At 43.9% G+C, this 72,089-nt stretch overlaps 3 long non-coding RNA genes across 5 annotated transcripts; 1 reads left to right on the forward strand and 2 right to left on the reverse strand.

Annotated features, from left to right (window-relative positions):
* Positions 1 to 1,330: 1,330 nt before the first annotated feature.
* On the reverse strand, positions 1,331 to 35,754 carry LOC118163768. Of its 3 annotated transcripts, XR_004749177.1 has the most exons (9): positions 35,567 to 35,754; positions 34,233 to 34,566; positions 18,765 to 18,812; positions 15,942 to 16,051; positions 8,957 to 9,070; positions 7,462 to 7,567; positions 5,698 to 5,922; positions 4,343 to 5,132; positions 1,331 to 2,838 (listed from the first exon to the last, which is right to left on the reverse strand). It is a non-coding gene; the product is annotated as an uncharacterized LOC118163768 (long non-coding RNA). The 3 variants fall into 3 exon arrangements; XR_004749176.1 differs by lacking the exons at positions 1,331 to 2,838; positions 34,233 to 34,566; positions 35,567 to 35,754 and adding exons at positions 19,683 to 19,729; positions 21,826 to 23,688 and having other exon boundaries at positions 4,034 to 5,132; XR_004749178.1 differs by lacking the exons at positions 1,331 to 2,838; positions 34,233 to 34,566; positions 35,567 to 35,754 and adding an exon at positions 21,826 to 23,688 and having other exon boundaries at positions 4,034 to 5,132.
* LOC118163769 lies at positions 4,714 to 15,162 on the forward strand. Its single transcript, XR_004749179.1, has 3 exons — positions 4,714 to 4,813; positions 11,839 to 11,982; positions 12,605 to 15,162. It is a non-coding gene; the product is annotated as an uncharacterized LOC118163769 (long non-coding RNA).
* Positions 35,755 to 50,429: 14,675 nt separating the features above from the next.
* On the reverse strand, positions 50,430 to 56,607 carry LOC118163771. Its single transcript, XR_004749181.1, has 3 exons — positions 56,326 to 56,607; positions 53,206 to 53,314; positions 50,430 to 50,468 (listed from the first exon to the last, which is right to left on the reverse strand). It is a non-coding gene; the product is annotated as an uncharacterized LOC118163771 (long non-coding RNA).
* Between the last annotated feature and the right edge of the window lie 15,482 nt (positions 56,608 to 72,089).

Genomic DNA, 72,089 nt, shown 5'->3' on the forward strand with positions numbered 1-72,089 from the left:
GGAGACCAAAGTACAGCCTCACAACATTTGGGAAAAGGTTAAAACTGTCAAGACTGCCTACCAAGTTGAGAGTCCTGGACATGGAACCTCTTATACCCATGCTATTTAGCTGCAGCTCCATCTTCTGCTTGAGCACTGACCACTGGGGAGCATCCAACTCCAGATGCTTTTCCTGCTCTCTCCAGAAAGGAGAAAGGTACAGTTAGTCTACGAAAATTTGTGTTTAAGTTACTTTCTCATTGATACATGAGCTTAGAGATTCCATGAATATTCATTTAGGCCCTTCCACACACAAAAATTCAGTTTGTGGTGACATATGGCAAGGGAAATTTCAGCTCAAGAAGTTGAAGCCTAGCAAAATTATAAACAATCAGAAACAAGGCCTTCTAATGGAAACTGTTAGACAGCCTTAGCTATTGGGCCACTGTCATCTTCACAGCCAGAGAGTGATTTAATCTGTCAGTTATGTGAGCACTAGGAGTGATGAATAGGTCTTTGTACTCATTCACAGCAAGTACGTTCCCAGAATGACATATGATGTGGAGGTTTTTTTTGTCTCAAAGTCCACTGGATCTTTAAAGAGTCAGGAGTCTGCTCAACATGGCTTTCCAAAGCAGCACTACAAAGGACACCATCCATATTCAGAAAGATGGATTGCCAAAGTGACTGACTTGCGTCCCTCCTCCCCAGCTTCACTTGCCTGTTGTTACGGAGGCAACTTAAAAGCCCCGTGTCAACAAAGCAGCCCAGTTTTGCCCTGCCATCCCTGACAGTCACACTTCTTACAATCAGGGTGGCACAGGGACACAACCACAGCTTGTCCATGGCTGCCAGCATGAGATACCACAGCCACAGCGCTCCTCCACGGAGCCATGCCACTCAGACCTACCAGGACCACACTGGCAGTCCACACTTTTGGGGCGACTCCACTCCTAAGGGTGCCCTGCTGTGCTGGCAGTACAGGGAGCAGAGTAGGGATACAGGGCTGCCCAAGCCAGGTGACTTCTTTGCAGAAAGACTTCTCCACACTATCAGTGAGCACAATTTTCTAACACCATTTACTGCTGGAGCAGCACAAGAAGATGGGAACAGGGCCAGACACTAATGTTATATTTTTACCTGGTATAACTGAGAACCGAGTATCTTCTATCATATGTTCAAAACAAATCTTTTAATAAAGCTGGTTACAGCTCTGCCAAGGTCTGGTGGATGCAGTAGACCACCCTCCCCCTGGCAGGTTCCTGGGCTGGAAACCGGCTGGATTTAATTTAATAGAGGCACAGGAGGGCAAGAGTGAGGTTTGATGTCTAGTCAAGGTCATTTATTAACTTGGCTTTCCCAGTACTAGGGAAGCCAGTGGCAACTAGTCCTAAGCCAAACAGCTTTTTCATTGCCATAGATACAAAAGATAATGCACGCCGATTCAAGCAAAATGAGATGATTGTAAGGCTTCCAAGGATACTTCCAAATGCCAGCCAAAAACTCTGTGAAAAGTCTCAACTGGAGATAGATTACTACATGCTACCTACCCTACAACCTTTCCTCTCAAAACAGGTACAACTTCTAAACTCATCTGTTTTACAATTCATATGAAAAACTGGAGTCTATTACTGAACTGGCTACACCTTGACATGCCCTGTTTTATTTTGGCACCACTTCCAAAGACAATTTCTACCGTTCAGATGAATATGGCCTCTTTTTTCTTATTCTTGTGATCAGTCATTTATTAGCTCATAATCCCAGTATGGACAAAGTGCTCAGACTTCAGTCAGAACATAAACAGCATGAATGATGTCTTTCCTCTCTCTTTTCATTTCCTGAACTGTTCTTAAACATACATATTCTTGACTTTTAAGGGTGAGCTGATCCTGGGAGGAGGCACAGCATGGAACAGATTTGTGTGGGTGACTGATGGTGGTAAAGGATTTGGAAGGGATAGGGCACAGCTGACTCCACCAGATCAGTGTTGGAGAAGTGAGATTTTATGGCCACGGCACAAAGGTACCACTCCTTGCTGTGCTGTTGGTGTCCCTGGTGTCCTACCCCAGCAGAGTGAGGTGCCACAGACGGGAAGTGGGGAAATCTTTCCCTCTCCCCGTTTCTTATAGGTCACAGATAGGTTTCTGGGGAACACCCTTCCTCCATCCCCAGTGAACATCTGGGTCCAGGGCCCTGTCCATCTCTGCTCTAAAGTATCATGAAAGGTTTAAACAGTGTTGGTCATCATTATCAGAAAGCACATCATTCAACCGGGCGCAAGACTGTCATGACTGGTTCCTAACTTCTGTCTTATCCAGCCACTGTCCAAGAAACCACTGAGGTGCTGGCAAGCCACAAATTATAAGTAGGCACTTAAATCCATCTCTGTTCAATGAAATGACAGGAATGGAGTGATTAGAGCTAAGTGCATGGTTAAGTGCTTCACTGAAAGGCGTAAACCTTGAACCGAGGAAGTTGTTCAAGGACAGGAGATAAGGAGAGGGGGGAACATTCGCCTACAGTCAGTATTCTGGAGGCACAGGATGGGGTCTACTGTCCAACGTGAATGAAGCCAGCTGCATTTGGGAACGAGCAGTCTAGAAGAGAAGCTAGACTGGAATACTTCACAGGGGTCACATTTGCCATTTAAATAGTGCAGAGAAAGATCATGCAGTACTGTACCTGTGAAGATGCAAGTCACTTCAAGTGGTTAATAGGTTCATTGAACAACCATCAACCCAGATAATTAGATAGAAAGTACCAGCTTCTCGGTGTATTCTCTTTTTTTTGATAGACAGCTCCCAGAAGTCAGGCATGATTTTCATAAGGCGAGATAATAAGCTGTCAGTTGTACGAAGCCTAGAGTGAGCCACACAGAAAAATCAACACAGTCTGAAAACAAGAAACATGTCAAAATGCAAAAACAGTTTCTTTCTTTAAAAATAAAATGAGAGTGTGATTTGAACAAGCAAGCTTTGGCTTACAAGTACTATTCTAGTCATCGACAAAATAGGAAAAAATGATAGGAAACATTCTGAAATTAACTCTTCATATGAATTTGCCCAGTGTCGTCACTTGCTTTCCAGACTTTGTGATCTCATCCACAGCTCCTCTTCCTAGTAGACATCAACTTAAAGAGGAGAAGAAGGAGAAAGAGAGATCACAGGATGGTGAGCGGGAAGGAAACCACAGAGGAACAATACATAATGCTTTTGTATGTTACTTCCCATATACCACACACATTTTGACTCTCAATAAATATGCTTATTTACTTGCATACTTACATAAGTGACAAGGAAGACTTAGACTGTCATCAGGCTGTGTGAGCGGAGGACATCATCTCAAACAGCACACACATGAGAAAACTCATGTAGCCCATGGCCACTGCCGGGGCACCAGGTAGGCCATGGGGACAGAGATGGGCCAAGGCTGGGGGAGCTGGAGCCCAACCCTGCTGTGGCCTTGTTGGGGCAGGGGCTAATGGCCCCAGGGCTGAGGTGGGCGCCTGCGGGGCGGCTAAGCCCCAGTGAGTGGACAGCAACATCAGGGCCTGGTAGTACTCTCGGCGTCCTGGGACTCATAGCCCAAAGGCCTACGTGAAGAGACACGATGTGTAGAGGCAGAGGCAAGTTGTGCTACCTCCGGCTGTTCTGGAGCAAATCCGTCTGGTGCAGGGAGGGTGTAAACTCTCCTGATCCACACGGTGGAGTTGTCCGAAGCAGGGAACTGTTGTTCCCCATGAAGAACCCCGGCACCTCTATTACTAGCAATGGAGAAGAACAGTTTATGCCCAAGAGCCTCAGCTGAAGAAAGATCAACCTGAGTCAGGCCCTCCACTACTTCATTCCCAGCCCACTCTGGGGCTTCCTGTGACACCCCTTTCCAGAGGGGGAAAGGAAGAGGTTGGACAACTGAGGCTATAGTTGCCTTTTCAGCAAAACATTTGCCTCAAAGAGGACCAGACATGTGGGTTTATTCAGGTGGAATACTCTGCATGAGGCCTTTATGTTATTTATTTTTTTTCAGCAGTGAGAGTCAAGAAATTGTCAGCAAGTGACAGTTTGGGTTGCTGGGCTTTAGTGGTTTTTATTTTTCTCCCCTCAGTGATTTGTGCCAACTGTTACTTCATGCATATGGAATACACAACTTCTAGCCTTTCCTCACTGGTGTGAAGTAAGAGTTTGGCACATGTTGAAAACAACAAGCAGAAATTAACTTGCTCTCTCCCATCTTTAATGTCAATAACCACCAGTAATTATTTGGAGTATTAAACACAGTCATCTTGCCGTCACCTTAATTCTCCACATTAAAAAGAGATTATATAACAAATTAGCCTGATTTAGTCTATCTTCCAGGGACTTACCCAGTGGTTCACTCTCCTTTATTAAATTAGCAGTCGAAGAAGCTTTTGGCTTGCAGACATGTTATGAAATCCTGCCCAAGCTCAGACCACCGGAGCTAGCAATTGCTCAAGTGCTTACTGCTCTGGAACCACCTCCTCAGTATTTGCAGGGCCTGAACTCCAGCTGACCCGCCGCACAGTGAAAACATGCTGGTAGACACTTGTAATCTGATCTTCTGACATTTGCCTTCCAGTTTAGAACAACTGATCCCCAGTTCACCGGGGTCGTGGAGTCTCTCAACTCTTTCCTGTGCTTGTTTAAATATAACACAGCATTCAGATTTGGGTATGCGACAAGTCTCTGCTAATTCTCTCTCTTGTGATGACTTAGTGGGAAGGAACAGTTGCAAAGCACAGCTAGGTGCCTCTGCGCCGGCTGTGAGGGAACATCTCTGTTGCTTTCAGTGCTGAGAGTGTCTGCTCGCCAGAAGGGTAAGTTGCAAACACACGGAGCATCTTATTCCTCCTCGGTTGACTGTATGCCAGAGAACTAACACTTCTTTCATAGAGAATTATACAGAATGAAGTCTGCTGATAGCTAGTCATGTGAAGGCCTGACGCAATGCCCACTGAAGCCAAAGGCTGTTTTTCTTCTGCCTTTATAGGCTTTGGATCATCGCCTTACTCAAAACACTAAACCTGTGAGAATTTCAAGCTTTATGGTCAAAATCCATTATTTTCTGCATTCTTTGCTTCTAGCTGTAACAAGTCCATGTCACCACCACAATGCTACATTTGATGGTAAGCAGACCTGTGAATCAGTACAGAAATAATAATTTACTCCTGGTTTTTCCCTTCTTTTTCTTTACCTTCTGCCTTGAGGGCAAAAAACCAACTGCTCCAAATAGACCCTTCTCATATTCATTGGCATAGCAATCCATGTGTTGCTGTGCTAGAATGAGATAAATATATTAACATCCTCAACAAAAAATTTTGACTGAAACTCAAAAATATTACATATAACCTTGATTTTAAACAATATTTCTTACATTTCTTACCCCCCAAAAATGGTTGTTATGTGTCTTAAAGAAAACTTGTTCCTGGTGGAAAAAAAAAAAAAAAAAAAAAAAAGAGAGAGAAAAAAATCATATTCTGATATAATCTTTACAAGATTTATTTTTTTTTTCCAATAAATCTGACCTCCTGTAAGCGTCCTTACATTACTTTGAGTTGCATGCCTTTGCAGCTGATGATGAATGGCTTGCAAAAGGTGTTGGCTGGAACTTGGAGTTACAGAGTTCAACCACTTATCTGCCACATATTTATAGTACAGGCAAGGAAGGGCTGCCTGTCCTCACTGTGTCTGAAGTACTCACCTGAAGAAGTCCTAAATGACTGATTGCTGATGACAGCTCTGAGTGCTGCCCGCCCTTGGGGATTTCACAGTGCAGACATGCACTCTTGGGTACTTCGTATAGGACTATATTCAGTGGTTAGGTGACCACAGCTTTTGGCAACCGCTGTTGGAAGCAATGGGTAGGAGGTGGAGGTCCCTGTACTCTGCTAGCGATCCACTTCCCATTCAGTAGACAAAACAGAATCTGAAGAAGAAAACACAGCCTCTCGTTTTCAGAGTTACTGGTACTTACAACTACCGATTGCAAAAGATAAATGTTCTAGTTGAATCTGGCTTAGACTACAGGGAACAGTTCTTAACTGGCAAGTTTGAAAAGGACCACAGTTGCTTTAAAAACCGTCCTTAGTGTTGATTTCCATCATTTTCTTATTTAGGCTATCTTTTTTTTTTTTTTTTTTTTTTTTTTTTACACATGCAGTTACCTCATGACCTGTTAACACACATTGCTTTGGGAAAGCTCAGTTAGGGAAAATAAAGTCACATTTTCTTCCAGTAGTACCAGTTCCCTTATGATCACAGTTGTAAATGTGTTGACTTTATCCATCTGCCCAAATGACCAGTGATATTCATTGGTGTTTCCCTTTAAAAAGTCTTTATGAGGGGTTGGTTCTGGATGTGTTTTTTGTGTGTGTGTTTTGTTTCTTTTTAAAAAAATAAAAATAAAAATGAAAACCTGATTCTGTCAGATGCTTTGTTATATTCCTAACAGCCTCTGATTTCAGAACAGCTGAACATTCTCATGGGAGGAACATATTGTACCATGCCTCAATATTCATCACTCAAAGTAATTAAAGTCACCCAAAGAGAAATTAATTGGTCCTACAATTGCATAAAATAATTGAACAATTAAGTAATAATTCATCTGAAGTTGTCCATTGTAAGAAAAGCTATGTGCAAGCATGCAATCCGAGATAGAACCTCAATGTACTTGCCTAAGGAGTGATGGTTTACAGCAGATAGGCTGGAAAAATCAAAAACAAAAAATCAACCCAACCCTCAAGTGACAAACCACATGGGGAGCAATGGTGGTTCATGCTGCCTTTGGGGATCTTCACACCCAGAAATGGAAGAATTTGCAGTAATTGTCCTTCCAACCACACTATTATGTGCAGTGGGAAACAGCTTCTTTCAAAACCCTTCACACCAAAAAATAAAACCTTTACCCACTCAGAGTGAGTATTTAAAATAAACAGGATATCTTATAGAAATAGACAGGAATAAAGAATCTGCTTATATAGGAAAGGATTTCTAAAGATAATAAACTGATGATTCAATATTTTAATAAAGTATTTTTTCCCCTAATTTTTACAGTTTCAGGATTATACAATGCTGATTTAAACATCTCCAATTCTGCAGACTGGTTTAATATGATCTGTATGTAAAACGTCCCACTGGTGATGTGAAGTACATGCTCCCCCATGCCAACATGCACAGTTTTAGTTCAGAGTGCAGCAGCTTGTACTTTTCCATCTAGTACTTTTGCTTTTGTCCCCGTTGTCAGGCAGTATTGTAATACTGAAATGTAATATTGCAAATATTATATTTAAAATGTCTCCCATTCTATAAAATGTGCTAGCCCTGTAAAGTGAAATTCTGTTGCAATCCTGATAACAGGGGGCAAAACAACCAGACATTGGCAGTTTTTGTAGAATATTTGTGACCTTCATTTTTAGTGCAGCAGCATGGACAGGGCAGAATTACATTGGCAAGCCCACATACTCACCAAAAAACTTCAGCCCCGCTGGTACAGTTGCATGGGATCCAAAACATCACAAAATACTTCTGACCTCTCTGAGCAGTGATCACCCCTAGTCATGCCATTCTTCAAACTGGAAAAACAAACAGCAACTTGAGATTTTTTATTTATTTTTTACAGAACAAAAGGCAAACAAAACAAAAACATTTCAAAGGGAAAGACTGAGCCAAGCAGCTACGCATTAGTATGTCTCCTCAGAGACATTTCCCAGTCCTCCCCTCTTCCCTCCCCCCCCCCCCAAAAAAAACAACCACCCAACCACAAGTAAACTATGCATATTTATCCACTTGAATTTCTTTTCTGCTATGTTTTGCCTTAAAAACTACAGAGGAAAGGAAAGAGAGGAGAGGAAAAAGGAAGAGGAGACCAAAAAAAAAAAAAAAAAAAAAAAAAAAAGTAAGGGAAAAAAAAAAACCAAAACTTTGTGGGACATATTGTTCAGTGAGGAATGCATTCAAAGAAGCTTTGTGCAGTTCCTCACATTAATCCTATTGGCAAACAGTGGGATTCGTGTTGCAGAGCTCCTAAACTTGGGTCTACAGGATTGCTACAAAACACAAGCAATGTCTGTAGCAAGAACAGAACAACACTAGAAGTGCTGAGGAATGAAACTTAAGAGACTGATTAGCAGTTTTAAGAGTACCATATTCAGGAAGAAAATAGGGGCAGTGAAAAACCGAAGTATGAAACACCTCCAAAGCCATCAAATGCTAAAAGATTCATTCTAAAGTGTCTCTTCCACAGTGAAATATTCCTGTTGCCTAACTTCATTGACAGCACCATTTCCACAGGGACTGGAATCTGATCTGACATCTAATTTACAGAAGCTTATAAAATTTCTTTACTGTAACAGCTCACAAACAATAATGTATTATGGATTTTACATGGGTATTTTATTTTCCCGCAGAAGTCAATAAAGTCGTGCCAGCAGAAATCTTGGCTTTACATTCACATAAAATATTTTATCTCAAAAAGCAATAGAAACCCTAATCAGACTGCATCAGTCTATATTGTTACAAACTGCAATTAATCTGCTCAGACTGAAAAGCCATACCAGTTTTTGACTGAAAGGCATGTCATTAAGTTTCTGAGTTGTTTACATGTAATGCAACATGACAGGAATTTGTGCAGAGATGAGAGAAAATGAGCTATTTGAAATTAACTGTTTGGAATCCTGTCTATAGCTGTTTGCAGTCTGCAGTGAATTGGCGGGGCTGATTACAGGGATTTGTGTGGGTTTTGTGAGAGGGTTTCTCATACTGAGTTGTTCTTTAAGAAATGCTTGGTAAAAACTCACTGCGCCTTTGGGTGCTCAGGTCTAGGAAGAGAGGAAGTCTGCACTAACACCCTCGGTTTATAGCAGAAGTAGTAAATCCAAAATAAGGAAATATATGGAATATATACACCAGGAGATCACACAAATAACATGATTTGTACCTTATATGTGAAGCGTGGCACTTACCTCCCCCAGCCCCCTTACAACAGGACACCGAGGCAGCTGATGGAGCCTGCAGAATGGCTTGGCAAACAGCAGCAGTTAGGCACAACGGTGCCACACGTGTGACCACTGGAGACACTGTGCAGAAAGGTAGAAAGGAGAAGGTCAGACAAATACAGAGGAAGATCTGCAAAGCTGCCTGTACAGTGGCTTGTTGGTGTTATTTGGATGTAGAGAGTCAAGGTGAACACGGGACCCAGGCTCTGTGCTCAGGCCTGGGCTGAATTAATGTAGGTATATCCCATTTGGAAAAGCCCCCTCAGTGGTGCAGTGTTTTACCCCCTTACCCTGTGGGTTAGTTCAGCAGGGAGGCAGGCAAGAGGTCTTCACTCTCCAAAATACAGGAACAATTAGATTTCCACATGATTATGCTTGAAAACACGAACCATGAAAGTTCAGAAAGCAGGAAGCAATTTGAAAGGTACAAGTATTTATTTGTTTTAAACCTCATCCTTGGCATCTTGGCAACTTTCTGATCTGGGGCAGAAGTAGAAGTTTGGGAACAAGGTTTTTGAATGTCTGAGATAAGGTTTAGTCCAAAAATGAGTGATCATGTATGCCAATTTAGGATACCTTGAATAAATAGCATCAGGGATCAGAGACAGGTACACAACATTTTCTGTCACTTTATAATGTTTCAAACTTATTGCTTGAAATATTGAGGACCCCTAAATCACCACGCACTTTGGAAATCTTGATTTAAAACCTTTTCAGTGTCAGAGAAGAATCTTCTTCTTCCAGAGGAGAACCTCCCCATCATCTGGGAAAGTACGTTTGATGAGGAAAATTAATTAGACTAAATAGCAACTTGAAAAATTGAATTCATTCTCAAAGAAGTAATATGCTTATGGAAAACCAACTGAAAGTTAGGGCTTCAAATAAATTTTATTATTATTATTATTTTGGAAGAGAAAGAAATTGCTCGTGTTAAAAAGACAAGTCTTGAGACAGATGTTGTCATTTCTTCCACTGGGGAAAAGCTGGTGCAGAGCTCTGATGAGAGCAGTCACCCTTGGTCAGTCCCAGTCCTCTGGCAAATTTTGTGATCGCTGTTGGACACACAAGGATGCTGTGGTGCCCCCACCTCCCCTAGCACCCTGACTACCTTTCACACAGGTGCTGTGCTGACCCCCAGCTGCTGGTGGCCTGTGCCTGGTCTCTTCCTGTCTCACCGTATATCCAAAATGGCTGAAATCCAATCGCTTCTGAAAATATAGCCTCTAAAATAGCGCTTCCTTAAAAAAAAAAAAAAATCAACAAAAAAACAAACTTGGACCAAACATAATGCTATGAAAAGCCTTCTCTCTAAATAGTTCCTCTGATGAATACAGTAATGGAAAGAAACAGAGTACATTGAAGCAAATCTATCCCATGTTAATTATGTTGCTTTTTCCCTTAGGAGACAGTGTTGGGTATATGGCAGAACACAAACTGCTGAAAAATAAAATGTGCTGCAGAACTGGAATCTTGTTAGTCGCTGCTTAATGTTTAGCCTTTCACTCGCAAGCTGGGAGAGATGGCAGTCCATGTAGGAAACACCATGTCTCTGCCAGGCTGTGCACAATGGGTAATCACACAGTCTGCAGGCACTGCACACACATGCACTTGTTCGTGCCAAGACCCCAAAAAAAAGTGTTTTGGGGGCACAAACATACAAGCAGCTGCTGCAGCAATCTGAGGTGCTGTTGTTACCACCTCCATGCCTCTTTCTATTCTACGGAGAGGCAAGTGAAAAATAAAACCTCACGAAATTCTTAGAATTATATATACTTAGAATACAACTGATACGGACTTTTGTCCAAATTAAAGTACGTCTGCCTGACTAGTGGCACTTGCCCAACTAGCTAATGAGACATCTACTTCTTATTCTTTACTCATAAGAAGCTGTTCCATGTATGCTTCATGGCTAACAAAACACCTCTACAACTAAGCTTAACACTTGAAGCTGCCGCTCTCAATTTTGAAATGCCGTGTAACACACCCGCGTCCCAGTCATAACGCAGTATGAACAGTGGGCATCAGTGACCATGTGCCCACATAGAGCTGATGAAATACCAGAGCTGAGCCTTACATTTTGCATTCCAGCAGAGAATACTGATGTAAACAGCAATCCAGCAACTCATCCACTACAGCCTAGAGCCTACCATTGCAATGAAGAACCAACAGACAACGTTGTCCCCAGCTCATCCCTCAAGAGCAGGCTGTAGCCCAGAGCAGTCGCTGTGATCCACCCGGCTGCCATCTGCTTGAAGTTTTCCCTTGCACACCAAGGTTCAGCTAGGGAACTGGAGATTTGAAAGTCTGAGTCAGAGCTTGGGTGGAAAAGCAGTTTTCAAGGGAACTAATCTCCCACCCTGGTCCAAAGCATCATGAAATTGTCAAAAGCATCAGATGCCAGTGCTGGACAGGATAAATATACCAGCATTTATTAGTGATACGAGTCAGCAGATCATTTCTTGCCTTGAAGAGTCAAAAAGTTTGCAGCTTTCAGACTTCCTGTAAAATTATAGCCACTCTCACTTCACCACCTTGATCACAGAAGTGTTTAAGTTCACCCCTGAAACAGAGCCTTTTGTTGTTGTTGTTGTTGTTTTGTTTTTTAATCAAGCCAGGCAACCAGCAGTGGACAGGACAATGCCCTACAACTGGACAAGCTTTCCTGGAACAAACACACGTAACTAGGCATTTGGGTAACAAGATCCAGAGTTCCTCAAGCCAGAAAGTCCAGGCCAAACTCGATTAAGCCTTCAGCAGGAGAGGGCATATTTTCCTCTTGATATTCTTTCCTCCAGACATTTCAAATTCCCTTTTTTTGTCTCTTGTTCTTTCTGTAAATTGTTCCTCAGCCTGTGTTTCCTAGGCAGCTCATGCTGGTGGGAGTCATTTCTGCGATGCCAGTGTTCCTTTCATGAGTCTGCCTCAGCTCAAGGCAAAGAGCGTGAGCCTATTTGAGACTGAAATGCTATTCTGCACCACGTTAGATCAACGAGGTACAAATATTCTCGTGTTTTCTTGTCTTTCAGCATAGCACAAGAGTCCCACCCATTTCATCCCATTATAAAAAGCGTATATGCAGGGAAACAAAAGCATGCCCAGCACTATCAAAATGACAGAACGTTCTCACGTTCTGCTTGTTGACACTCCAGTCACGATCAGTTTTTGATGTACGCAATGAGGAATCCACATTTATCAGGAAAATCTTTCCATGACAGAGCTAGTAGCTTGAAGTTCGTATGTCCTGAGGTAAAAAAAACTGCTGCAGTAATCTACTCTAAGTGTCACACAGGACATGTTCAGACCTAGTGCAGACCAAAGAACGGTGTGAGGTAAATAATACCTAAAGTGCAGCTGCCAATCACTGTGTCACAGGCATGTTCCATGTTTCTGAGCCACCAAGGTCATGTTCACTTTCCTTATCAAATTTTACACAGTGACTTCAGATTTTTTAAATATATTTTCAATATCTGAACCCAGAATTTTCCACACTTGAGTTTTCAGGACTGTCCTAACCCATATTTTGATCCCAGAATGGAAAGGCTTATTCATTTTCTTTCCTTTCATTACTTAAGTAGTTGAAATATATTTTTCTTTGTAATTCCTTGCAGCCCAGAGTTGATGGCAGTAATCAACCAGCTTACAATTATTGGAAATAATTTTGGCTATAAGCCAAGTCCTGTATTACAGCCTTAAGGATGCTTCCATGCAGAACAAGACATGGAAAGCATTCGGGTGGCTTAGCAGGATTTCCACACAGCTCCAGAGAGCAGATATTATGGAAACTCTGCAACCTTTTGAACATAGCACGTTCTCCTTCTTTCTTGGCATTTCAAACCTATGAGGCTTCATGATCAAAGCCCTAGCACACTCCAAATAATAAAGGAATCACCAGACACTCTACCTTGATGTCAGGATCCTGTTTCTCACGTAATTTTTGGCTGATGACTGGGGTGGAGACACAGGGGTAAAGCAACACTTGAGCAGCATTGCAGAAACCTAGACTGAAGTTTTTCATACTTCACTGAAGTCCAAGGCCATTTACGTGCTTTGCTGAACACACTAAGATCAGAGACATTAGACTGGGAAGTACAAGGAAACCAGCAGGGCCCAAAGCAACAGCTCACAATAACCAGCCACTGAGAAGCTCACAAAGGACTGGGGGTCACAGACTGTGTCTAGCACCTGCTAGAGTGTTCCTAGGGGTGCACTGAAGATGAAGATCTACAGCACTTGATGGCCAGATTTTCTCAGCTCAGGCCTAGTTCAGTCTGAGCCTGAGCAGGAAATGCCAGAACCCTTTGGCAAGGCCCAAGATCTGTGCAAGGTAAGATCTTGGTAATTCTTTCTGCCAGACATTGTCACCACAAGACCAAGGAGAAACTGTTCAAAGGGCCAGGACCTTGTCATGCTTCATGGTGAGCCTGCTCTGGGAGGACCCTACGCAGCAGGCTCACTCACTGATTTCTTCAAAGAATATCCACCAGTCATCATGAAGTTACTGGTAAGGATCCTATCATTGAGAAAGGATCAGACAGATGGCCACAAAGCCTCGTGGCACCCTGGGTGAATTTCACAGAGCAATATGAACAAGCCATGAGTCCATGCTCTATCACGGGCACAATGTCCAGAAAGATTTGGGATTTTCTGCTCCAGCTCTGCTTTAAAACCAGGTAGTTTTCTTCCTCCCATTACTCTTACTGGTTGTAGATTGCCATTGCTTTGACAATTAGAAAGTTTTTCTAATTGCCAGTGTAAATGTATTCTGTTCAGTTTAATGCCCTTTGCTTAAAATGGTCTTTTTCCCCTTCAGCGATTACCCCTCTAATGTTCTCTTAGCAAGTGTCTGACCTTGAGTTGGGCAGCTAGCCTCATTCTCCTCACTCTGCTGGAGACAGACTAGGAAAACCCCATTTCCCATGTTTTCCTTGATCCCTGATATTGATTCTGGCTCTGACTGCTGTCCTCCCCAGAGGAGGCATCCCTCCAGGAAAAAGAGATTCAAAGGAGGAGGTCACAGTGTTAGCAAAGGCCAAGGTCTTCCTGTCCACCGACCCCATTAGGCTGAGATGCTCATAGCAGTGCTATGATATTGCCCCAGTGACACTTCTCCCCCTCGCTGGGAAGCACTATTTCTCCATGGATTCTCTCTTCTTGCCTAAACAGAAGATGCATCACCAAATGTTGTGACATATTCAGGGAAAATTATTATTATTCCTTTTGTATGTAACAGATCAATATACCACAGACTTGCAGCAACCAGATTAGAAAGTAATAGAACAAACTTAGGAAAATGAAGAGGAAAAACCCCAAATTATAAATGAAACAAGCCTTGCCTCCAACCTTACATTTAAGCCAACAAATATATTAAAACATGTTTTTAACTGCTAAGTATTGGCAAGCATAGCCAATCCTAGAGCAATCACAGAGCAATAAAATAGCAGCCATAAAAAACAGATTGGATGCTATGAGATAAACCGCAGCACATCAATTTACACAATTAATAACTGCCAGAATAATTGCAATTCATTTAGGAGTTGGAATCAAATCGCAAATCAGTCCCAGAAATGTGTTAAATAACAAATACCAATTTTAATACAGAATTGCTGAGTATGGCATTAGTAATTGTAAGGAGTGTTGTAAATACAGATGCTAATCCCCTAGTGTTGCTCACAGTATTATTTACACATTTTGCACTAACACTTTGTCCCCACTGGTGTCACATACAACAGTATTTATTCCCAAAGTGCTGTGTTATTACTTTTGGATTTCCAGGTACCTACTTTGCCTATTGTTCAGTGGACTACTGCCATATCTTTTGCCCAGCAGTCATATACATGCTTAGCATCTCTTCTTTGATTCATATCAGAAAAACAGGGATTTTTCAGGCTGCAGCAATGAGTTTCTGTGATGGCAGAACTGTTCCCAAATACCAGCAATTATTATAACCACAAAGCAAAACACATTATTCCTGTTTGTAAACTATGATTATAGGGCCTTAATATGTGTAGTTGTAAAGCTCAACCTTGATTAAAGGTTTAATTTACAGTGCAATACTTTGTACTCACAGCTTGTTCCAGAAGAGAGGGAACATGCTGCATCTGAGACAGAGATGTGGTTGCTGGCTGCCTGTGATGGCTCGTTTCTCGTGAGCAGATGTGGTGAGAGTGAGGCAAAGGGGCATACCTGTCTCCCTCTATTCTTCTATTCTTGTTTTTCACAAGTATGGCATAATGGCACCCTATCTTCTTCATGTCTCAGTACTCAATATAGAAGCCTCCTGGCTTCTCTGTCCTCTCGGATATGACTGCGGGGAATAATCCAGAAATCAATTTTGTCATCACATTCACCTTGAGAGGAAAAGCACCTCCTTCCTACCTCTTCTCCTACGTAACCCTCATGCAGAACAAGGCTGAGGTTTAGGGGAATTCTTGTGCCTCTGCATTTGAGATAATTGTGCTTCAAAAAGAGAAAGTCCCATAACACATGCAATATTCATGCACCGTGGGAGATTTTCTTCAGCTTCACTGAGCTTTGCATCAAGCTTCATATCACCTTAAACTTCCCTCAGTCTCAGACCACATCATTACTGGCCTCTTTACAAGCCTGCAAGGGACCCAGCATTCCCCTCCAAGCAGGATTTCAATTAGCTCCATCTCCATCTTAATTCACCAGGTGATCTAATGATGTTTTGAGTGAGGCCTGTTCCACATCTGCTCATCAGTACTACATCTCAGCCCTTCTATATTTATCTTCCCTGGGATTACAGGGAGGACAGAAGGAGACTGTAAATAGTTTGCACCATTCTTCTTGCCTTATCAAGGGCTTCTGGTATGGAAAAGAGCGCTAGCTGTTTTGAAACCAAATTGCAAAACAAGTGTACTTACTGACAGCGACATCACGGTATAATATATAATATAATAAATGTAATATGGCTGAAATATGTTTCACTTACATTTGTTTACTTGTTTCCTAATTGTAAGATTCCTGTCCATGGCAAAGCAGGAAGTATATTTCTGTAACAGTTTCCTGATGAAAGTAGGTAGGTACATCTTCAGAGCACACCTGCAAGGAGAAAAGCTTTATGCATGCCATACAGCAGATCTGTATTTCAGGTGAAATCCATAGGGTGCAGCTGAGGGCTTGAAACGCTTACTCCACCTCCCTTTCCTTTGGTATCATTCTAGATTATGCTATCTTGTTATTTTGCCTTTATATGATACAATTTTTAAGCACTTATTTGGACAGCTATCAAGTATCCTTAAAGACTCCCACAGATGGAGAAGCAGATGCACTGTAACCATCTGGGGCCAGAACTATGATTAACTTCCAAGTGAATGTGCCTGTAAGAATGGACTGCATATTAGAAATGTTTCTTCCATTGCAACCAGGAAAAACAAAACAAGGTTTAAAAGTAGCCTCTAGATTTGGGTGCCTACCATGAGATTTTTTTTCTGTCTTTTTCATACAAAACCAGCAACACGTCTCAAATGCTGGAAGCTGGTGGTCTCCTGTCCTTAAGCCAAGAGAGATCCTCCTTCTTCTGCGCTGGTGACTTGAGTTGCATTTACGACTCCTACAGAAATGCCTCAAAGGAATTGTGTCCAAAATCACACTAGCCTTTCATAATGCTATAACATACCTTCCCAGCAGGAGAGGAATGGCTATTTTTGCTATCACTAACCTGCAGTTTTCAGTTTCATTAATTTTATCTGCTGTTTCTGTTTATGAAGGAATGAAACCAAGACAGGCAGCTCAGCCAGTTGGAAAGACTGGAGTGAGTAATTGTTCCTCATCTGTCCATGAACATCTTCAGATGCTTTCACCACACCACATTCTATGATATGAATGTCTGTAGGATGATTATCTAGATCTGCAAACATTACCGATCCCATAAGCCAACAACTCCCTGACCCCAAGAAAATAGGATTTCTTCTTTGCTGGGCAGAGAGCTTCTCTTACAGTAGCACCCTGCAACCCCTTTTACTGTAGAACACACTACCAGCTCACACCTCACACACATCCCTCTGGGCCCACAAGCACGCTAGTTACTTCCACCATCAGCAACAATATCCATCTTAGCTTCCAGTTAAGCACTAAAGGAATCTCCTTATCTCCTTCCCCCTACTGATTATTGTGTTTGGTTATATTATGGCTTTCTGGTTCATGTCAGACAAACACAAGCTTCACAGATGGGTGGTGAAGGGTCCATAAATGAAATTATAGGCTGGGCAAAGTCAAAGTAATGAGTAACTAGCCACAGGTAGACTGGCCCAAAGAACAACCTTCATAAGTGATTTCATATACCGCTGATCATGCTTAACTTGAGAATAGCCTCTGTGCTTCAAGAGATGTGAGACTGTATCTGATGTATCCCCTTCTAGCTCCCACAAACTCTATCCCTTCTCCCTCGAGCACAGTTTCAGTCAGAGATCACCCACGTGCCAACTTGGACTGAGTGCAATAGTGGGTCAGGAGAGGGTGTAAAGAAATAATGCAACAACACAAATGGCCATCATGGGGCTAACAGGGGACCCAAGGACTGTACAGGCCAGGCCAGACGAGATGTGGGTGTACACATGTCCCCTGGCAGCTAAGGCTGCCCCCACCTTGGTGCAAACAGCAGGGCTGAAGGTGGGATGTTGCTGCCTGAGGCTGTGCCAAAGGACAGAGATGCGAGAGCATGTTGCACCTTTGCCTCAAGAGCCCATGCAAACATTTGGAGGGAACTTGGCTCAGCGCTTTTAGAGCCCATGTGCTATGTAAATGGTAGCAGGTGAAAGCTGAAAATAAGCTGGTATTTTGCAACTGCATGTTCTTGTATGCCCAAAGTTCCACCAAGAAGCACATCTAGAGTGGGGATGAAAGGACCCCCTCTAGCCACACGGGTGCAATGCACGCAGTGAGGGTCACAGGACAGGGGGTGGCTGTGTCACTCAGCCAGCTGTATACTTATGCCTCTTATAGCCACCAGGAGCATAGCATCCAAAGGCAAGCTGCCCAAACTTTGAAGATACTTAGAGACTAAGGGAGAGAGGAAGAGAGTTTCTTTGGGCTGTCTCTGATATGAATTTGGATGAAGAACTTCAGTTAATACCAAGCACAACAGCTTGTACAAGCATAACTTCTTTTATAGAGACTGCTGCAAAAATATCAGAGGTTGTAAAGTATCTAGAGATAGCATTTTCAGACAAAAATGTCACAATGCTTTGTTATCTTTAACTAATTAATCTGAATTATTTCTGTAAACTAGAAAGGTAACATGGATATGGCTCACTTCTCGCAGCCCTGAAGTGTAGTCATCGCTAGCGTGGAGAACGTCAGCTGCATCACAGCACGCAGAGATCTCACTCCTGTTTAAAAGGAAGTGAAGACTACCATCTCTAGTTAAATTTCACGAGGAGTGTGGGAGGTCAGGAAGCTGTGTGCATAAACTCAGACTGGACCTGGCAAGGCTAAGATCTGCTTTGCAAGGCAGCTGTCACTCTGTCACAACAACATTTCTCAGGACTGCTGGCGGTCAGGGCAGCAAGGCAGGTCAGAGTCCACGCATTGTAAGAGCTTTGGTTTCTCAGTCAACAGCTGGATCAGCCTGGAAATAGATCTCAAGGAAAAATCCGCAGCACCCTGCCAGGCTGCTGACAGCCCACATGGGACGGAGCAGTGCCTGTTTGCATCATGCTCCCTCCCCGCCAGCACAGCCACACGCACTCTCGGGGTAGGAGCTCTCTCTGCTAAGTCCTTCCCTATTTAGGGCAGGATTTAAGCTTGCCCTTACCTGGAAGTGAGCGCACATTTGTTCCAGTGCTTCTCAGGTCAACAATTTCTGCAACAGCAACAGAGATTAATGAAATCAGCAGTGCCTCACATGACTAATAACGATTCCTGATCAACAGCCAGCAGGTGAGGAAAGGCAGCAGTAAAATTCTTCTGCCCATGCAAAGCCAGCACACAACAACTCCTGCCTGAAGAAGAGAACATATGTGCTGAATCCATTCATTTCAATGGAAGGAAGGCAGAAGGGAAAGTGTTAATTATTCTTTGTGGGATGAATGAAATGCACTGTACAATTAGCACCTTCTGTGCTCCCGCCTAATGACAGGCTTAAGTTAAGAGAATTCTCCATACTGTCCTACGTATCACCTTTCCTTTGACATTATCTTCCTTTTCTTGGCTCTCTACATAGAATTTTAATGAGATCTTAATTGTTTTTCCATCAGCTGCAAGGATTTCAAACCCAAGTCATATGCTGGTTGTCATTTTGCAGAAGGTGGTACGGGGAGCTGTAGAGATGTTCTCTTGCTAAAAAGGAGCAGGAGGCAGCCCCCACACCTCCCACTGCATCCCGGAGAAGGGCTGTCTCTGTATTTCCAGTGCGGGCCTAGAGACTACAGCTCGGTGTTTCTGTACTAATACAGGGGGGACTGGAAAAATCTGTCACACGCGTGACCGTCACCACCTCCCTGCGACTCCGCTGGCTGCAGGGAGGCTCGAGGCTGGTTTCCGTGGCTGCCTTGCTAGGCTGGATGAGCAGCTCAGCCCTTCGCTGCACACAACCAGGGGGCTTGTTGTGCTGAATGAGCTGTACACCAGCCTCCTTTCTGTCCTTCACCATCTACTAGTCACTTGCACGCTCTCATCCATCATTCAAGGCATTTTCGGCGATGCAATGTATTTCAAGCATAGGTTTACTTACTTCTCTTGAACCTTTTCAAGGGCACTTCTGAAGATGTCGCAGATCCCCTGAGGCGCCAAGGCAAAACAGGATGTTGCAAGCGCAACTGGAAGGAGCTCACCATCTGTCCTGTCCCGAGGCGGGGGGCACCCCTGGTGCAGCGCTGGTATACAGAGCGATGCTACACGTTAGGATTACTCTTTGTGGTCATTGGAGCACATCAGTTTATTGCGGAGTGGTAAGCCCAGAGCTTGCTAGCAAGGTATTTCAGCAGATCGTGCTGCCTGTGGGAGCCTGGCACTAGGCAGGAATGCAGAAGCAGAAGACAGCTGGACAGGGAGCAGCAGTGTTGTCCCCTGAGCACCAAGGCTTGCCTGAGGCTGGCAGAGCACATCCAGACACAGAAAGGGAAACCCAGTCTCTGCACAGGCCAGGAAGTCTGCCACCCTGCTGCGAAGGGCCAGGAGCCTAAAAACAATGAGGACCAATTATCATCTCTCACTTCATAGCGATCCACAGCCCCGTTATAACTTACGGCCAGTCTCTGACAACAGTCTGGGGGTAATGTCAGACGACAGCAGCATTTTAGAGATGAGGAAGCTGAGGCACATATTGCTGGTCCACAGGGCACGGAATCAGTGGAAAACATGACTTGCTGAGGTTTTAGAGGAAAATGGTTTGAGGGCTAGGAAGAAAACCTCCGCTTCCCACTCTGAGTCCTGTGGTTCCCAACTGGACAATGCTGCACAGACTGGCCAGTCATGTTTAACTAATGCTTGGATATTTTTGTTATTTGTCCACGCACTTAATATTTATTAAAATATTTCTCACAGCCTTTTTCCTGCTCCATTTCAGAGCACGGAGCATGCAGTGACAGCTTCCATGTAGTTGTCTCCCATAATCACATCTTCTGCCCTCCCGAAATATCTCCCTCCCTTATGGGAAGGAGTATGGAAGGAATAGCATCTTTTACGACATAGCTGCTGCGTGACAACTATGTGGTTTCCATCTACACCTTGCGCTCGTTACAGACAGTCACTTTTTGACAGCTAGATTCTTCCCTCTTGGGCTTCGGTGCCAATCCAAATCTCAATGAAGTATAAGAAAACAAATTAATTAGTAGTCACTGGAGAGCCTGAACGTTGCCCACAGATATACATTGAGAAATAAGTAAGAGAAGCCTATAATGCTTATTAAGGATTTGAGCTCGCCTGGTTTTCATTTGCAAAGACATGCCTCCTACGACCAGGGACCGTGGGCAGCTCTGCAACTGGAAACCCGGTCGGGGCTCTGTAATGAGACGGGCCAGACTCTCCACATTAACATCTGAGGGTGCTGCAAGTGAAATCCCTGTAGGGACAGACCGCGACCCACTTTGCCATCCTTAGAGCATCACAGCCATTCATACAAGAATGTTGGTTTTGTCCATAAATAGGAAGGCATCAAATAAACTGATGGGGCCTGGGAAACTTGCCTTGCTCCTTCTTTCTAGGGCTATATTTCATTAGCCATGACAAATATTTAAATTAAAGCAAACACTGCAGATGAGTGGATTTTTAATTCAGTGACAAGACACACTGCCTTCAGGACCTCTTTCATGTCCATTATAAATAGAAAACCATAGCTTTGCAGAACTAAAATCAGTGCTGACAGTCCAGCTCTTGCCTTCTTCAAATAAATTGCCAAAATGTGCAAAAATTTAAACATTCAGAGAGATAACATGCTGCTCACTCAATGCACCTCATCTGTAATTTACAGATTGTTATTGCTAGCAACATTTGAATACTCCTTACTTGCTTAAAAATGTGTCCCATTGCCTAAAGCTTTAGGCAGATCATCCAAGTTCCTAACAAGCCAGTAACATGCAATTAAGTGCTGCCACTGGAGCAGAACAAAATAGGTTCCCGTTGTATCCTAAGTGTGGGGCTGCTCAGTCTGGAGCTGAAATGTAAAGGTCCATGCAGGGCTGATGCATTTGTCATTCCTTACATATCCAGGTGAACTCTTTCAAAGCATAATCATGCTTCTGAGCATGGGAGATGGATTTTTATGTGATAGTTCACATAAAAAGCAAAATCACAAATATTTCAATTTGGAAAAACCTCTGAAAGTCTTACGACAATTGTGGTTTGGGTCCCTCATGCTCTCCATTCCCTTTGCTCACCTGTTTCCCTCTCCGAGCTGCATTTTCTGGTTCTGCGTACCTTACGGCCAGAGGAAAGGATGTTCAACTTTTTCTACACCAAAAATCTTTCAACAGCCTTCTGAAAGCAAAAGCCGCTCACACAAACAACCCCCAATTAAATTGAAAAATAGTCTCACTTGAAAAGTAAGCAAACAAACAAAAATCCATAAAAGTCCCTGAACAAGCCCTATCTTGTGAAAGAATGACCCTGCATGATTAAGCAGCGATATCCCCAGGGACTGGACAGCTTCCCAAGGGATTAAAAGCCCTTTCAACATAATTCCCTCTGTGACCGAAACCAAAATGTGAACCTAGTTCTTTGGAAGTGAAACTCTAGTCTGTTCACCCCGGTAACCCCACGGTAAGGCACCGCGTGAAGTGCTTGGATTTCCAGCCAACAACTTTCTCCGTCCCTTGGCAGAGAGCTGAGGGTGTCTGTGCAGAGCAACCTGCAGGGTCCCAGCCCGGCTGCCTGCTTTCCTCCTCCCAGGAGATCATTTATGAACCTCATTACCACATGGAGCCCGTAGCTGCAGACGTGGTTCGTGGGGGTATTCTTCCACACAACGTGCAGGGCTCGCAGGGTGTGCGTGTGCCTTCGCTGGCTGTAGGAAAGGCTGCGTGGGTCCGCTTGGGAAAGCGCTTCAGATCCTCAACTTCAAAGGCAGGGAGAAAATCGCCAGCAGATCTGGGACTTTGAAAAGCTGCTAGACCCACCCAGAACAAGGCAAAGAAAGAACATCATGAGACCCTGATCGTCGTACATTTTTTCCATTATTTCTGAAAATGATAACATGCCTTTGCCTGCGCTGCAGAAACCTCTGAGACAAATCTGTCCTCAGGTCAGAGGAAGTGGTGACATAGCAGCGAAAAATGTCAGCTTTTCATTCAGTTCACATCTGTGCGGTTCCCACTGCTAAGGCCAAGATTATTATTTTTTTTTTGAGTCTTTAATTTTAATCATGCATGCAGAAAATGAAAACTATGTAGCACACTCCCAGCAAGCCAGAGCCACAGACGCTGTGTCTCCTCGTTCCTACCACTGGTCTTTGGGGCCACGCCATTCCTGCCTGTTCAAGAGCACGGCTTTACTGACAGGGTACACAACTTGACAAGTAACAAGTACGACATGGTGAAGGAATTTTCTTCTGTCTCTCTTTTTTTTTCTTTTTAGTTGCACTGAATGTATATAAACAAATTATATTTCTGACCTTGCCAGCAGATGAGCTTTTCCATCTGGGAATAATATTCCATTTAAACTAAGGGGTTGGAAGACCTTTGCAAGAGACATGCAAACCTAGCATGGACAGCATGGACATTCTCATTTGTACTGTAAAGAGAGAGAGAGAAAAGAGAGAATGACTAAGGGACCTCCAAAGGCTTTTCCATCTCTAGCTGCTACAGGCTTTCTTGGAGAGAAACCAGTTGCCTTCTCCCTGAAGCGATGAAAGCCTGGCTTCTCTGCCCTGGCATAGCTTGACTCTGGGAGGAATTGGAGGGGCAAAGCAACTCGGAACAAGCACTGGTTCCTCCTCCCCCTTGCTTTGAGGAAGATGCTCCCCCAGCTTCCACTGCGACGGGCTGCGGGGAAGATGTGCCCCCTCCCCGCCTCAGGAAGAAGATGCTTTCACCACCATTTCAACCTACCAGTGAAAGTGCCCACCCAGGCAGAACACACCATACCTTTCAGATGTTCCCCAAACTAATCATCTTCCTTGGATTTTAGTTTTTTTTTGGCTTTGGAATGACACCATAAACTACAGGCAAAGCCAGAAGTTTTTTTTTCTATCCTTGCTGGAGGAGCCCTTACTTCAGTGCATCCCCATCACAAACCCTTCATAAACCCTGAAGGCATGGGCCACCTTGGGCTGTCCACAGAGAGGGCAAAACAGGAGGAGGTTACAAGCCAAAAAGTTGTTGTTGTTGTTGTTGTTTTCTCCAAGATCCACTGACTAAATAATCTCATCTTGTTAGAATTACCTTGATATGAATAATCTATGCTGCTCTTGCTTCGTAGGATATTGTTCCCTTGCACAGCACACACATCTTTTACAAAATTTTCTGTTGAGATAAACTTCCAGCAAAGTTCAGCAAAAACCCAATCATGTCAGGGCCAATCAGTGCCCTGGGGATAGGAGGAAGGGGTGTGCATTTTTTCCCCAGCTAAGTACTTTGAAAATTCAGCAAAAGAAATTCACTTTACTTTCAGCCAACATACAAGTTCTTTGTATGTTTTCGTCTCGGGGGGGGGGAGAGGACTGAAATTGCTTAATTTCACTGAATCAATCCATCTTCTGCCAGTCAACAAGAGCTTTCAGCTCAGACAAAGACTGAAATAAAGCATACCAAATAAAAACCATGGACATATAATTGTCATTTCCCAAAAGCTTCTTTCAGTCCCAGCTTCTCAGAAAACTAACCAAGCATTAAAGCTGCTGCCTCTCAGGGAAACTAATTATAACTCAAAAAAAAAAAAAAAAAGGAGAGTAAAAAACAACCCACACATTTAACTGAAAATATAAAGGATAATTATGTCATTAAAACTAACAACATTTCAGATGGCAAAAGAATCACAAGGCAAGAATGGATGTGTTGGACACCATCAGGCTCCCATCAGATTATTCACAATAAAACTGCAGCCGTCACCAGAAGAATCTAATCCTTGTGTTTCCACTGATAGGGCTCAGATGTGTGCGCTGGTAATTCTTTAGCCCCAGCAGAGCCGAAAGTGTCAGCAATTCATTGTTTACTGTCTGGACTGAATTGACTCCTCGAGCTCCTTAATGACACACAGGCGGCCAAGGCTCCATCCACCGAGGCATGCTGATCGCCGTCCAAGCGAGGATAAGCTTTCACATAGCTGCAGAGAAGGCTCCTCCTCACGCAGGACGAGGAACGGGTCACAAAGCCCCTATTTAATCAGCGCGGCTCCGTGGCAGTGGTGTGGGCACAGCCAAACAATCGTCCTTTTAAGAAAAACCAAGTCCTGGAGGGGAAGAAGAGCGATGGGTGCTGCGAGTTCTGCCAGGCGGCAGGAGGTGGGTATGTTTCCTGGCCACAACGTGGCGTGAAACAGAGCTGCTATCTCTGTCAGTACGATTGCCCAGCCCCAAAGAAATCACAAGAGCATATTTTCTGAGTAACTTTAATCATTCCCTGTTCTAACCTTGCCAGCAAAGGACTTGATAAAGCAAGTGGTTCTGCGAGCAGCTGAACTAACAAAGCTCGGTTTCCTACGGATCGCTGCTATGCCCCTTGCACCACCACTGACGTTATTCCCGCTTTCTTCCCAGCATCTTCTCCCTGCTTCAGCTTCGGGGTCACTCTGGTCCCCCCAGCCCTCGCCCCCACCACAACATTCCCAGTTTTCCTGATGTTTGCTGCTCTTTCAGACTGTTTTTTTCAGGGACGTGGCTCTCAGCACTCAATACCTTCTAGATCCCTCCCTTGCTGCCATCACCTCTTCACCACAGTGGCCTCACTTACTTCTGTTTCCCATCCGACACCCCACAGTTTCCCTCCCGTCCCTGACACGTCTCCAGGGACACCTCCCACAAAAACTCCACTCGTATAAAGCCACTCACAACAACGGGGCAGAGGGTTTCTGTACATCGACCAGCTGGGGCACACAGAAAGGGCAATGGCTGAGCGATCACAGCGTTACCTTGTGGGGACATTAATCGAGCCTTTGGAAAAATTCCAGCTGTCCTCCTGAAATTCATAAAAATCGTGATGTCTCCGAGATGCTTCCCCGCCTTGCCAGACTGGCTAAAATTTGCTGACAATTTGGAAGTTACGGGGAGGAGCAGGGGGATGCCAACAGATGGACAGACAGCCACTGAGACCGTATAAGCCTCATTTCCCCAGAAAAGCAGCCTAAAAATAGAAGAATACAGGGGCTGACGGGTTCAATTAACACAAGCAGGCAAGGATTTTGGCTGCGAGGGCTGGCCCGTGAGCCTTCTTACTGCCCTTGCTGCTGCACGAGAGCTTCAGGTCCCCCTCCTGCGTCGTGGCTGCAGGAGCCCGCAGACTCTCACTTCCTAGACAAAAGACACCCTTTCCTGCTGCTTCTTGGCACTAGGCAAGGTTTGCCTCTCACAGACATAGAAGTCCCTTAGACTTGCCCTGTGGTTTGTGTTGTTTTTTTCCCCTTCTCTCTGCTTATTCGTATTTAACTTGGAGAGCTGCAGGCTGGACAAAGGCATTAAGACCCATGTTCGCAACAATGCCTCGTACTAAGGGCATAGCTCACAGCCATGATGGCAGTGGAAAGACTCTCATTAAATTCAGTCGGAGTGGCAACTAACTGGGCTTCGAAACCCTTGGTGGGTGTCAGAGCACCTCCCGTGGCTGGGGGCCATTCAGCCCGGGGGGAAGCTAGGATGGCTGCCCGAATGCTGCCTTGATTTCTCACACACCAGCCTCAGGTCAGATGTAGTTTTCCTCAGTAACACAGCACACGACCTTTAAGATGCTCCCTTGTCCATTAAACGAGCCGCTGGAGGAATCCGTCCAAGCCAAGTGGGGTTTACCCAGTGGAAAAAGCCAGCACAAGTGCCATCTAAAATTTACCACAAAACGTCCCTGATAGGTGGCGACCAGGCCTTGTGTGTGCACGGGTCTGAATTAAATTCCATATAAATATCAGAGGCACTCATCCTATGGGCTCCTGGCGTACCTCACACACAGAGCTAGCGATTTTGGGGTGAACCATATTAACCTTCTGGCTCTGCGATGGCAGCAGGGCAATGGAGAGACTGCACGGATAACTGCAGCAGTGTGCAAGGACAGCAGAAACTAAAATCACTATATTTCATTTAAAAGTGCTTAATCTTCGGCCCAAGGAAATTAATGTCACGGAAAAAGATTATCTGAGATAGCAAACTGCTGGGAGAGCTCAAATCTTCTTTTTTGATCTGCTGCGCTTCTCCAGGCAGGCTGTTTTTCAGGCCATGCCGTGCAATCACACAGGGGCGTTCTTGAACTTTTGGTGACCCTAAAAATTGTCCCATTTAATTGTTTTGCAGACGCAACCACCTTACAAGGGCCCAAGCCTTCGCCAGGGGTCTGGGCAGACCTCAGAGCCCTACAGAGGCTGTGAGAGTCGCCCTTGCAGCCCCCCCTGTTGGGTTAGTGCCCTGCCGAGCACCCCAGAAGCCAGGAGCCACCTCCTGCTCCCCTGCCCCAGCACCTCCAAGCAGCCCCAATGTGCCAGCTGCCTGCTCGCACCCCTCCGAGCAGCTCCTCAAAGCCTCCCCCCTGCTGCTGCTCCTGCAAAACATTACCTACGGGGAAGGAAGGGGCAGATGTCGAGGTCAGCCCACGATCAGCAGCCGAGGGCCCAGATTTCTCCTACTGCTGGTATGGTTGCTTCGGCTTTTCCGCAGCTGTTAGCGTCACTGACTGCTGCACCTTGTCACGCACTTGGACCGTGAAATTTTGAAGGCAGGCCTGCCCTCTTGATGCTTATCTGCAGACCTTCAACGCACAAAGGCGCTACAATGGCACAAACAAACATTAAACCATAAACCTGCAGAGCAATCAGAGGGCCAGGGAGGATCCGAAGGCAGGAAGCAGCACCAAGAGGCCAGAGCAGCCCGGGCACAGGTTGTGCCAGGAGGGACCCCTGCCTTTCTGGGGGAGCTGAGGTTAGGGCAGACAGGTGAGGAGCAATGCCTCGGGGTGCTGAGATGAGCAATGCCACGGGGAACAGAGCAGCAGCCACGTCAGAGCCAGGGAGCCGGTCGGGAACCGAGCCCACATGAGATATGAGAGAAATCCAGGTTCTTGCAGAGATTTCTGTGTGATAAATATCCTGCCTCAGCAAAACTGCCTTCTGCTGTGAGTGTTCCAAAGGCACAATAGCTTCGGAAAGGATTTTTGCTTTTCTCTTCTCCTTTGATATTTTCCCCACCAACCTGATATAAAACATCATCACGATAAACTCATTGATGCAGGCAGGAAGAAAACACAAGCGCCTTAACCTCTTGTGAGATCTGCCTGGGGGATGAGACGGAGGGAAACCAGGAGCTAAACTTAGCTAGGGAAAAGGAAACAGGCTATAAAACCTGTTGTCAGGTGCAGAGGAACCTCTTGGGAGCTGTAAGGGTTTTGTCTTTCTAAAAGGAGAAGCACAAGCAATTGGAAAGATGGTCACAACATTATCTATTTTCAGGGAAAGGGATGAATCCTCAGTTTTCCAGGTGGCAGAGATCCATGAAGACGACAGCTGCACTTTTATAGAGGTTGAGTTTGGGTAGTGATGCACCAGGGAAAGCTGCTTTCTTCTGACACCGTGAGTATACCACGAGCACTCATTTTCTGCTGGCATCAACGACAAGAATCTCATGCCTTCCTCCTCCTTAGCATGTTCCCTGGGCCATAAATAGTGGGGACAGCCATTCAGGACGATCTTGGGGACAGCAGGCAAGTTTGTGTAGTAGCAGCTGGGAATTTCCTGGTCCTTCAGAAGGAACCCAAGGCTACCTGGAAGGCACCCAGATGCTGTGAAGGAAAGCAAGATGTGCCAGCAGGCTAGCAGGCAGCTGGCGCTCCCAAAGGTGTCCCACCCCAAAAGCACCCTAATGATTCAAGAGCCAGAAAATGCCCAATGGATGAAAAGCCAAGGGAGAAGAGAGCATGGGGGAAGGACACATTTCCGCAGCATGCAAGGGCACACGGGATGAACGTTTCACCAGAAACCTCACCACATTGCTGGATGCTCAGAGCAGCCCTACAAGAAATGCTGATTGCTGAATATACTCTACTTCAAAACGACTTCTACATCAAACTCCCAGGTAACACCAGCAGCACTACAAAGCCCCTTTGAGAGCCCTTTCTGAGGCAGAAATTTTCATCTTTGGAGAAAGACAGGAGCGGGAGTTCCAGAAAAATCAGGCCAGAAGCAGTTCCCTTATAAATAGCAGTAATATCAGAAAGTCTCCTGGACCTCAAAGAGAAACCACTGGGCCAAGGATCAGGCCGCTGGGCTGCACCGGTCCAGGGGATTGCAGCTCAGGATATGAATCATGGAAGCAAGGCAGTCACATCCTGTTATGCGAGCGCTGTTTGTTTTTCCTGCTCCTTCAGCCCCGGCCCTCTGTGCCGTGCCTGCCACCGAGGCTGCCAGCTGCGGGGGCTGCAAGGTGGACGCCTGTCAGCAGGAACGGGGCTCCGCTCACCGACTCGCTTCCCTGCGGCTCCTGAGGTGGCACCGTGGTCAGAGAGCAGCCGGGAACCTGCAGGTCAGAAACCTCTCCTGGTGCTGGCAGCTTTTCTGGAGAAGAGAGGGCAAAGCAGGGGGATGCACTGCTCTCATTTGGTAAGCTCTCCGTGGCCACTGGCCTTACCTAGAGGTGAATGGTCAGCCAAAACCAGCAGCTGAGGAAAACCAGGCTCCCAACCAAAGACCGAACGAGGAAGCCCTGGCTAACTTTAGCACCTCAGGAACTTTACCAGCATCTTCCTCGGGACTGAGGCTTCCTTGCAGGGCTGCTCTCACACCTTCCCAACCACTGCAGCTTTGCAGGGAGCCAGCAGACCTAACGCGGGTGACGCTGTTTTTCCACCGAGTGCCCTTATTAACTGCGACACCGCAGCTTGTCCAGACAGCACAGCTGTGCAAAGGTCACCTTGAAAGGAATTGTACAGAAGATCCCAGTGCCCTTCTTGGCTATAAGATGCAATTAAAAATATATTACTTTAAGTAAGTCCCGAGGCTGTGTCCTCACTGCTGCAGGAAGGCAGACATTTAGAGGACTCTTGCTTCTTTGTCAAGATCTTCTAAAATCCTATTAATGCTTAAAAAGCTCTCCTTTGTGAAATCAGCCATTTAGAGCAGAAAGGTAGCGGGACATGCACAAGCAAGAAAGCTCCATCAAAAGCAAGCCTTAGGTTAACTGGCACACACAGCAGAGGCTGGATAAGGCCCGGGTTTCTGCAGGGAGACAACTGTGCAAGGTCTCCAATCCCAGACGCATTGAGGTCCAGCCTCCCTGCCATGCACATAATTTCCCCTGACCTCAGCAGAACTGAGCCCAGAGCACGCATCCCTTGCAAAGCCCTTCTGCTGCCCTCACTCCAGCACAGCAGGCTCAGGCATTCAGGGACCTGCTGTGGCCACTGTGGCTTCCCCCAGGACCTGCCATCGCTTGCTCCAAATCCTCCTTTGGGAGCTACAGATATGCCAGTCCTCTGGGGGCTCCCCACAGGCTGCCCTTCCCAGGGAGAGACCACAGCACAAGCACAGCTGGTAATCTGGTGGCATTAAGACAAGCATTATTTATCCTAAAAGCTCTGACCACAAGGGCCAAACAGCATTTTCTAAAATCAAAGGGTCACCTGCGCCAGGAGCAGCACCTTCACCTGTGCCGTCTGCTTCCTTGGGCCAGCTAAGGATTGTAACTGCGAGGTCAGCAGCGAGAGTTTTCTAGGCCAGTCTGCACTGCATCAAAAAGTCTCAACGAATTATGCCAGATCACCTACACATCACTGGAACAGCTGGCCCGGGGTGGCGTGAGACAGGCACTGAGCACTGGCCCAGCCGTTCCCAAATTCAGGGTCACGACCCCGTGTGGGTTGCAGGAATTGGGAGAATACTTACGAGGCTGACTAAAATTCGTTTTCATCCAATATCTATGTTAGCGCTGTAAATCCACAGAGCTATCCGCCCACAGCAGAAAACTTCAGCTCCCCATCCCACTGCAGCAGTGTTCCCTACCCTCCTAGGGTCCTCTTGCTGCTCTTTAAGCAAGATGCAGAGGCAGGCAGAGCAACGTAGCATTTCCAGTATCTATTTCCCTAAAATCGTGCTGCTATAAAAAAACTCCCCAGAGTCACTCCAGATTCACATCCGTGTTTCATCTCAGCAAGTGGTTTACCTAAGCAAAGAGAGTGAATATGAGAAAATTTGCCCCCCCTAGCGCTGTTATCATAGTTGAAGAATTTGGAAAAATACTACCCACATAAACGGCTTTACAGGTAAAACAATCTCCTGTGAACAAACTACAAGGGGCGTGGATGTCACTAAAAACAAACACACAACTTCCCTCCCACGGAGCTGCAGAACTCCCCTACGAAGCAGCTATTGAGGGCCATATGACAGCAATCTCCTTGCATACCAGCAATATGCTTTGGTAAGGAGAAGGTAAAACAAACACTCCATAAAGGATTAACATCTCCCTGCAGGAATTTACTGCTTCAGCCAGAAATTCTTGATGTACCAGGCCTGTTAGGAAAACACTATTTTTTAAAAAAACATACCCTGATAACAGCTTAACATTAAATAATCCCAGATCTTGTAGGTCTGCCTCTTACTCTCTGGTTTGCCTTGGTAAAGTCTCAACATTCGGTTTTCTCAGTAGAGGTGGATGGTACAGAGAAAAGAGGAAATGGAAAACCAATAGATAAAACCGGATGGAAAAGATATTTATGCCAGAGGGCTCTCTTGTTCCCTGGGAATATGGGAACAGAAGCACTCCAGGAACAGCAACAGCAAGACCCCAGATCCTTCTTGGTTTTGCTGAGCATTTCAAAAAAATGTCTTGAACAGCAGGTCCAATTTTTTTTTTCAAATAAAATCTAGCCCAGAAGTGTTCACCTACTTTTCTATCTCAATTATACGGCTGGATGCTACTTAGTTCTTTTCACAGAAGGATCTCCCTGCAAGATAAGTAAGCGTGATTATACTTGTTTCATGGATAACCCAAAGCATCAGGATGTTTCCATGTGATCCTGCTAAAAATAGCTGAAATAGTTCACAGCAAATCATAAATCCTAGACAGTTTCCTCTGTGCTCGTCATTTTAAATCACTTCAAGCATGAAAATAATTGACATTGATTCAGAGAAGGGCTGACTGCTACAGTGGAAGAAAGGCTCGTGCTACTCAAACAGGCGAGGAACCACCCTCGCCAGCAGCACCAGCTCCAAGTGAGACACTCAGTGCCTCACCTGCCACAAACACAGATTCAACACAAGCTTAGGATGAGTGCATGGGGCTCGACATGTACACAAGGTCCAGGCACAACTCTAACATCTCTCTGGGTTTTAAAACTCACTCACTCAGCAAGACAGAAGTGGGACTGTGGCCTCTTCTAGAAGATGTATACTGCTGCATACCAAGCCAGGACAGGCGAGAGGTTAATGGTACTAACTGGTCCAAAAAGGAAAATACTGAACATACAAATCAAAGCCCAGTGACAGCTCTGGAAATCAGCTAGTCCATCGCATCCTGCCAGCCTGAAAATCTGCATCTCCTCAAACCCAGAACTGTCAAAGTCGCTAGAGAAAAACTAAGGAGAACAAAATATTGACTGCAAGTCCTGTGTGCTCATAAATCAGAGTGTCCATTTTCCAAGCTGCAAGTTTTCCTGCTTATGTGAGTGCAGGAAGTATTTCCCCGCCAGTTGGTTCTTACCAGCCATCATTCTGGTGGCCATACAATGTATCCCTGTTGTATAACATTCCTTTGGGGAAAAAAAAAAAAAAAACCTTTACTGTTGTGTCCATCTGTTAAAAATAATGATCTTAATTCAAACAATCATCTTCCCCTTCATTTCATTTCATTCTGGTCTTCACACATAAAATGAAGAGCTGATAACAACCTGTTTAACATCTAGGATCTCACGAACACCACCTGTGTCAGTCTTAAGCCCAAAGGCTGAAACATTTCTCCAGCGAAAGCCTCCTGGGTGTCTGTTACTGGTTTGAACTACAACCCTCAGCACAAGGATGACAGCATTAGTAGTGGAGACTTGGACAAAACCTTTCTGTGAGGAAGCACAGATGTAATTCTGCTGATGTAAACAGATCTTTGCGTATTAATGGCAAATTAAATCCACGATTCAGATCACATTCCCTTTGGAGGTCCAGATAAACATCTGGTATAAATCAGTCTGGTTCCTTTGACTTCTCTAGGATTACAATGCTCAAAGCCAGTTAAAGATCTCACCCAGCGTCTAAGGAATATTTACGCATTTTCACTTAAACCTGGCAAATACTTTCAGTTTTAAGTTTCCAACCAAAGGCAGCAGGGAGCTGAATGTGTTCAGTCAGAATAAAAATGATTTTTTTAAGCAATGCAAAAAAGGAAAAGCAGACATAATTTCAGTGCAGCCAGCCTGAAACATTTAGCTCAAAGTAAAAGGGTTAGAGTTACAAATGTTTTTAAGTTTCCTTAAAAAACAAAAACAAACAACAACAAAAAAAAGTGAATCTTTATGCTTAGCAGTACTGTGTCAAAACAGAACGGTAAAGTTTTGCTTTGGAAACACTGAAATGAGTTATTCCATTCAGGGAACAACAAAGAAAACTTTTTAAAAAGAACAAGAAGGCATGTCCTGCTCTATGTAATGTGCAGTTCTTCAAAAACTCACTTTTTTCAGGCAATCTAATATGAACTGGGGAGAGTAGAAGTACATTCTTTCAAACAGGAGCATTTTCTGTGACAACAGTAACAGCAGCAAGAGAACTTCACAATCCCACTCATCTCCGTTACTCTCCTTTTGGAGCCTGTCCAGTACCTTTGATCGCTTGGTAGCATGAAATAGTCTTGCAGCAAGCTAACATTAGCAAATCTGGTAACTCAGAGAGAACCTGGTTTCCCCCACAGCTGAGCTGTGTTCAGTGGAAACACAAAAGAGCCCCTATCACAGCTGCAATTACATACCAGTGTCTGCGCTCACCTGGAGGTGTGGGTGCAGCCAGCACCAAGACACTGAATTCTTACAGTTCCGCAGCATCAGGAACAGACCTGTGAGCTAACGGCTCGGAAAGGTTCCTGCTTTCTCCTCTCCCTTGTACCACTGCTGGTGTGGTACACCACGACCGTGCTGCCTCCTTCCCCATGTGTCTCTCAGGCCACAGACACCTGCTTCTGCTCAAAACCAGCTCCTCCCTGCTGCCCACCCCTCCCCTCCTCCCCTTCCCTGCTCCTTGCCCCACCAATTAATACTCAAAGAACAGCATATCCCTGTACAACATGTTTAAAGCATTTTGTCAGTATAAAAGAGCAACAACTGCAGGTATGAAAAATGTGGTGAAATCTGGATAAAGCAGCCCCTCACCTTCTAGAGACCGTCATGCGTTCTCTTGTAGAGTTGCGAGCTCTTGGCATCACGGAAAATGTTTCCAGTGCCCAGGTGACTATTGGCTGCTCCTTGGTATTGCTTGACAAAGGTTTCAACTTCTAACTAAATAACATTTATTTTGGTATTTGCTAGATGCTCTAGTGGCAAGCAGGGGGAAGATACTCATACCCGGGGCTATGTGCAGACCCTGGACTTGTATGGCCCTTAAAACCAGTTGAGTGCAGCACAAACAGCCCCTAAGTGCAGCAATAGCAGGTTGGCACTGCCTATTTCTTTTTAAAAGCAGACTTTTATACCTCCTCACAGCTGGTGCTTGCGTGGTATCAGCCATCTGGAATTTGAGCTTCTTTCTAGGAACCTCATTTCACTAGATACATTTTCATCTGCTCTTCAGAGAGAGAAAGCAAGCAGAAACCAAGAGTGAAGCCTGCTGCAGGATCCTCTGAACAGCGCTTTGCATTTCCCTGCTACCCTCTCTCGTCTACATTTGTTGCCAGGTGTTTATATTTGTCATAAAAGATTGATTTGCCATTGACTTTCCAGAGCTGCTTTCCGACAAGGCATTTTAATTTGAACTGACTTGTACAGGCCTGATCCTTAGAAGTGCTGACATGGCCATACTCAGCTCTCCTGTAAGAAGAAGACCATCATTTTTAATCTTTGAGGAGGGCAAAAACAAAAGCAACAGGCATTTGACCCCAAGAGATTGTTATTTCAGTAATGAAAACAACTAAAACTTGGCATCAGCTTTGGGGCATAAAAGAAACATTTAATCATTTGTTAAACACGTTTCACATGAAACTAAACGGGAATCACCCAATCCAAGGAGAACAGCTTTCTGTGAGCTGGACAGTCAGGACAGACTTTTTTTTAAATCAACAAACTTTAGAGAATGACTCAGCTGTGACCCGAGCTATTTTATGATTATTTTCCAACACAAAGAGATATTCTACGTCCCAAATGTGGGGACTGGAAAGGAAAGAAAAAATCACAGAGCTTTTGGAGAGTACTAGAACAAAATAATTGAGAGGGTTATCACCCTCCAAAGCTTTCAGATAGATAAACAGTCTTCAAAAGCAATATAGATCATCTGTTCTGGTTCCATAAAATATTCCTGGGCTGGGAGCATCAGTTTTACAACCCAGTGTTCAGACATGGGTGGCCATTCCATCAGAGTGCAAAGGTGACCTGGCAAGTGCCTGCCTGACTGGGGAACACTATCCTCCAATACACGCGACCGCTGCGAGCCTCACACGTCAGATGCCGAAAGGCCACAGAATTGATCCTTTTCCAAAAGGCTAGAGCAATGGAAATGACTGCTCTGTTGCTGTTTCTTCACAAATCCCATGTCTGTAGTATGTCTGGTCTTTTTCCACCAGTCTTACACTTTGCTTCTCCTGTGAAGATTGCCTTGTATGTTCTCTTACCACCATCTTTCCACACATTTATGCAAAGGGAGGCAAATGACATTTACTTGTGGTTTGCATAATCTCATCTGTATTTATAGCCACAGGAATTTTGATGCAAATCTTTCCTTTTCCTTCTCCCTTTTCCTTTGCCTTTCCCAATACAAAGACCCTGTAAGGAAAAGAGTTCCCCAGAAAGCTGAAAATTCATAATAGTGACTCACATTTATTATGCCCCATCCAGACTTTTCTTATATAAGGCTGAGTCACTCATTAGCTGAACGTTTGCAAAGAAAGAAGAAAATACGATTTTTTTCAACATTTGTTCCGGTCTCAGTTTTCTCAGTTACAGCAATGCAGGTTATGGCTTCACCGGAATCTTGATTTAATGGATTTAATTCCCTGTGACTTCTCTCTCAATTTTATTATTATTATTATTATTATTGTATTTCATTTATGCAGCAGCAACCTTTGGCCAGCATTTGCCTTTTCACTTCGACTTGTTTAAAATGGATAAAAGGTACTTAACTGGAAATTTGCTACCCTGTAAGACCCACACAACAGCCAGACTCCGCCCAAACAGAGTGATCTGATTTGGCTTTGGGGCTGTTACCTGGTATGACTTTAGGTGAAATTGGTTCTCTTGGAACACCTTCTTCCATTTCACATGCTCTGGACATTTCATATTTATTTTCCAAAGCCCCCACAACACATATGTCACTGGGATATATTCGTCTCCCTGTGCATATAAGTTGTGTTGTTTGAGAGTTTATTGCTAGTTTGGACCTCTGACTCGCCCTGCCTCGTATATAGCCATCACCCCATTAGCTGCCTAGCCTGCCTGATCTGGGGGAAACACAGTGGCTTTGGGCATCTGCTAGTTTGCTCTGAACCTGAACAAGCCTCCCGAGGGCTGCCGTTCCAGCAACACTTCTCTCCAAACCTTTCCTGCCACGCTCTATGAATATAGCACATTTCAGCTCTGTTTTTGATCAACCCTTTTTGTGGTCAACCATTTTATGTGGAATTAGATGAAATTATGATCTTCATGGTACCCTTAATATTTTTTTTCACATTTAGGTTCAAATCGCACGTTTTCTCATCATGCTGCACATGGCAGTGCCCTAGGTTTCATTGTCAAAGCTTGTTTATGATGGTGGTGGGTATTGTCTAGATGGGAAAACAAACATTTACCAGATTTTCCCAAGAAGATGATTTAGGAACCCATGTGACTTCAACAACCCATGGAAACATGATCAAGAAAAATAACCTGCCTTGGGCTTCTTAACTATATAGGAATAACCAATGCTGTGTCTTTGTCCAGTGGGAAAATGAAGTGAGCATTTAAAGATGTTCTGGTTAGGTGGCCAGCAATTAAATTACATGCAGAGCGGTAAAATGGAATTTCTATCTTGCAAGGATTTTCTGCTTGTGCTTGGATGTGTTTGCCCCTTCACTGCTCAGTAGACAGAAACACAACCCTGTGCAAGCTTCAGTGTGTTGCAGCTGCCAACGTGCTTCACATCTATTTGGAGGGGAAGGTCTCCAGGGTTAGGCAGAGAGTTCAAGTTTGAAACTCATCCTGCAGCTGGCTCCCACACCTCTGAGATTTCTATCACTGTGTCCCTGGACAAAAAGCTGTCCCAAAGTGGCAAATCACTGTCACATCTGCTCTCTATCAAAAGCCAGTCAGCCATTACATACACCTAACTCATTTAGACACTTGCATCAAGTAGCTACGTTGATACAGACGGACACCAAATATTTGGCTCTAAATGAGGAGACGCTTCAGGCAGAAATGCTCACAGTGAGGCCATGATTTCAGAGAGATGTTAAGCCAGGATGGGACAGTGGTCCCATGCTGCCCTTACCTGCCCTTTTGCTGGTGTCAGCTCAAGCTTTTGTGCAGCCTCATGGGCCCCAGGGTGAAAGAAATGATCCCGTGAAAGACAGCCTGTCATCACCAAAAAGTAAAGGTAAGTCTCAGCACAGACAGATGGCCTAACCCCCACCACTGTGCAGCCCCACCAGCATGACCGTGGCCACTGCGGAGGAGGTGGCAAAGCCCCCAGAGAGGGGTGAGTCAGGAGACCACCAGAGGGCACACTGAGATGAGATCTCGGAGGTCCAAGCACACGTGCATGTTTTTATCCACCTAAGTTGCAGTTGGACTTGATGATCTTGTGGGTCCTTTCCTCACATAAATACCTCTGACGGTTTTGCCTACTGAGTATGTTGTAAATAAATAATTTGGATTGTATTTTGCCTTAACCTAACTGAAGTAACACCGATTCACAGTAACTTGCATACGTTTCTTGTCCAAAGGGTGCAGGGAAGTGCAGTGAATCTGCACACTGGAGCTCTAGATCACTGTCAGAAGCGCCCGAGCCTTGCAGGGCATTTTCCAGAGCACCCGAAGGGTGAAGAAGCATGCCACAAAGAAGTTGCATAAGACAGTGTGAGAGATGGCACTGGGGGTCAGAAGAAAAAGAAATGTGTGTGCCACCTACCCCAGAAAATATGACTTGTTGACAACTTCTTACCTAGAGGCGAGCTGCAGGAACAGGGATTTCAGCCTCTTAACATCAGCGCATTGAGATGAGCTGAAAAGAGAAAGAACATGCCAAATGTTTATTTTGAAAATTAAAATTGATCTGCTCACAGCCAGTTCTGCACTTTGCTTTTCTGTTGACACAAAAGGGTCAATATTTGCTATTCTCTGGCTCCTATGGGCTTGCCACCAATACATATTTGCATGGAGCTCAGCACTACCCAGGTTTCTTGACAGTAAGCCAGAAGGACACAAATGTACTCAGAGGTTTTATAAATGACTAGGAAATCCCTCTCCAAAGTACTAATTCTCCCAGACAAGTGTTTTGAGTACTCACCTCATTTAGGTACACTGTAAATAGGCCTTTCAAGAAAAAAAATGCTCTGTTTTAGCTGTAGATCAGCTCGAGTGTCAAAATGAACTTCTGAGATCTCCCTGCATCACATCCTGCCAAGCAGCGTTGGTGTTGCAGGCCAGGATCAATTGAAGAAATGTGAATTGCACCTACCTCATCAAATCCTGTTATCATTAGTACTTCCCAGCTCATTTTTCCTTCCCAGCACAAGGCTTTCTGAGCACAGGAGTTCACTGAGCTCCTGGTAACTTGCCATGCACACGGACAGAGCTGGCATTAATCAGGCTTTGCTAGCGGGACACTGAAGCTTGGGTGCTTGCAGTCCCTGTTCGCACATGCCACATATGTGTGATGTTAGTGTAGAACAGAGAGGTCCAACTTCTTGAAAGTTGCACCAGCAGCCTCTTTTGCTCATTTTTTCCATTTATGATATATATGTATATATATATATATATTTAGGGTCATATTATCCCAGGCTCTGGGTGTTAGCAGCACATCTAATTCCACTGAGATCGCACTTATTTTGGATGTGGCTGCCCATCACAGAGTCTGCTAATTCTTTTATTTGCTTCCAGTAGTATTAATGAGCTAATGGCTCACCTTCATGTTTTGGTGCCTTTGCATTAGCATACTTTGGAATGAACTACACAGCTCAAAAAAAAAAAAAAAAAAAAAAAAAAAAAAAAAAAAGTGCTAAAGAGACCTAAATTAGTCATAAAGGAGATTACACATTCAAAATAAAATTATTCTTTCATTTGTCTCCTTAGGAGCTTCTTTGACAACATCTGAAGACAAGGCAACGCCTCCCACTAACTTGTGACACGTTGACTTTCATTTTTAGGCACCGAGTACTGGAGAATGAACACTGAAAACTACTGTGTCCTGCTGCTCAGTTCCCTGTTCATCTCTACAGAAGAGTGACGTGTGGGCAAGGACAGTAATTAGTAATATAGCTGGTTTTATGCAAGGACTAAGTGATTCTCATGCGAGTAAAACCTGACTCCAAAGAGGAACTATTCCCGACTTTTCATGCATATGTTAAATGGGGAATGAGCAACACAGGTATGGAGAGAAAAGGGCTCTTCTCTTTGTCCCCAGTTCTGCCCCTCATTCAAGCAGTACTGCTGAGGATGCTCACAGTGCAAGTCCCTGCCCACTCCAGCATCTTGGGGATGCGCTGGCAGCTTCTGCACTCCTCTCACTGGTGGAGGCTGGGACCACTGGCAGCATGGCCTGAGTCTGCAGCTCTGAGTTCAGCTGGGGGAAGCTGTCATAAATATGGCAAAGAACAAGCTGGTTTTAGCCTGACAGGCCTAACAGAGCCTAAGGCACCCAGAACAACCGTGGGTTTTTTTTGTCTTTTTCAAGCAACAGAGTGCCTAAGAAATATCAATCAAGGTACATCTTCATCCCACTGAGCAAGTCTACCTCAGTATATACCCTTCCAGCAAGAACATCATTTATTCTGAGAACTGGAAATTTCTTTTAGACTTTTACCCTTCATGGACTGCCATGCTTTTAAGCTTCTCTTTTCATCACAAACTTGACTTTCTCATTAAGCCCTCGTATATTTGAAGTCTCTGTCAGGGGCACTGGGTGAAGTAATGCTGATGACTACATGTTCCCAGTAATCAATACCTAGCATGCCTGTGATTTTAAACAGAGAAAAGAAAAAGGAAAAAAAAAAAGAGAGAGAGAGAGAGAGAAACACTAATATTATTAGGGCCATAAGTCTGGGGGGAATTTGCCCATGCCCTGTGGTAGGCTAAACAGTTTCAGGTTGAAGAACTTTAAGAAAGCAGTCTACATCCAGCCTGACATTTTTATGACATGTTTAACTTAGGGGCTTATAATTAACTTCCGAGGCACATGGTTCATTTCAGGAAGGACTGGCCATCTCTCCCAGCCATCCCTGCCTTTGCCCAGTTTCCAGCCTGTGACTGGAAAAGCTGAAGTTGTAACAAACCTTCTGCTGGAAAGGCAGAAGACTAAATTGGACTTAGGGGGTGAAATTTAATGCAATACTGTTAACTCTGACAGTCATTTTGTAACACCAAAGCTGGAAAACAATGCTCTCAGCTCTCTGATGTTCAGATGTCTCCTTCTGTAAAATGGGATTAATAGTACTTACCTACTCCACAGACATGTTGAGACAATTTTTCTACCACAATTTGAAGTCCTCATCTGAGAGATGCTTCAACAAAGCAGATTATTATTAAAATCACAGTCCTTTTGGAAAAGCAGTTAAAAATAATACTTTGTATATGCAACTGTGTGCTGTAGTTTGTTTTGTTTTGTTTTGTTTTTTCCACTGCTGGTCTTCGTTGTGTATTTCTTGTGTATTTTAAGAATGGCATGGCTGCAAACAAATAACATCTGCCTGAGATGTTTTATTTTTTTCAAACAATACCAAAAAAAAAAAAAAATGGGTGGATGAAATGGAGGGGGCTCTTTGCCATCTCTTGGGTCTTTCCTTTCTCACCAGGTACAAGCCTAGAAAACAATAAAGTGGAGCACCATAAATGGCAGAAGTCTGCATGCCATTGTCTCATTTGCTGCTTACTGCAGAGAACATGCATTTTACGGTTTTCAGTCATCTTCTTTGCATGAGTAATGATCCATTTTGTTGCTAAGGATCTCTACTGGTGGCAAATTAATATGTGTGGATTCATTAAGCATGTTTTCCCTTGAATGTGTGATTGTTTCGCTTCCCCCTCCTCAGAATACAAACAAATGCTGCTGTGCCTCACCACGGTATGAATCAGTAAGATCTTCCAGCTCTGCAGGCACAACCAGAAAAAAAAAAATGACACATTTTTCACACAAGTTAAAAATATCTCAAAACAAACCTCTTTGTCACACAGGGCTGGATTCTGATCTTAGAAAATGCATGAAATAGGCGTAGTTCCATGGAAGAGAAGGAAATTATTCTGTTCTTCCCCTAGAACTGAGGATTTTGCTCCTCTGAAGATATTAAATATGTACAAGCTCCCTCAGCTTCCATCTTCTCCCTGCACTGCCCCACCAGCAGCCCGGGTCCCACCAGCTCCCTCTTCTTGCTTTTCCAAACCACACCTGGCATCTCTTCACCTCATTTACCCTGGCCACACAAACACACTTAACTTAGGGAGAGTCTTTACTTGATGTTATACAACCGCAAGTTGTCCATCCTTCCAAGGAAATTATGTAGGTATATTTGAACAACAATTCAACAACATTTAATATTTGAAATGTCTCTCAAATAACCTTATGGTACAAGCCAAAGAAACCACTCCCAGGCAATTGTAAGTTCCTGCGTGGCTGACATGGATTTTACCTTTTCAAGTGGAAAGGCACACCATGAGCTGGTAATGCACGGTCAAGCATGGTTTTGAATTTCCCCATCAGTCTAGCATCACAAATTTGGTACTTGCGCAAACAAGAAGGAAAAAAAGAAAGAGAAAAGAATAAACATTCCTATAAATCTTGGAGTACTCACCCTGAAGATCAGAACAGTTCCTTGAGTAAATATGTAATTAGAAAGTGTTACAAAGTGCATTTAATTTACTTCAGAGACAAGAGTAACTCCATTGGAGCCTTTTTGGTCTGTCAACTGCATAAATACCTACAATTAGATTTTTTTTTTTATTTTTTATTTTATTTAACCAGACAATACATGCTATGAATCCACTGGAAAAGAGCAATCCCAGCCTTAGCCATATATTCATTTTATGCTTACAAAGCATTTCATTAATACTTTGAAATTACTGGATTTCAGATCTTTTTATGAACAGAAGATAAATGACATCTCCCCATCAGTATCAACCTGAGACACCAAGCTTCTTAAATTCCGTTATTCCCCCATCCTCAGTTTCTTAGAATATCTGAACAGCGACTGAACCGATACTTTAAAAATTACTAGGGAAAAATGATTTCTCGGCTGTCACTTTGCCAAGTTTCACAGTGAAATGTGTTTTTATATCTCCATTATGAAACTCTGCAAGAAGGGAGCAAGGACCAAGCGGCACTGGGAGAGATACTGAGCTGCAGTCACAGCGCAGCAAAACAGTCCAGTGTGGATCATTCACCCAAGCCTGCACCCATGTGTGAGCTGAAATACCAGGCGAGGAGCACAGAGGAGGCTTTCGTGGTTGACCAGAGCATCCGTGTGGGTATGCCTGGGCTTTGCAGCTGTGGCGAGCACCTTGAACAGCAGCAATTGCAATTTTATGATAGTGCTCGATGGCACAGCCATTTTCTTTCACGCTAAATACAATCTGAGGTAAGGTACTGAAGAGTCACCAGCTATGACATTGAGTGAGTCTCAAGTCATACATGTGGTTTTACCAATGTCACTGTCACTTGCTTTTTCCTGATTCCACATATGCATTAGTAACAAGTAAACCATTTTACTATGAAAACCATCTCGATACTACTGGATCTCAGATCTTTTGATGGACATAAGACAAATGACATCTCCCCATCAGTAGCCAGAAAAGCCACTGTTTGCCTCAACTCTGTTATTTTTAACTTTAAACTTCAAAAAACAGTTTGCTGTCTTTGAATCTGATTGACGCGTTACAATAAAATGCACAAGCAATTATGAAAAACTTACTGTTTCTTGCTATAGATCATTGCTTCATTATTTCTAGCTGTTGAACTTGGATCGACTTGGTGGCATGAACAGATTTTCCAACAGGTAATCGACTTCAAGAGAACGCCTGGAATAATTTTCTCTGGCTGTTACACTGAGAATGAGTCTCCTTCCATTAATTAATCACTTTGGGGAAAATGTTTCTTTCTGAATAAACTCATTATTTTTAAACACATGGCATTTGGCTGTATAAATAAGCTCTAGAACTGTGATTTAAAATGTGTGCTTACTGTGGGCATGGTATGCCACGGATAGCAGAGCCTCCTCTGCATTTTCTGGAATGACTTCATCTTCAGATTACAAAGAAAAGGAGGCAGGGAAATGAACTGACTTGTGATTTCACCCACTTATTATCAGGATTTAATACTTGCATGACTGTTGCATCTAAAGATGCACATGAGAAGACAACAACCATGTACCCAGAGAGACTGAAGCGTACTCAGAGAGAGCAGAAGCAGACCCAGAGAGGACAAAAACCAACCAAACCCAAACCAAGGTACAACAAATCAGTCTTTCCTAACACAGAGATACTCCCTCAGGCTCCACTGCACCAGTTCAGTGACAGTCATTCAAAACTTACTTCATTTTAAGCTGGTTTTCACACGATGAGGCTTGGGCAGATGTTCTCTTCCAAATCTGGTTTTGCCATCTGAGGATATTACTACCCACATTGCTAACGAAAGGTTACAATCTCCCAGCTAATTTTGTCTCAAGTATATTGAGATTTCTCATCAGCAGAGCTGGGTGGAAGTCTGCCTCCAATACAGAAGCTGACTTAACTACATCAATTTAAAAAAAAAATCATCTCGCTAGTAAAATAAACGCAGAGTGCCCAGTAACAATTTCTGGCTGTTAGTCTAAAAAAGACAAAGAAAATAATTTTCCTTACAATGAATTACTAGATGTGCAACTACCTGACTAGGGGAATGGAATTAGTCCCGGCACTCATTGCCACAAAATACTGTGGTTTGCAAAAAGTTTATGTTGATTTCAAGAGAGGAAATACCTTGATGGAGGGTAGGGCAATTGTTTGCTGGACCATGATGGTCTGGATGCTGAGGTTAAAGCCTCTGACTACCAGAAGGACGTACACCTTGCATAAGTATTTGCTGCTAGCCACAGCCACCTATGGGGCATCAGCCTGATCCAGAAGGGACTTTTTTATCTCAACAGAGTTGCTCTGCATTAGTTTTTCAGAAGTACTTGTAAGTGAACAGTGGCTTCAAACTCAGTCTGAACTGCTTGGCTTTTGTCTTTTCTCCCCCCCCCTTTTTCCTAGTCTTGACACAAAGCAGGACTTCACACCACAACAGCCCCCAGACCATCCAGGCTGAATTCAACTCAGACACCCATCCCTGCCACTTCCACCAGAGGAGGCATGCCATCAGTGACAGAAGTACTAGCGGACCCACTCCCGACCCACTGGCTGCAAGGAGTCATGAAGATGTTAAAAACAGAAAAACAAGCCAAGATAAAAAAATAAATAAACATCAACAACAAAATCTTTGCAATCTTTGCTTCTTCAACTATTAACATTGTGCTCCGGAGTGTACAATTGGAGCAAATACTCTGATAATGGTGGGTTTTAGGGGTCCCAACTAAATGCAGCATTTTCCTAACCAGCCACTCAAGCATCTCCCTCGCATGGTCTTACCCTGGGCCCAAGCCAGCAGCAACAAGGGAGCTGGAGCCGTCCTGCCTGGCAGCCCCGGCAGCCTGCGCCCTCGGCTCCCGCGGGCCCATTGAGCAACGCGTACAGGAAGGGAGCTGCAGCTGCAGCTTTGGCTGCGCTTCACTCAGGAGGTATGCAGTCACGACTCCAAAACGCTGAGCGCTTTACTGACCTTATTAAAGCACTAGCTAAAAACAGAAAAAAAAAAAAGAAAAGAAAAAAAAAAAGGAAAAAGAAACCAAAATTTGTTAAATTCATTTAAACTTTTTTTTCAGTCATTTGGGAAGCTCCAGTCTGCATGATGACTACAAAGGCAATGCATCCGACAGACTTGCCACATAATTTGAATGTGTCTGCGCAAGATGAAAATTCAAACCTTCCCTACTTAAGCTATCAATCAAAGTGAAGCTAAAATTACAGCTTAACAAGCAGGTATACATGTTTTAGTTAGCAAATGAGGCAAGCAGGGCACAGTATTTTTAGATGCAGTTATGAGGAAAAGAGTGAAAAATAGAAGGAGGAAGGAAGGAAAAATTGTGTCTCTTAGTTTGGCTCGGGCTTCTGAAGTTTCAGCTAACGTTGGCAACGTTTGGGTATGATGCTTCTCCCAATGGCATTCAAGAAGTCTCTCGGACCATTGGGGTGCATGTTATTATACTGTAATATTAAAAAATAGACATGAGCTAGAAAAGAGCGACTGAAACCACCCCAGAACTTACAAATTACTTATGAGCTGCTTTATTAGGTGAGCCCAGAGGGTCAGGATGATCATAAAACCCTGCTTTTTCAAGCAGAGGCTCACTGAAATCCAATGCACATCAACGCGCCTTTCAGCTGAACCCACAGAGAACTTTGGAATTACTAAATGTGGGTCATCATTGAGCTGCTTTTCTCTCTCAAACTATGGAAACGCTTTGCCCAAACATAGCCATCATTCATCTCCCCTAACACCATACAATAACATGCCAGTCGCAGCGCTGCTGATCTGACTCTAGTCTGGGCCGTCAGACCCACAGCCAGCCAAGTTTCCATTCCCTGCATTGTATCAGCAAAACAGCTTCCCGTAACGCAGGGTGATGGAAGGAGACATCTCATTTATCTTGCAGGTGCGCGGCACTCATTGCCGAGCATATTAATGAAAGTGACAGATAGGCAGGCTATGGCCTACCACAAAAGCTTTGTGGCTCTGGAACCACTTGCACGCTTGCAAGAGAGCTCACAGCAAAGGGCCTCGGCGCTCGCTGGCAGAAGCTGCAGCTCCAGCAGAGGCATTGCTGCTGCTGCACATCTTTCCCCAAGGCTTCTTGACAGAAGTGCTCACCTCGACAGCTTTAACTCTGCCCATGATGTGACTACACGTACTTGTGCTCATCCTACCTCTGCTGTATACCCGTGGGCGCTGCCTACTGCTCAATAGCAGAGCATCGGGGCATGGGAGGTGTGTTTTTGCTTTGCTGCCAGCATCTCAGAGAGTTTTTGGGTACTCTCAGCAAGTAAGTAGGCCCTCATTCCCCAGGTCTCGTGCTCTTGTGCTCCTCCTCGTTCTCCTCTGGTTCCCAAGGTGAGGGCTGTGGTGGGCACCGCGTGGGGCTCACAGCTCCTGCTTTGGGGAAGCTTCAGGACCCTCGCCCTGCCTTGCCTTGTCCCAGCAGTACCTATACAGCTCCTGCTGCTCAGCCGCAGTCCTCTCAGCTGCCTCTCGAGGCTCAGTCACTGCCCTCTGAAGGCACAGATCTTTCAGAGATAGAAGACACAAGGTCTCATCTTCGGGGTCGTGAGCAGCATGGGAAGGATCAGCAGTATTGGCTACAGCATTCCTGGAAACACTCATAAGGAGATGTTCCAGGTATGTCCTGGATGTTAATTTGGGGCTTAATTCAGAAACAAAAGAATTTTCCCTAGCTTCATTACATGCAAACACACACAAACACAAGCGCAGTCACAATTGCATTAGGAATAAATGAGTTCATCCTGGCATCCCTTGCAATGAAGAAAACCATGACTGTGGATGCCAGACCTCTGCCCTGTTCTCATCTTTTGGCACATTTTGCTCCCAAGTCCTAATCCTCTGCCTTGGCTAAAGCATATCCACCCATGGCAGCACTGAATTCAGGTCACAGAAGCTGGACATTTTTGCTAGAATTTGATTTAAACTAGAGTAGTCCTGGTAAACTGCTTATCATAAATAACATTAGGCTGCTTTCTCAAAAAGATGTTGCAAAAAACTGTTTGCAGAAGACAGAAAGTCGCCTGTGAAAAGCTAGTTGGTTTTCATAGCAGAACAGTTTATTTGCTAATGCATAGTGGGAATGGAAGAAAAAAACTCAAGGGTGCTGCTTGATTCATTTTCAAAATAATCAGCCAAAGTTTGAAGCAAAGGCTAGCTGGTTTCATGATAGCAGAATCTGCTGAATGCTATTCTTGTTGGCTTGATGAATATGGGGAGTGGGGTTCTCTGTTTCTTTTCACACGTCTTTCTCCAAAAGGAATCATTTCATCCTAAATGGCAGCTAGTTACCCACTGAAGAGGGAAAACAGACCAGCTGGTAGTGAAGAGTCAACTTGCTGGCCCCAGCTGGGGACTGAAACAAGAAGCCTTTTTGTATTACTCTTTAGCCCATCCTGGGGTGTGACTCATTAGTGTCTTCGTGCCTCATCGAGATGTTTTGGTCAGTCTTTTAATGTTAGGAACAGTCTGATCTGTTTTTCCTTTTATTTCGGGGTGCACACGGCGTTTTCTTGCAGCTTCTACACTCTCCTGTCTGCTGGCGCTCCTTCGGGTTCAAGACTGCAATCAGGAGGAAGAAAGGTCACTGAGCCAAACAGAAGACCTGTGATGAGCTTTTGTCCTCCACCAGCAATCACCTCAAAGTTAAAGCAGAAGTTGGAACCTCTGAGTTGCTGCAGTCCCACAGGCGTGGGCAGGGCGCAAGGACCCCGCTCAGGAGGGCCTGGGCTGGTGCCCTGAGCACAGGACAGGGCCTGCACAGGATGGAAACACAGGGAGGCTGAATCTCTGCTCAACAAAAAATTTTGCTGAAGTGCAGTGCATGCAGGAGAGTCTGGGGACAGGCTAAGGCAGCTGTGCTTATTGATTTTGACAGGTTTTTCTTTTGCTCAGGAGATTTCAGCCGCAGCTGGCAAATCTCCTGGAAAAAAACAACTTGTCCAGTGGGTGCTAGTGAAAACAGGTCCTCCCCCAGCCAAAGCACCTCAGCAAGCAAACAGCACGGACGAGACAGGAAAGTCTGAGAATAAAGTCAGAGGTAGGAGCGCTGGGGAATGGAAAAGTAGAACCTGAGAGCAGAGTAAACCACCTGAAATAAAGTCAAAGACATCCATTATGCAACCCCTGATCTATCCAAGCACCCCATTTTAAATCATCCTTTATTCTCTGACACCTAGTGAGTTCGTAGCCTGGATGACAACTCTGGTAGCAATTCTCCCAGCTTTGCAAGCTTGTTTTCCTGGGTTGCCTTTCTCTGTGGGGGAACAAAGTGAGTGGAAGCAGGATCTGGGCAAGGAGAGGAACGAGGAGGGGAAAGAGACATACAGATTTCTGATAGCTTGGAGAAAAGATGTGATGAACAGAAAAAAGAAAGGTTCAGTGTGGAAGAAAAGTGAAGTCAGAGCATGAGCGGGCTGTTGGCCCCAAGAGTACCTCAAGGTGTGCACACACAAGACTTACAGGTGTTGGCTGGGGCCCTGGTGGCTGAGAGCCATGCTGGTGAACACACATTTGACTGAAATTTTGGAGGTGGATCAGCCCAGGGCATACCAGAGCCAGGGGGAAGCATTTCTCACAGAGGGCCTGAACTGATGCAAAGACCAATGCGGAGGCTGCCTTGGGATTTTCTGGCTGAACTGAGCCCTCATGGTTGCAGGGAAATTCCGTAGCTAAGGCGTTCCAACCGCAAACTTTAATATTAATTGTGTGTGTGTATTTCCTCTACCATGTTTATCAGCCTGGAAAATTAAGAGATGAGGAAAACAAGTAGTGCCATGCCATGCTCCACTGGCTCTTCCCACTTAACATGGAGTGTCACCAAAGCCAGCTGCAATGAATTCAGAAAAGAAAATTTGGGCATCTGCTATTTCCACTGCAACCAGGCTCATTTGTGCCCACTAAAAATACCACCTCTGATACCACAAGAGCAGTTTACTTGAACTCATTGGAGTCAGAAAGAGGTCTGTCCCTCAGGAAACAAGACTACCACAGAAGAGGTTGTTTGGGGATTTTTTTTATTTTTTTATTTTTTTGCCTTTCTGCCCTAGCTGTATTTTTACACACACTCCAGATAAGCACTCTGCTGTAACCAGTTTCACATCATGGACCCTGGTACTCAGCACTCCTGCTCTCTGCCCTCCTTTCATTGCAATTCTTTTGACAAGCTGTAACCACTTTTTCTGAATCGACCTCGATGACTCTGTCCAGCCTGAAGATTTGTGAATATTTTGAGCAAAAATGTTGGTCTGTTTCCAAAGCAGAAGCTGTTGTTTGAGATTTTGCCCATACCATACTTGCATGAGCAACTCTGAACCACATGCTCTGGAGCACGGACGTGATACATGTTACTGTGATGGCCTTTGTATTTAAGACTAAAAATTCCCAGAAATTTACCCTAAATGTATTTGGGAGGGGGGAAGAAAGAGAAACCACACAACCAAAACCCTCCTCTAATAGTTCACACACATTCAATAGAAGCTTCTAGCACAAATCCATCTCCCCAGACTTCATCTGCATTCAGCAAGTTCCCACTTTCTCCGATACTCTGGTGAAAAAACAGAGAAGATCCTGGGAGGCCTGTGGCCAACAGGCAGACGGAAAGAAAAGACACCCTAGGAAGCAAGGATAACCTCTTGATTCTACCAACACACACTGCAGAAATGCAGTAGGCATACACCAGCTTTTACAAGCACACATACACGCTGTTAATTACTTCATATTGTAGTTGTGACACTGGTTGTAACTCTGACCAGTTCCACACTGTACGCCCAGCAGTACAGGAGTTAAACAGACAGGGACTGAGAACAGGGATCAATTGTTGAGATTCAAGACAACAGGATACAGAGGGGTATTTGTGTGCCTGCAATCTGGACTTGGAAAGAGTATCGGGAAGAAAACAAAAGAAATCATAATGAATTGTGGTACTTCAGACTTTTCAAACGTGGTGCAAACATTAACTGACAGGGTTATCTTGAAGGCAAATTCCAGACGACAGTGTAGGTAAAGAAATGAGCTCAGAGAAATATGCAGCCGGGAAAAGGAGAAAGGAATTTGCTCTGGAAAGAGACTGTTGGCCATGAAGGTTAAACCAGTCCTGGCACATACCTTAAAACAGATACTTCTGGGGATCTGTGGAGGAGTTAGCACAGAGATGGGAGCTTACAGGTACAATAGGTCAGGCTCCTTTGCCAGCCACTGGGACAAGGAGGTTTCACATTGTTCTTTTAGGGTAAGCAGAAGGTACAGGACAAGGAGGCTGAAGAACCTATGATCTGCCGTAACAGTACAGAGAAATGACCCATTTGGTCTGCTGTCTTGAGAACATCTGTCCTGAACTTGTAACTCTGTGTTAAGGGAATTTGGCATCATTAATACCGGATTAACGCATTTATTCACAAGCACACTCAGCTGCAGAAGGAAAGTTCTGACCTTGGGGTGCTGATGCATCACTGTCCTCAGATCCCCTTCACCAGTGGGCTTCTGGTGCTTCTTCCCATAGTAAATCTCTTTCTCCTCCCCTACCTCTGAACTAGCAATTTCCTAAGTATTAGATTAACAGCACTTCAGTGGAGTGTGAACAATGGGTTTGCACACTACATCGTCCAAAGAGGCATGTGCAAGTCAGAAGAAAGGAGAAACAATACTCATGGGCTGATAATCTCAACACCAACAGGAAGGGTAGAGTCACCTGTTAAAACAATATATGTGGAGCTGACCTCAGTAAGAATATCTGCTTTGGTTTACTCTTGCTACTTCTATACTTTTACAGGTAAAAGTCCACTTTTTGTAGAGGTATCTGCAAAAAGTACTTTGCTTTCATGCCCATTTTGGAATGGCTATGAAAGAAGGCAGGGTGATGGAGAACAGTTTGGTAGGAAGTGGGGGTTTATACAGAGCATAATAGATGGAGCTGTGGAGTAACTGATCTGTCAGCTTGACAGCTGTCCTGGAAAAGTAGAATGGGGGAAAGATTTATTTCAGGTTGGCCTAAACTTATTTTCAGTTTTTCCTGCCAAAAGGAAAAAAATCAAAAATTCTGAAAAACATGAGAAATTCAGTCAGGAATAGAAGCCTGGAGCTGCGCTCCAAACTGTGACTGCTGAGCAGAGCTGCCACGCTGTCAGCTTTTGGCTTCTTGCCTAATGGTCATAAGAAAGAATTTATATGGAAAACCGTCGCTAATACAAATCATATTTTAAACTTTTGATCAGCAATTAAATTTTGACTTCTCAAGAACTGACAACTAATTCACGCTCTGTACCAACAAACTTGGTGTTATTAAAAACATGCCAGGCCAACAATACCAATAATGTCACCAGCGTGGTTTCTGTCATGCCAAGAGCTATATTAAAAAGAAGCCCATGCATAGCAAGGAACAAGAAACATATGTAGGTGATTTAGACACACACAATTGTTTGGGGGAGGTTTGTTTTCTTTTGTGATGTCTTCAATTACAAGTCCATGGGAAATCAGTGCAAGTATCGAAATCATCATAATGAAACATTTAACTTCCTAGCTGGTCCGTGCAGCAATCATGACAGCAAGATGCTGCCACATCCAAGCTCTGTGAAGAAACCAAGTGGTAAGCAGTCATGGCATAGCTCATCAGGCTGCAACCTTTTCCTCTGAGGCTAAATCCTGGTAGACACAAGTGACTTGGCTGTTATAATCACTTAGATGAAAGAACGGAAGATTAAAATGAGATATGATTTTGCTTTACTAATTGCAGTGACTTGTCCTTCTACTGGACTTCTCACTCGAAGATCAAATCTGCATTAAAAGCATTAGTGAATGAAGTCCCAGAACACTGCTATGTGACAGACATAACAATCCTTCTCCTCACTTCTGAAGCTGGGACACACAAAGAAGAAAAAACAAGCTCTACAATTAATTTGTTTCAACTTCTGTGGCTGTTGGGCTACTTCCAAGGGCTTCAACAGAGGATAATCACATTGTGTAATTTTGGATAATTTTGTGAGTAAATGAGATGCAAACCTTTGTGCTGCGGTGACAAGGCCTGGCTTTGGTGCTCCTTATCCTGTCAAGTGTGTGGGCAACACAACAGAGATGCTGGGAGCCCAGGCTCTGCTCGTGAGGAAGCTGCAGGCCGCCATGAGGCCTCCCCTCAGTCTCTTCTCTGAGCTACACAATCCAAGTGACTTCATCTACTCCTCATACTTCTTGCCCTCCAGACCCTTCACCATCTTCACAGCCCTCTTTTGGATGCTAATAGTTTGATGCCCTTCTCATATTGTGACACCCAAAACTGTACACAGTACTTGAGGTGAGGCCTTAACCGTGCTTCACCTCAGCAGCAAGTGTGGAGAGGCCCTTCAGGAGAGGAGGGCTCTGCCTGTGGTCCTGGGGACACAGCAGGCAGCACAGGACAGAAGACAGCAGGAGGTGTCAAGGAACCTGCTAAATGCTGAAGGAAGCAAACATGAACAACAAAGAGCAGAGGCTTTATGAAGAGCCATGTAACGGGACAGATGTGCCGATTTTGATAATAGTGGCAAATAAACCCTGGAAAAGATGATGATAGGTGTTAAAGTATAATCTGCAATCTGTCCCTCTTCACTTCCGCTAGACATAGTCTAAAGCTCAAGATTTAAGCACTTGCTTAATGTTAAGATCATGAATAAGTTAACTTGGCAGAAATGCAAAAGCAGCACACAGCAAATCAAAACAATAATGCACATTGCATACAGGTGACCATGGGTAAGACTCAAAGGAAATGAACCCACTTATGTTGACTGGAGGGAAGCAAAGTCTCAGGTGCTGCTGGGAAGATAAGAGGGGAAGGGCACAGAAATCAGAGCAATACAGGCCAACACAGAGGGCAATTATTATAAGGGTTGGAAAAATAAAGTATAGGAAACTTGTTCCAGTACCCTTCCCCTGTGCTTCCTGCTGCCACTGATGATGCTGGTGGCACACTTCATAGCTAACTGTATGCTTCTGCTGAGCTGCAGGGCCTGAACTGCCATCTGAAAAGTTTCCAGCAGAATGTGAAGATGCCAGAGGACATCTCTTAATAAATAAATAATTCATTAACTTTGACTAATGCATCCAGATAGGTGGTGCAGCAAGCCCTTTGTTTGCAATTAATATGACATGGCACCTGTTTAAATGACTTATTTCAGGGTTCACATCCCCATACATTGCTAAACCAATTGCACTCTACTGTAACTCTTAGGGACAAATTTTACACACCACATAAAGTGAAGAGCAGGGAAAAAAAAAACTGTGTTGTTCCCATAAGCAATTGCAAATTTGCATTATCTCCAAAAGATGTACCTCTTTGTGGCTGGAGAGGTACAGCCTGAAGCCCAGGTTACAAAATGGGGCTTTCAGCAGCACTGAGAATGTGTATATGCTGCTTTCACATAGTAAGAAAAAGAACTTTTGTGAATGTTGGCACTTACAGTTATTTTGATCTCTTTAGATCCTTCTTGTTCCTGAGCTGACCTGTTCACTCAGGATTCACCTGTTGGCCAGTTACGCAAAAGCAGGAGAGCAAGCCATGGTCCTTCTCTGAAAACAAAAAACAAACAAACAAAACAAAACAAAACAAAACAAAAAATCTCAATTTGTCATAGAAGTAGTGGGATTCAGTGCAGAGGTATGCTGCTAATACCCCATACCCAGCCATTGCTGAAATTTCTGCATCTGAAGTATGCCATATCCACTTAAATACACGGCACACAAACTTCACAAACAATAACTTTATAGTTCTTTCCTGTCTATCACTTGCTCATCTAGAATGAAAAATATCTTTCCCATGTACATCTCTATGTCTTTTCTCCTTTTGCACTTTCCAAGAACAAAAAAGATCTGTCCAGTTTGCTGTGCATTGTGTATGGCAGGTGTTTGAAGGGAAAGCCAAAATGATCTCATATGTGCCTGTTCTTCCAAGAGCACCTATACTGTGTCAGCTTCAGGTGGTGGTGAGTTTTATGTTCTGCCAAGCCACAGATGGACAGAGCACACCTGCAGTCTTCAATGGTTTTACTTCTTGAATATCTTAGGATAGCTTTGATTCACCCATGCCTGGTGCTTATGTCTAGGAAAATGGCCCCAAGCATGGTGACACACATCAGCTCACCAGCCTTGCCTCTTCACCCCAAACACCCAACAAGGTACCAAGCAAGAAACATTTGGTCCCCAGGGTTTGCACTGTGGTGGAAGAATTATTCAGGTAGACCTTCTGGAATGCCAGAGCTGTAAAACAAAGCCATAATGGACTCAGGGAGCTGCTTCATCAGTTTAATAGCAGGGACCATGGGCTTGCTTTCACATCAGTAAGAAGTGATGAGCCCTCAGGACCTTAAGCAAACGCCTATCATACCATCTTGGCAGGTAGCAACTGATTAGTGCCAATCTAAAAACAGCTCGTGCAACATTATATCTCACAGCTATATTCACTCTGATGTATTTTATTAAGTATTCCTTAGAGTCACTTACAATTTTCCTGCATGAGCTGTAAGGCCAAAGTAAAAACTAATATTCAGAATCCTAACGAGTTTCCTTTCCACATTTTTACTTTAATGGTGAGCTTGAAAAGGTCAAGGCAAGGTAGGATTTTAGGAAATAATTGTTTAAAATAGTCTCTGGGTTATTGTGTTTCATTTGTATAAGATGATTATGCAAGATGCTAGATTTTTATTTGATCTCCACATCAATATTTTCATCTGATTATCTTCCATTCAGCTGCTATGTGTGTTATATATATGCTTTATATATACACTTTATTCCAATAAATATTCTTCCATTATTGTGAGACCATTTTAAGGTCACTTTTATTGATGTTCAAAGCTGAAGCCTGTAAATCGATGTCCCAGAAAAAGATCCAAATCACATTCTCTGTGACAGGATGTCAATTACTTTAGGTCTTCAAATACTCAATATTTGTGCTAGGATTTTGAATACATACTTGAATATAGGGTTCACTGCACAATACATTTCACTGACTTTGTGAGCAGTTACTCCTAAAGCCAGGCACAAAGCTGACTGCAGTACCTAAGCTCTGTTTCACAGAAAGGTAAAGCCCCTTTTTACTCTCAGATTTGAATGGATGAATTCTACCTCTAGCACAGCCTGGCATATCTTTGGGTGTCCCCAGATTAAGGGGTTTTGTTCCGTACTAAAAATGATACAGCCTACTTTTCTCTTCAGGACTCATCACTACAGTATTGGACAGACTATTTACTTTGATGATTTTCTTTCACAAAGTTCCCAGGCAGTGGAAAGCAAAACAACAGAAGCAAGCCAACGAAAGCATAACTCCATTCATCTTTAGCCAAATAGCCACTAGACCCAAACTACTAAGGAATGCCCAATCAGTGATCCCCTGGTACTGCAGAAAGGAAGTCATTAAATGAGGGCCATTAAAAGGATCAAAAATAACATATGGAGAAGAGAATGGAGTTAGTCATCATATTATCGAAATGTTCTTATGCTTGTCTCTAGGGCTCTAGAGATCTAAGAGATACCTATCTTGCTGCTACTGAAGACCATAAAGAAGATGCCATTATGAAAACTTTTATAAGAAGAAACCTGAAAAATCTCTTCTCATCACTTGTCAGGGGCAGGAAACATCTGAACTCCAGTAAAATCCATACGAAAGAAGCATTTGTGTATTGCATCACATCCATCAGCTGTATATTGCTCGAGTCAGGATAGCCTGCTGTTGCCTCTAATCTGTCATTATGTTCAATTTATCCAGCAAGGGGTCACTTTGGCTCATTTCCTTGGTTTTAATCATCTTTGCTTTAGTTTCATCAAATACAGAAAGTGATAGGTACATAGATACTGAGCAACATGACTGACCTGTACTTCCAAAAGAGTCAGACCTTCTGATAATGCTCTTTTAATTTAGCTTTGCTCATTTAAAGATGCAGCCACCTGAGAAGAAGCCCCTGAGTTTCATATTGTGTGTCCTTGGAGATGGCACAGCCTTTGCTCTTATACAGTCCTAAGTAGGAATCCATACAAAGCACTGCTACAAGGAGCACAGTTTCCCCCCAGTACCTGCAAGACCTCACCAGATCAGTGACCCCAGCTGGCTGCAGCACCGAGCTTGGAAGGGAAAGCTGGTTCTCAGGCCTGGGACAACTCTGCCTGGTGAAGACACCTCCTTATGACCCAGAGGCCAGGCACAATACCAGGTGTCCAATGGGAAGTCCATGTATCACCCCCCTACATGATGAGGTTCTCCTAGCTCACTGCCTGCAGGGGGTCCGTATTAAAAACCTTTCTTCTTTTTGTCCCTGCCGTAAGGATAGATTTTAGAACCACTTTTGGCCAAATTTCAGAAAATAAGTCCTATAATGGCACCAGCTACTTAAGCTGGGAAAAAAACATCCCTGTGGTTATACACAGCTTCCTGAACTCCCCTGGACCGTGGCTGGGAGCAATTGCACAGATGCTCATTTGTTGCTAAGTGTCATCTCCTCACCTGCAATTATAAGCTGTTTTTAGAAGTTTTCTTACAGAGACAAATAAGGAACTCAAAAAAAGAAAAAAAAAAAAATTACTCCACTTACCTGTGCTGTTTAGAGCTTCCCTAAATCTGTCCACCGTTATGGGCGAGGTAAGCCATGAAAGACTTTGGCACACATTCAGAGATTTCATAAGGTGAGAATGTGGATAAGAACAGTAAGTGCCATTTCTCAAGTAGATCCAGACAAGACCAGACACTGTTGCTGCAAATTGAGGTAGAGCCTGCGATTTCAGTCAGTAGCACTCAGCCAACGGACACGGGGTAAATGTGTTGCCATTGGTGTCCAGTCCATGAGTCATCTGCTGCCATCCCTCAGGCCTGCACTGAGCTGAAAATAGATATAACAATATGGAGGAAGTAATATGGGAAGAGAGGCAGAAAAATATGACACACAATTGCTTGCATTATATTGCATACATTCATGTTGACTTCAAGGTCACTTAGTGAAGCATTGGCTGGGTAGGTCTCTGGCCCCAGCAATAGTCCTCCTTCAATATTAAGCACAATGCTGAGCCCATTACACCAGAGTCTTGCACATATATTTAATCTACTACCTCATCCCAGGTCAAAGTGACCCGTAACAGACATTAAAAATAATTTTATGATTAAAGCATATATGCTGCTCCATAGCCTGCCTCCCAGTTCATGCACTGCCCCTTCTGTCAGCCGTAAGCTCGGTTCCCAGCCCTTGCTCACGAGTCCCATGTGTCCACATTTTTCAGCATACCGTGCACATTAATTTTACAAGATCTCTGCATAGGTCTGAAAGTCAGTCTATGTTGAATCACTTACATTAACAGGTCCAACAGCACATGCAGCTCAACTTTTTTGTAAGCTTGCAAATGTGTTTCTGTGTCTGTTTGCCCTTTCACCCTCTTCATTTTACTTGTTATGTACAATTAAATTAACGAGTGAGACCTCCTAAGTCCCAATGCTGCAATTTTGACTGAAGAGCCAGGCTACACTGACTTCATCGGCTTGCTCCATTGTCTGGCCTTGAAGGTCTGCTCATCTGCTCCAGGAATCTGGTCTGAAACCTTGATACTTTGCTCCTTACCATGTTTGCTTATATGATCCATAAAATCAAAAATGTGAATGAAACAAACAAACAAAAAGTTGTTTTAAGAACTTTGAAGTAGCTGAAATATATTTTACAAGCAGCAAACAGCTTTTGCAGGAAGAAAAAAAAAAAAGAAAAGAAAATTGGACAGACATTTGGCAATCTTCCATCAAGTAACCAGGCACTGGCGCATTGCATACAAAGAATACCCATCTGAGCTGAATTTCATTTATTGGTGAGTTTTGCTTTTACTAAAGAGGAAAAAGGGAATCTGAGAAAGAGTTAAGAATTTCCTCTTGTCTGATTACTGCTGACCTTCCATTAGTCACTGAAAACAAAATGGCTTGTAATGGGATCTTGTGGTTTCTATCGCTCTACAAAAGCCACTTTTACAAGGTCGCGTCTTGATGACTCTGATGAGTCACACCTCATGAAAAAAATGCATGAATTTGTGAGCAGTAAGCTCTGGCCGTCAGGGGATTGGATGGTCCCCCCAGGTCCCCCTCACAGGGAACCACCGCCAAGGGCTGGCGAGCAGCATCTCTGTTGGTCTCAAGGCCAGTCCACAGCTGCTGGGGATGCTGGACTGCTCACAGGGGGTGAGCAAGGCTCATGCACTCTGTGTTCGGGAGAACAACTGGAGCCATGTATGCAAAAGGGTGAGGAGGAACAGAGGCTGTTTCTCACCACGTGTTTGGATTTATTTGCAATTGACCACATCAGATAAGATAGCACAGCAACCATTGTAAAATTGTTTTCCTGCATCTTACTACAGCCTACTATGGCACCCAAAGTAAATTTTCCTAATGCCCAGACAGAAATAAGATAGACAAAAAAAACATACACACCTTGCTGCCACCAGCACCATCAAAACCACCTCTGAATATGTAGGTTTGGGGTAAGCAGTACCATGTATATTGAATTTATTGCATGCATCAAATAGAGTAACCACGAGCAAATGTTATCACATAAAGTAGAGTCTGGTATCCACACCTAGCATGCATATCATTTTTTTTTTTAAAATAAATAAATTTACTTCTCTACTACTCTTGTGTAATGTATATTAAAAAGGTGTATTTTTTAGTGGGAATGCAATACATTAACACTTCAAAGATCAACCTGAAAGAAGCCTTGAACTATTTATTAAGGAAAACTTCAAATACTTTTATAAATGTCAGTCACAAATTCAACTGATGTCTGATGGTGACAGAAGAATCAAACCAAAGGCTGGTACACAATCATGCTGGTACACAGTCACGCAAAGCAAGCAGTAGAATTGCTTAAAGCATTAATGATAATTATAATATATTTAGTCTAAGATTGGTTAATGGATCATTCACAAATTGACCTTTCTGTTTTTAATACATGTTCTTCACAAATATTCTCTGAAAAGCTTTACAAAAACACAATCAACAATAACAACATCAAAAGAAACCTTCAGACTACTTCTGTTCTAAACTCTCTCCTCTACTGTTAAAAGTTAAGAGCCATGATGTGTGGTGACTCACCTGTTGTATGGTGTCTGCTCTGTGAAATGATTAGGAGACTAGAAAATAAGAGCTGCAGAATTGTTTGGTTGGAAGAAACCTCTGGAGGTCACCTGGTCCAACCCTCCTGTTCATCTCCTTGTAGATGACTATCAGGTTGGTGAAGCATAGTTTTCCCTTCATCCTTCTTCCTTGGTCTACAACTTCCCTCTGGTCTCAGAGGGTTGGGATTCCTGGAGGGTAATTTTACTAGTATAGACTAAGGAGGGAAGGCATTGAGTACCATTGCCTTTTCCATGTCATCTCTCACCAGTTTCCCTGCCCCATTCAGTAGTGGGCCCACACTTTCCCTTCTCATCCTTTTGCTGTTTCTATGTTTGCAGAAACCTTTCTTGTTGCCCTTCACATCTCTCACCAGAGTCAACTAGGCCTCAGCTTTCTGAAACCTCATCTCTGCAAGTTCAGACATCATCTCTACAGTACTCCTGGGTGACCTGCCCCTGCTTCCTTTGTATGTCTGAATTCACCTCAGCACTCCTTGCACATCCATACAGGCCTCCTGCCACCTACACTTGATTTTTTGCTTTTTGGGATGGACTCAAGAAGCCAACTCTCCTGGATCCCTCTTCTATCCAGGGCCATAAGCCATTAGAATCTTCCAAGCAGACCTCTAAAGAGGCTGAAGTCTGCTCTCCTGAAATCCAGGATTGTGGTCCTACTTTTTGCCCTTCTCCCACCTTTTAAGATCCTGAACTCCACCATCCTATGATCACTGCAGCTAAGGCTGTCTCCAACACTGATGTCTCCAACCAGTTCTTCCTTGTTTGTAGCATCAGGTCCCTGTTCACTCTTTGTTTGCTCTTCAATCGCTTGATTTGTACAGTATCACTTTTGTTCTACTCCTTGTGCAGTAACGCTGCCCTGTGCTGATGAGTACCTCCCTGTGAACATTGGTTTGAGTTTGCAGCCCTGACAGTAAAAGCTGTTCTCACTAGGTACGAATGCCAGGAAGCCACATGCTACATCACTTTGTTTCCTGACTGTACCTATATAACTCATAAAATTAGATTTTTGGCACAAATCAACACTATTGAGCTGACAGGATATTCTATCATCACTGTTCAAAATGTGATGTTTAGTAAAAAGTATGCCCAGTATATCATTATAACACACACACACACACACACAAATATTCCCTTAAAAGCTCCCTTTTTATACCTATCTAAGCTTGGCAAAATACTAAAATCAGCATGCTCAAGCTCTATGCCTAATGTAAGGTTAATTCTCATTAAAGTTGAGATGAATGTTTGCAAATATCATTTTACAGCCCTCATTCATCTCTACAGTGAAAGACTGAATACGCTTTAACATATCAGCTCTGCAACACTATCAACAGAAAGCAAGGATTTTGGCTGCCCAAACCAAAACAGCTAACAGAGCCTTAGTTTCCAAGGATGGGTACTTAAAGCTCTTTGAATACGAGACTTTTTAAAGGCATCTGAACTTGGCTTCCCAAAAAACAAAGGCAATGAAAATCACTAAATAGCTTTGAAAAGCAGCCTGTAACGTCAGTGTTGCCTGATTTTTAACTGTTGAAAATTGGAACCTCAATGTTATACTAACACATGTTTTTACATTTTCCCTAGAAACAGATGGAATAATGTTGCTCATGCTATGCCAACACCATGTTGTTACATAGTCTTTATTAAAATTGCTTCAAGGCAAAAAGCTGTATGCACAAAGGCAAGGGGTGGGGAAAGCTGGCAACTCATTAAGATTTTCAGACTTGAGTTGTTTAACACTCAGCCAGCACTGTGCATCATAAATAAATATCCAGGGGTAGGGAGGCTGTGGGCATTGCTGGTTGCTGGGTGAATCGAGTCTGCATGGCAAGGGTCTCTCAGAAGGCAGCCAAGACAGGCAACGAATAAAAAGGAAGAAAATGAAAAGGGGGAGCATGTACAAAATGAAGAGAAACTTGACACATTAAAACATAAGCACGAGAGAAATGAGATTTAAAGGAAATAATTGAGAAATTAACATCAGTTTTTCCTTAAATCCAGGGGGAAAAAATCCTTCCTTATCTTCCTCAGAGATTAAGCTCAGTTCTGACAAACTGCACATGGAGAAGATAGGCATCTGTGTGTATACATATATAAATATATCACGAATACGTGCTTCTAAAACATGATCCAAAGCCACTGAATTAGATGGAACGATTCCCATTTGGCTTTAGTGGGTTTTGGACCAGGTCCTCAAACTTTACAGATTCAGTTTTGAAAAAAGAAAGGGACAATCAAATGCCAGATTAATCCTTGTTCTGAAAAATCAAAGTTGAGTTACCAACAACAACAAAAAGCAACAAACAGCTTTTAATCTTCCAAGCATGTAAATGCCTTCAATTAACTAACATTGATTTCCCTTTGCCTATATTGAGAATTTTTATGTCCCAAAATGAAGCAGTAAAAAACACTTCCATGATAACCATAAAAATCACTGGAGAGAAAATAAAGTTTTCTGTTTCATTACCTTTTCTGTGTGGTAATCAATTACAAAGGAAGAACAGTGCAGGTTCAATTAAGTAACTAAATAAAAAGGAATTAAAAGCCACAGGGGATCTTTATTTTACTTATGTTAAAGTGGGGTCCGACTCCAGGCCTCATTGACTTGGCTGTAGTAGATAATGGGGTTTAATTTCTGTGAACCGGTCTGTCAGCATTAGCTGATCATAATTAGGGAAACGGGGTTAGAGAAAACAGAGCTACTGAAAATAGCTTTTCCCAAGTGTAGCTTTCCCTCCAAATGGGATTATCACTGAGCACTCAGCACATTGCAATACATAAACGAACCATTTGGCAAAACAAAGGTCCCTCCTTTGAAACATACGACACGATTCAGGAAAACACTGGATGCTCTGTCCCGGTTCAGCAAGTGTGTGAGCACATGCTTACCTTTAAATGCTTGCTTAGGTCTTCCACTGACTTGAGGATTAATGTGCTGAAAAAAGCCCTCAGTGTCTTGCAGAACAGCAAGTTCCTATTAAGTGGTGAGAGATTCATTTAAGACGGAAATATGATTTATTTATTTATTTTTTTTAGAACTCGAAAAAATAGCTGTGGATTTGGTTTTGGGTTTCTTATTTTGAAATCTCGGTTCTTATTTTAGTCAAACAATTATCGTGACTTTATTATAGGCAGTTAGCTTCACGTGGGCAAAAATAAGACTCCTGGAGACATACACAATATAAGATCTGTTCAGATAGATGAACGGAAAATTTAAGAGGGACTGGCACGTACGGGATGCTTTGCCAATGAAAAGTGTGGCTCTTGGATTCACGTTTACACAAATGCCAGTGCACACACACATGTGGAAATAATCACAGGAAAAATCAGGATTCCACTGATGTCCACAGCAAAAGCCTGACTGCCTGCAATGATTTCATCCATGACCTGTACACCTGTTGGCTGGGACTCATCACCTCTAATTCCAGCCACTGGTTCCAGGCTACACCAGCCATGTTGGTGCGTGTTTATGGGGGACTCCTATAAAAGGAGCCACTCCACCAGCCATGGTGGGATGGGCTGTCCCTCTGGCAGCACGTGCCAAACCAAAAGCACCAAAATGACTCTTGGTCTCCCCTCGCATCTCAAGCATCTCTGTCCCTCTGCAGTTCATCACCCACCCCTTCAGTGGGGCTCCGTGCTCCTGCAGCCAGGCCTCGCTCCCTTCACATCCACCAGCTGAGGAAGGCCCAAGGGCAGGAAAGCACCAGCATCCCTCTTACGGCAGCTGGCAGTCCACCAAGCATTCCACCTAGCCATTTAAAGAGAGAAGGAAGCACGTCCCATCATGTTTCAGAAGGAGTAGGCACACCGTACGTCTCACCAAGAGCTGCCCCTCCAAAGGGCACGGATTTAAAAGCACTCTTACAGATCTGCTTGCAGGAAGATAACTTGGTGTTTCTCATAAATCAGGCCACTTGATTTAACTGCCAAGATATTCAACAAAATTCTTTTTTAGGCTGCTCATTTTTCATTGCTTCAGGCTACGTTTAACCAAATAATCTTACCATAAATCTGGGCTCCCACTGCCATTCATTATGAAGTGAGCCTTGTTTAGAAGTTCTTAGAATCGGTACATTCCTCCTGAATGACAATCCTCAAACGTCTTTCATTTCAAAAGGAGCAAAATGGAAATCAGTTCTTCTCCAAGTTTACCAGAAGGGCAGCCAAGCGCTGATGTTATACAGTAAGATCTCAAACTGGGAACTAGGCAGCTATTTTAATCAGTGGGCTTATTTCACGTCTGTCAAGGACAGTATATTTAGAACTGGACAAGCTGTTTCTTCACTGCACCCATAATCTTAAAAAAAATGACCCAAGCACAGCATTTCTCAGATGGGCTCTTTTGCACTTTGGCAAACCCCCACGAAAGAGCATTAAGATAACGCTGCAGCTATCAGCAGGGCCAGGATTTTAAAAGTGCAAAGAAGTATCCACACAGTGCAGAGCCGGAGCCGTTGTTGCTGTTTAAGCAATCATAGCTATTTAATCAAGTCTTTGGGGCATCATCAGATCATCTGAGTGAATCACTCAGGTCAAGGCATGAAAATAAAACAAGTTCCTTTATCACCTCTTATCTGCCCAGAGTAAAGCATATGTGAAAGTGATGTAAGTGATGACCTCTGTGAAACTGAAACAGCAAACAGTGGAGGAATGATCTCCTGCTGCACTGAGGCAGAGCTGGAGCCAGAAAGAAGAGCTTCTCTAAGGTACCACTTCCCAGCCAACCCATGCAGCAGTGCAGTAGACTGCTGGTGTTTCCAGAAGAGCCTAGCCCCCTGTTTGGACATCAAAACCAGAAGCAGGATTTTGGAAAGAAGTTGGCTCCAAGCTAGCTGTCCTTACCGCAGCACAAAGTTGAGGTTTGAAAACAGGATCCTCAGTGAAGGCCTGTACAGATGACTGGGGTTTGTCCAGTTCTAGCTGTGACAATATGAAAGGCCTTCCCAAAGCTCACTGCTTGGCCAGAAACACTACATAAGTGGACTGAGCCACCAGAAACAAATTGCTGGTATAGCACTCGATGGCAAGTAGTTTTCTTTTTATTCAGTTGTTTGTATAACAAGGCAGTTCAAAGAGGAAGGCATCACTTGGGTGCATGTTCCAACCGTGTCAATGACACCATCAGTGTCACCCCCCCATCAGCCTCACCCAGCCTGTCACACACCTTGCATCACCACCAGGAGCTGTGGGCTACAGCAGAAAAAGAAGTTGCCTTAACTATGATCACCACAGGTCACCGTGGCCCTTGCACTGCATGCGGCTCATCTGCTGCAGCTCAGGCCACAGTGCGGGCTTCAAAAGTCAAGGTAAAAAGGCAGGTACTTTGCCTGCATGGGTCACAGCTCTGTAATAGCAGGCACAGCTCACCAGGGCCAGACCCTCTCTGTCCAAAAGCCCAGCAGAGCGACTGCTGTTGTAAACTGCAGTTTCAAGGTCAAGAATTGAGGTCCAAGCCCCTTCCTCCAACACCCACCAAACCTGAAGTTATTTTAAAAACATTATTTCACTGAAAAAAAAAAAAAAAAGAAAAGCTCTAACGTTGATAAGACTTGCAAGCTAGCAAAATACCATTTCCTCCATTAATGCCTGTAAGTTCTAGCATTCTTGCCATAATTTGCATGCAGATGTACCGTAGGTACTGAGAAAGAGATCAGAGACTCAGAAGAAGCAGGAAATGACCACTTTCTAGGGTACAGAGTCAGCTTGTTTTGTACAAACCGTCTGGCTTACTAAAACAGACTTGTCTTAGACTTGCCAGCCAAGCGATATGAGCTACTGATGTACGTCTGGAAAATATTTATGATAAAAATTATGGTTGCAGGAAGAATAGCAAGTAAGTAGCTGAACCAGCTGGCATGCAAATTGGGCACAATGTTTATCAGCACAAATATGTTCATCAGCACTACCACCTAGTCCTTCTGGAGAGCAGTAGGTACTCTGAGATCTTCATGACCACTGAGTTTCCTACAGCCCCCAATCATAAATATTATTCTCATCTGATGTAGCACAGGAGAAGGTGTTTGACCACCTATTGTACAGCTTGACACAGCAGCATCAGGGCTCTTGCCCTGATCCACACTGAGATAGGAAATGGGGCATCTGAAGCCTTTGACTTCAACTGGTACATATCAGACAGACTCACTGTGCAACCAGACAGTTATGTGGCCTTAGGAAACCAGGCTAGTAGCAGCCTGGTAAGGCCCCTTAGTGTTTCCTGGCTATTAAATAATCTGGGAATCGCTACATTGCAGACACCTAAATGCTGCTAAAGGAGGAGAAACCAGCTCCCAGCCATCCAGTCCATATTACTGGGTAAAAGTTGAAGGGAACATCTGGTGAGCTCTCAAACAATCAGGATCTGCTTCAACATTTGACCTCTCCAGAAGTGTCCTGAGACCCACTCTGCCAGTGAAACCCAGCAGAGCACAGTGCACTTCCAAGGTATCTCTGCTCTCTTGCTAGCACAGGAGACCCCAGCCTAACTAGTTTTTCACTGTAGGTTTTCCAGCCCCATGGTGATCCTACATTACACTGTTTTAAAAGGCCCAGATCACCAGGTGTCATATCACTGAAAACTATGAATTGTCTCTAAATCCATAAATGCTGTGCTCGATTTCTTCGTGGGCAAGGTCTGTTACTGTGACCTCGTTCCCTGCAACGCCCCAACCCCATTTCTGTAATATAAGAGAAAGAAAAGCTCCCTATCTGATTTCATACAAACGTTATTTCTTTGCTTCAGCACAGCTTGGACAGCTTCGGGATCCAAGACCGGCTTTGTGCCCATCCTGCTCAGGCTTTCTAGAAATGACTTTGTTCCAACATGGGTCATTCAGACTGTGGGATAACTGGAAATTTCAGTGTTTATTAGTTTTCATTTTCAGCACTGAATGCATTTTCAATGTTGACTCACAGAAGTGATTTTTAAAGGAATAATTGCTTCCAGATGTCATGCATATTTTGCTCTGAAGGAATACTGCAATCTTTGTTAAGGTTACAGAGCTAGAAAGACTGTTTTTCCCTATCTGAGCGGCTCTTTTGAGAGGAATTGGGAACCCTACTTGCTCCATGTAGAAGCTACAAATGCAGGTAGGAGTTAGACCTAAGACCTCTGACAAACACACTTATTTGATATGACACACTTTGTAAAGAAGAAACATTGAGCATGCCCCCACAATACAACTTTTGGTTTGCTCTATAGTGAGAATATTGTGTTGGGGTGTTTCAGTACAGCCCATGCACAGACATCGAAACTAGGTCTTCCTAGAAGACCTAGATCTCTAATTTTAAAGGAACGCCCTCATACTAGATGCAAACACACTTCTGCTAATGCCAAGTCCTCCTCAACTTCAGTGTGAAAAGAATGGGAAAGGGTAGAAATACTCAAAAAGGAGGCACAGGGGAAAAAAATCTGCCACTGGAGACAAGCTCAGTTTTCATTGGTTTTAATTCCACTTTTTCTTTAGAGAGCTAATTTCTGGTCTCTTTCTCTCTCACTATTAAAACATATGCACACATACCAGGGTAAAAGGAAGAATGTACATAAAATAATTCAAAGATAAGATCAGAGAACAGAAATACAGTTTTATTCCCGCTGGGAAACTGTAGTAAAATTGTCCAAACACTGAGAGCATGCTCTAAGTTATCCCTGAGCAGTTTCATAGCTGCATTTTGGGGTGATGTGCTTACAAGAACTGTGCTGCTGTACCTAATGAAGGCTCCTGATTCCGTTATCCTAAATTTCCAGTTTCAGAAGGCATTATGTCTATAAACATAACTGCTTGTGGAAAGACAGATGTGTTCTACCCACCTGGCACAAAATAAGAGTGAGGAGGATTTCATGTGAGGCTCATTAAGCTGGAGGAAGGACAGAAGGTGATCACCTGCTCCAGAACACGTTGAAAAGGCCTCATTTGGACACAGGCACAGAGCAGCTGAAACACTCATACAAAGAGGAAAATGACAGATGAAGACAGAATATTTGCAGTGTGTTGTTTGTAAGGTCCTGCAGGTTTGTTTCCAAAGAAAATTGTAGGGTAACCAACTAAAGTTATTGCAAATTACTGGAAAATGCTAATCAGCTGAAAGGTGTGTGACAGCTTTGAGGAAAAAAAATATTTTATAAATTGATAGCAGAGAATTTTAGCAAGATTTAAATGCTCCGTTTCAGCCTTTCTGTAATGGAACAATCCCTTTGCTATTTTGAAAACATTTTTAAAACATTCTGTGAAATACAGTAGAATCCACTACGTATCGTTAGATCAGCAAGATTTATGAAGCTTTTTTTTTTTTCCATCCTGCATCAAGAAAAAAAAAATTGAAATTGCAAACCTTCCCACAAAATGAAAAATTAAATGATCTCACTGCTTTACAACTAAGAGTGGGCGGTGTTGAAAACTACTGTCCTAATAACACAGGACAAGACTGATGGCACTAAAAAAAGGGCTAGAAAAAATACAGCTAGAAATAAACTGTCCTCTGCATCAGAACACTCCATAATAGGTAGGAAAATATGTCCCTTTTCCTACAGAAATAGATTATATGGAACACGATCATTTTGTATACAACACCTACTTCAAAAAGGCCCAAGAAGCTGTAATACTCAAAATTAGAATACAAAACCAAACTTGTGTCCACGTTCAGCAAGACTCTGAATTTCATTCTACTACTGCTAGTAGACTGCTAGTAAGTACATGTTAAAATATTTTGAAGAATGTAACGGAACACAGGTTTAATGTAAAAGGTTAACTGGTAAGCCCTGAAAATATCCATGAAAATTTAAGTCTATGTGTAAGAGACCTCTTGAGTAGGACTGATTTTCTGAACCAAATTAATTTTAGTCAAAGCCATAACACATACGAAAAGCTGAAGCCCCCCTCCCAAACTTAGAATATTGTTGGGAACAGGCTGCAACCATCAGATCTGCACCCCTAAATACACTTGGTATCCTTTCTGGCATCCCCACAAACATTCTCCCAAACCTGATCAGGCCATGAGCCTGACAAAAAATAATTACACTTCACACATGTCCAACAGGCCCTTAGCTCAAAGTGTAGGGCTAAATCCTCTGAAGTCCAGCTACACCAACACGCTGCACAGCTCTTCTCTCCGTAGGGCACAGCCACAGACTACCCTGTAATGCACAGCACATGGGACTGAGTGTACACAGGCCATAATTTAATCTGATTCCTTTCATTCTTATATTCCTTAACACTTGAGTGCTCATCTTCATGACTTTCGAGTTTGTTAAATTTTACTTGGACATCGTATGAAGTACATCAAACCACCCACAGAGCCTTCACGCAAAAGTATTAGAAAAATATCACTATGCCACCAAAGCACTCCTTTAAATATCTTCATTTTAACTGAAAGCAGCGTAAATAGCCTCAAAGAGAACTTTTAGGAAATAGGAGTTTCCAAAGGAGCTAGACATTAGGACAGCCTGTGTTGACCATAGCTCACACTTATGTAAGAGGTACTTGCTCCACGTTGGAGATGTGCATAGGTCCTGCAAGAACAAGCAGTGCCTGGAGAGCCTATGCTGTGGCTCAGTACGGGGAAACGTGCTGCTTTTGCTCTTTCTAAATACTACTCTTTACTCTTTATTTGAAGCTGCACTAACAGGCATTTCTGCAGCAGCTGGCAGAGGTACTGCGTAAAGACCCAATTCAAACTAATGGTTAGGTTCATTTTAGAAATATGTCTTCACTTTAAAATAGGACTAAGTCTTGACAGTGCCAAAGTCTTGCAACATGACTAATTTCAAATGGCAGAAATCCTACGAGATCTGATATTTTGCAAGATTTCCCATCTTCATGCCTTCCAGCTTGAGAAGCAATTCAGAACCACAGCTACAGGCACGCATCCAGCTACAAAGATATGACATGGACTAATCTCTATTTTAAACCCCTCTCCTCCATTTGGTAGCTCCATTATGAAACATACTTTTTTGGCTTTGAAGCTTCTGACTTTACCACTGTGTGTTTGGAGTTGATTTCTCTTGGTTCAGCTGGGAATTAAATACTTAATGACCTTACCTGGCAATTAGCTTTCCTTGCTCATCTAGTTTCCCTGAAGAGCAAGGGATTAGCAGGGCTGGCAGCTGGTAGAGAGGAGAGGTCACTCCTGTTGGTGGAAAAATCCCTCTGGGGCCTCCCTCTCTCCAGCTGTGACCTTCAGAGTCCTATTCTTACTGTACCAGATCTCAGAAACGCTCTAAACTTGCATTTGCTAAGACTTCTGTGGTTTGGGCACTGCAAAACAACCAGACTGAACCATTAATGTCGCCAACACTCAAACACCTTTTAAAATGAACAACATATTCTAGCTCAAGACTGATGAATATCTTAACATATCCTTTGATACAGTGTAATAGCAGCTTGTTTAAACAGAGCTAGTTTGGCGTGGACAGATCTTTTTTATATGATGCTGGACACAATGGGACTTCAAAATCTGTGTAAGCCTCCAAGCTCTTCTGCAACACAGTAGATTAAATTGCAGATGAGTGGAACAGTCCCAAGGATGTGTCAATGATTCAGTGCACCATGCTCTGAGCAAACAAGCCTGGGGCATGATGCATGCCAGTGGTCTGACATCCCCAACCCGTGCAGTGAGCAGCCACACGGTTCATTTCCTGAGGACGAGGTCTATGACATCTGCAAGTTTCCTCACAGATTCTCCTCCATGTAGGGACCACTCCTCCCAGCACCTCTCATGACGGATGGTTGTGAGACCAAGAGGGAGCCCTGGTTTTTGGGGAACGTGATCTTTTGTACACTGAACTACCAGCACTGCCTAGTAAGTTTGGCTTTCCTGAGTTATTTGGCAGCCCCTCCAAAACCTGCATCAGGGAGAAATGTTCCCAACACTGTGCAGCTGCCAAAATCAATGTCCTCTTGGTGGTGGTCCCACAGCCTTGACCCCCAAGCAGCACCCGTCACAGTGAGAGGCAGTGGGTGGGAAGCAGATCTGTGACCCCACGAGAGAAGGCTGTATCACCAGATCAGACAACAGGATAAGTGTCAGCCTTATTTCTGATATTTCCTTGGATTTTGTGTCCTGGAACTTGACACTGAACCTAGTCAACGTGCTAGTCTGCATATGCAATTTGTAAGATTATTTGCTGTTTTTTTTGCTGCTGGAGAATGAATGCGATGCATTTATGTCCTGGTGCACATACATAATTAAAGACAGCAGAAGCACTTCTGACCAACGGCTGCTGCAACCTGTCCTAGGGCTGATTTCCAACCCTTTCCAGGACAGTTGCACAAGTTGTTAACATAAATATATATATATACACCTCTGCTGATCTGTATTTTGTAAGATACCAGCTGCCGCTGGGGCAGCCCACACGTGGTCCAACACAGGGGGCAGAGACCCAGCACCAGCCTGCGTGGAGGACCAGGTCTGCTGGGTGCCAGCGCCCACACCAGTGGCTCAGGAAGGCAAAAGGATGTGGACACTCACTGGGCTGTCCCCAGGGAGGAAGCGGGAAGCACAACAGAGAGGATCACAAGTTGTAAGCCAGGGGGCAGTGAGGAAGGCCCAGCAAGGCCAGGCTGGTGGTGACCCTACACGGACAATGGCCTTGGCCACCTCTGCCTGCAGAGGACATGGATGCGCTGGCTGCTGCTCCCCTCCTCAAACCACCTTTGTTAGTGAGTGCTCTGCACCTTCCCCTCCCCAGTATCGCGGTATGCGACTGCAGGAGCCATTGATTGGCACCTGAGGGAAACACGTGGCCCTGCTCCAAGGGGTGAGTCTCAATGAGACGGCTTGTTAGAGAGGGCTAGCAGTGACTGCCCAGTGTCAAACACTCCTGTCCCCCCCTAACATTGCACTTTTCCTCCTCTTGCCTTCCTGTCCTCTATATCAATCCGTTACCTCCATCTGCTTCAAACCAAATGTGCCAAATAAAAATGGAGATTTTCTATTTTTTATTTTTTTCTAGAGCAAATTAGGCAGCTGGAGGTTACATCTCTTTTGAAAATTGACAACCCATTACCAGGCATAATGCAAAGCAGTTGGCTGCACACACAGTCATGCAATGTTTTGCTGGGCTGATGCAGCAAAATCAAGGAACTTGTGCCTTGTGCCCAGCTGCAAACGCTGGCAAGGCTCCAGAACGCCACCAATTTTACAGTGCCTGTCACACCAGAGGAGCTTATCCTCCCAGACAGTGGAAGTGCACAATTAGGTCACATTAAGCACTGAGAAAATACCACAGCGGTTCCACACGACAACTGAAAGCGAGCAACAATGGGAAACAGCTCCTAGCTGGCAAGAGTACTCTGGGCATCGGGACATATTTTCTGTTAAGCACTTGCACATGAAGGATGTGGGTGCAGGATGGGAGCAATCACCCAGGCAGAGGGAGGCTTAATGCTTTCCCACCAGGCAGTGAAGCAAGACAGCCAAGCACAGTGCACGGGTAGCTTCATCCCCAGCAAGTTGCTGCTACCTTGGCATTCACAGAAGCAGAGGGGCCAGATCCCTGCCCCTCGTTGGTCATTTTGATACATCCCCTGCTTCCTCCAGGAGGACTTATTTCAGGGTCAGAATGAACACACTGAGGAGCGATGCTCTCAGATGGGGCTTCAGTCTTGGTAAGTTCCTTGTGTGCATACAGCACCAAGCACAGTAACTGGAGCTCCCAGTCTTACCACAGTAGGAAAAGCATTTGCAATCTCTTTATTGTTGCACCTACTTGCTACAAGGCCTGTCTTTGGCCAGAGGTGGAATAGCAAGGAGAACACAGCCCATTCTGCTCACAGAAAGCCTCTTGCGTCCTGTCAGCATCACCTCATTACACTTGGTTGATTTCAGCTTTGGAAAGCTGCAATGAAAGGTGGTCATTGTGTTGGCTCTCAGTGTAGTCACAGGTAACAGGCACCCTGTCGCACAATGTTTGGTGCTCACCGCAAAGTTATCATGCTGAAAAGTTTCTATTCCACTGCCACACCAGTGCTAGTTATTAAAAACATAAATAGAAGAGTTCTGTGCAGGACCTCAAAAAGAGGACAACTCTGTATGGAGGGAGAATGCAAGGAAAAACTACGAACACCTTCAACACTGTGGAAAATGCTGGCCTGTGTGTTTAACTCCTGCACACCACAAAGCTCCTTGTGGGGTTTGCAGATTAGAAAAACATGTTTAATTTTGCCTGTGATCAAACACATGACCATTCTGCAGCAGCAAG

This window comes from Oxyura jamaicensis, chromosome 3 (genome assembly GCF_011077185.1).
Source record: "Oxyura jamaicensis isolate SHBP4307 breed ruddy duck chromosome 3, BPBGC_Ojam_1.0, whole genome shotgun sequence".
NCBI classification, from domain to species: domain Eukaryota; kingdom Metazoa; phylum Chordata; class Aves; order Anseriformes; family Anatidae; genus Oxyura; species Oxyura jamaicensis.